General features: G+C 38.0%; 3 protein-coding genes across 3 annotated transcripts in view; 1 reads left to right on the plus strand and 2 right to left on the minus strand.

Annotated features, from left to right (window-relative positions):
- Positions 1-6877: 6877 nt before the first annotated feature.
- On the minus strand, positions 6878-52086 carry LOC139729195 (GTP-binding protein Rheb-like). Its single transcript, XM_071640123.1, has 7 exons — positions 51949-52086; positions 47935-48006; positions 22929-23079; positions 21181-21237; positions 11905-11952; positions 9855-9936; positions 6878-8202 (listed from the first exon to the last, which is right to left on the minus strand). The coding sequence occupies exons 1-7, from the start codon at positions 52001-52003 to the stop codon at positions 8119-8121; spliced, it is 549 nt and encodes a 182-aa protein (XP_071496224.1). The 5' UTR covers positions 52004-52086; the 3' UTR covers positions 6878-8118.
- A 3745-nt stretch (positions 52087-55831) lies between these two features.
- LOC139729205 (uncharacterized) lies at positions 55832-59223 on the plus strand. The gene is made up of 3 exons (XM_071640133.1): positions 55832-57036; positions 57538-57740; positions 59096-59223. The coding sequence occupies exons 1-3, from the start codon at positions 55832-55834 to the stop codon at positions 59221-59223; spliced, it is 1536 nt and encodes a 511-aa protein (XP_071496234.1).
- A 4766-nt stretch (positions 59224-63989) lies between these two features.
- Positions 63990-72089, minus strand: part of LOC139729196 (pyruvate kinase PKM-like) — a 14938-nt gene continuing 6838 nt past the window's right edge. The window contains exons 5-10 of the mRNA XM_071640124.1: positions 70629-70771; positions 69188-69315; positions 68279-68429; positions 67483-67635; positions 65938-66104; positions 63990-65058 (exon numbers count right to left, since the gene is read on the minus strand). Of these exons, the coding sequence (XP_071496225.1) occupies positions 64767-65058; positions 65938-66104; positions 67483-67635; positions 68279-68429; positions 69188-69315; positions 70629-70771 (1034 nt within the window). The 3' untranslated portion in view covers positions 63990-64766. The remainder of the gene's footprint in view (positions 65059-65937; positions 66105-67482; positions 67636-68278; positions 68430-69187; positions 69316-70628; positions 70772-72089) is intronic.

Genomic DNA, 72089 nt, shown 5'->3' on the forward strand with positions numbered 1-72089 from the left:
GATGAGTCCCGAGTATACTTAGGCAGTGCTCTACGGGAAATTTGTGTTGCAGCAAAATCAGTTCATCCTCAACGGGTTAGAAGAGGTACAATACCTTGTAATGAGCCACTCTCACAGAGTTTCATCCCAGTGGTAACTTACAGACAAGAGAAAAGCTCTTGAAATATGAAACAAAAGTGTATTTCTTTTACATAGCATCTCTATATTATTTCTTTCAAAACTTTAATAAGGCAAGGGGGTCACATTCAATATGGCTGTCATAGATTTGGATGATAAACTTGCAGAAGGACCACAACATTCGCCATCAGATTGCATATTAATTTGATGCATCAACAAAATGATCATGCATCCAGACTTCAGCAGAATTCAATGACGTCATCGAGTATTACTCATCCACATACAGTGCACTCCCGTTAAAACACACACGGTTATAACGAAATTCTGGTTACAATGAAATAAAAATCCAGGTCGCAGAATTATCGGCTTTATGTTTCCTTATTGTTTATTTGCTTGATTATTTATAATGAAATTTCGATAAAACAAAAGAAAACTGCCGGTTCCGAGGATTTCGTTATAATGGGAGTCAACTGTATTTCAAAGACTACAGGAAATAAGCATCTTTTGACAATAAGAATATGTATTTAACCAATCTGTCTTGTAATGGATTTCCTCATCACATTCACAACATAGGAGGTTTAAAGGAAGGGTTCTTTTTACACTTCTGTCTCTTTACCTCTGCACTGCTGCCAATGTTTAGGAAATCTTGGTGGAGACTAGTTTTGGCTCATGTTGGACCAACACTGTGGAATTTACTTCCATGTGAGCTGAAAGACTCAAATTCCTTAACATTTTTTTATAGGAGCAACCTAAAATCCTACTTGTTTAACCATGCATTTTGAAAACAGACATTTAACTCTTCTTCTTCTTTTATGGTACATGTATTTTCTGTTTGCCTGCTTTGGTGTAAAGCGCCTTGAGTACTTTATCAGAATGGAAAATGGCGCCACAGAAATTGACAGTATTTATTATTATTGATTGCAAACAATGTACTCTATAAGTGCCTCATTGTTGAACACTAAATGAGTTTCACACTTAATGGAGAACAAACTCTATGGATTATAGAACCAGCACAGCACTGGTGGTAGGCTCAAGTAGGCCAAAGTACATCGTTCATCGTAGGTCTAACTGTCTGGGTAAAACCCTGTTGTATGACCGAAACATTAATCAACTTTATAGTGTCTCATATAACTTTATGTCACCAATAGTATGTATATACAATACATAGGGAACTCGAAAAGATTCCACAATTTATTACAGTCAAATCCCTCTTTATTCCACTTTAACCTTGTGGTATTGTCACAGAAACCAAAGATCTTTGTCCTCAACACAAAATTGAGGGACTACATTTACAACGTCTGTACAGAGCATATTTTTCATTGCCTGAGACTTACATTCTTGATAATATGCATCTCAAAATTCCAGTCTGTACTCTGAACACTATATCTCCCAATACACATTGATGCTTTTCACAAACATGCTGTACCATTAAGAAATATGACTTCTACAGATACCTGACGATTGTGTCGGACACTCAATTTAATAACATTGCAACTGTGTAAAATTGAAGCATAATCTTAAAAAAAAAGAGATAATAATAATCTCTTCTGCTACTATGAATATTCATCTCTCAAAGTTTAACCAACACTGTTATCAGCTCGTAATGAAATGGGGACATCCCCTCAACACAGTGAGCGAAGCTTAACAACCAGACCTCAAGGTTAGCCTACAATGTGATGGTATAGAGACACTGTGTAATTAGGGCACAAATCCATTATAATCACTGTATATCAGGAAGAGAAACCTGTATACAGTCATTCTGTCTGTACATCAAATAGCTGCTTTGCTATATTGTCATGGGGGAAATAAAACAATCTTGTCGCTTTGGTCATTCACTTTAATTTCTGTTTTTCAGTTTCTCATAACAGGGTAAGTCCCTTTATCACAAAGAGCAAGACTTTGTGGACCTATAATTTGGCTAAAATCATCTAAAGAACCAGGGGCCCATTTTGAAAAGAGTTTCAATTGATCTTACGCTCGATTCATCAAGTGTAACTCAGTGATTCAAGCGTAAAATCAATCTCATGCCCAATCTTTATGAAACAGGCCCCAGATGTGATGGCATACTATGAAGTACACCAGTAGCCTCAGATAGATAAGAAACTAATGCCTCAAGAACTTACATACACAGTGGTATAAAAAAAATGCTAAACCACAACTATTGATTGATTTCTTTGCAATCAAGAGTGCACCAATACAAGCAGCATTTTATTCATGTATGTGAAAGTATGACACGAGAAATGCTTGTATTTGACATGCTCTGCTTGAGTCAATCATGAAGCTAAATTTCTAGAATGCCCTCTGTCAGTTAAATGTTTGTTTTTATTTGTGATCCCAAAATCGATTGGTCCAAAAGCAAATGGAAACTAATTTGCACCCACTATCACATAAATAGAGCATTGCAAATAAATGGAGTACACACACCACTCATTCATCTGAGCGGATCACAAATCGTATGCATGTTTAACATATCCATCATGGATATGGGGCAGTCTCCTCGCTTTTGTAAAGTTCTAGTGACCAAAGTCTCATTGTGCCACCAGAAATGCACATAGGAAGATTCTGACAATGAAAGATAGTGTTATTCTGAACTGATACAAACGCACACAGAAAATGACATCTCTTCACTTTGTGCAAATTCCAAGACCATGGTTGTGGTGAGCCGTGAGAGCACAAGTGTGTTGCTTAGCATACACTGACTTCTTTACGTATCTTTTGGTTGAGGTTACCTTGATTTTCCTTAATACAATGTAAATAGATATATAAGATTTTAATGCTATGTACACATACACCTGGTAACGTTTTGCTAAAAATAGATTGTTACATTCGTTTCACAAGTCTTACAAAAAAAAAAAGGTTACATATTTGATGTAATTAATTGTAATGTTCCTCTCATTCCTCCTAAACAGACAACAGATTGATTTTTCAAACACTGAAATCCTCTATTTTTATGACTGCAAATTCAAATAATTTTTTGGATTTCGAGAATGAAAACCTTTATACCTCTCTGTCACCATCACACATACATTCAATCTTAGACTGGCTGAATGCACACAAGTATAATAAATGTGTGTAGCCAAGCCATTGTTATTGACACATTTATTTCCACAATACTTTTGCAGTTTCTTGAAATGTTATTAATATCATTTGTAGTATATGTATTTTGAAACTCTCTTGGGATTATTAGAATTATTGTAAAGCCATAGACTTTAATGTACCAAGCGCTATACAAGCAGAATGTCTGTATTATTATCATAATTATAGGTCTCAAGTCAAAGTCTATCTTGCGTGTGTACATATATAGCTGTACAAGGGAGTAAAAAGGGAAATGTAGAGCCTTATCTTCATCAATGCAGCCTTCAGAGGACTGGATCTTTCCCACCATGATAGACACAACAGCCTCCCTTCCACATAAGCCTTGAAGAGATCTAAATTTGTAAGACTTGTTAGGGTACCAAGGTAAATACATGGAAATCATGTTATAACAAGGAAGCTGGGACTGCTAACTGTACCTCGTTGCAAACATTCTAAAAAGAGAACAGTTAAATACAGGAATGGAAATTCAGGACTGCCGAATTTACCTTGTTAACCCGTCGAGGACGAGTCCTGAGTATACTCGGGCAGGGGTCTTTGGGAAATGCGTGTTGTAGCAGAATCAGTCCGTCCTCAACGGGTTAAAAGCAGAACCTCATTGTAAGCAAGCTCGTTAAAACAGGGTTTCCCATTGCATCACTATGCAAAGCTGTGTCTACGGCCAACTTCTGTCATTTCAGTCCTTAAACCTGGACCGTTTTTGGCTGTCTGGCCAAAATATATAATTTTAACCCTCAAACCTTGACATCTATTGGCTGGCTGGCCATACTGTCATTTGAATCCACAAATTTTGACCTCTCATGACTGTCTGGTCAACCTCTATCATCTAAATCCTTAAACTTGGACCTTTCTTGGCTGTCTGTGTAAGGTTTTATCTGCAGTGATTGTCCACTTCTTACGCAACATCCTTGAAACTTTGCTGCCAGCTGATGGCATAAAGATGCGTAACATCAAGTGGCAGAACAGAGGTGAGGGGCTGGCTTCTAAATTCGATGCATTCCTAAAAAAAAATAAATAAATAAATAAAAAAATTTCTTCTTGTAGCATCATCTCATCCACTGAGATTGACTAGACCATTTCAGTGGGAAACTTTTATCAGTTCGGTGTGCAACCATTCAAATATCATATGTAATAAAATGTTTGCACACAAACAGATCTGTCTTCCGTTCCAAACTTCAGAGCTATCCAGAAGCTCAATGTGAAAGATCTGATGTGCCTTATTGTAACATTGGTAAGATTTCATAGAAATTGGATATACATAACAAATGTACATTTCCCAAATGGAGCACGTAAGCAGACTCTCAAACATTACAGCCAGCAGGTCTCATTGTTTATACCAATTGAAGAAGCATATACTTACTTGAAGACTGCATACATGTTTGGGGTTCATCATATGACATCATCACACATAAATTACCTCCACTCTCATTTCAGTAATTCAACCCTGAAAGAAACAGCATACTAGTAGATTCTTTTTCATACATTTCCTTTTCAAATTACATGTCTTTTTGTATATTTTCTTGATTAGACAATACGCCTCGTATGTTGTAGAATGTGGCAGCTGTGTTGAAAATCTCATTCTAAACAGGCTTTTTATCTCAATAAGAATGAGTCTATTCTAAAAACACATCATACTTCTCATATTTGAGCTTCCATTCTTTCGTGCTGCCACTTACTAGCCCATAATCACACTCAAATGTGTGAATTACTGATGATAAAAACAGCAATTAATACCTTTGCATTTACAAGATATACATTAGTCTAGCTTGGGAGGAAACTAATTGAAAGATGAAACCCCCTTTCACTTTCAGCCAGGTAATTCAACACATTAAATAGACAATGTATCTATTTTATCATTTCCTGCCTCCTATGTATAATTGTTTATCCTATCAGGAAGTTAAAAGGGAGAGCACATCATACAAATTCCTGATTAATTGACCAATGCTTGCAAATAGCTCATTACACAGTCTGTGTAGCTGCAGGCCTGAAATGCAATAAAATGCACTCGCTTTGTTTTGTTTTCAAAGCCCTCATACCTGTAATTGTATAAATTGTACTGTTGCTGAAACCAGTCAATAAAAATGCATATTGCAAGCTAGCCAATATTTGGATGCTCTTTTTTCTGTTTGTTCTTAATATACTCGAGTAGCCCTGTTTCGTAAGACCTACAATATATCAAATAACTTGATCTGCAAACAGCTTTTAGAAACTGTCTGAAATGCCATCTCTTTTTCTGCAACTGGAAAACAGTGAAAATGTTCACTGAATCATCTTTACATCACTTCAAACCTACTACATCTTACTGGTATTGAAAGCGATTGAAAGCTAAAGCGATAAAGCTAAATGAAAAAGATACCACTGTTTCCATGGAAAAACTGTACAATCCAAGACTGCTGGTATAATGACATGTGAACAGCTAACCTCAGATTGGTTTTAATAAAATATTCCCTCTGGCTTACCCTACAACCTACAACATCCTGTATCACATGAAATGTGGCCACAGACAACACCACCACAAAAGGTACGGTTACAAAAAGGATAATTGGTGACATATACACAGGGGCGGATCCAGGAATTCCGTAAAGAGGGGGCGCATTTACAAAATTAAAGGGGGGACGCACGCACCCCTCCCCCATTTTTTTCTTTTTATTTCTTTTGTTTCGACAAAAAAATAAAAGGGGGGCGTGCGCCGGTTGCGGTTCTCCCTGGATCCGCCCTGTATACAGCTGCTGTCACACTGAAGTTTAAGTTCTCAAAGTTCATGTCCTGAAAGTTTTGCTAGTGAGACTGCAAACTTCTAACAATTTTCTCCTGAAATTCCCTTTAAAAACTAGGGAAATTTCATGGCCTCCCACAACTCTCCATAAAGTCTGTGCAGTATCTGAATGTATGCAGCTGAAACTTTGCAAAGTTTGTCACTTGCCCAGCCCAATTCCATTTTTGTGGTGCCCTTGCAGCCATCAGACAGCACACAAATTTCTCCTTTGTTGCAAATGTGTATCAGACACCCAAACTTTGAGAATTTATTGAGAACAGTAACTTTGAGAAGATGGGCCGCCAGCGCGAACTTTGTGAAGACTTCTCAAAGTTAAACTTAGAGAAGTTTTGCCAGTGTGACAGTGTTTCTATGGTCAACACTAAAAATGCACATTAACTTTACCCTTTGGATGGTCATCACATGGGAGATGCGTTGCAAAGCTACTGAATGCACAGTATATTTTGCAGTGCTTTTATTGTGTGAATTTTGCGAGTCAACTGATATTTGCAAAAATAAATTGCCTCGTCTAACACAAATGCATTTGTATGTCATCTGTAAGGTGGGAAGGAATTCCCCAAATTTTCTCTTGAAAAGTGAGAAAACTTTTTTATTCATGATTCTAAATTGCGAATGAAACTACTGATGAAATTGTCTCACAAGTTCGAATTTGCCAAATATCATACTAAAAAAGATATACGCATCAACCACTTCACTGACCTTCTGCTTGTCATCCTACGACCCCCATGCACATCTATCAAAATAAAAGATGACGGGGAAAAAAGGTGCTACAAAAAGAAGAAGAGAGTTGGCTTAATGCAAGTTAAACGAATCCAGTGATAATATCATACAGTCACACACTTAATCCATTGTGATACTATTGGGAGTAACAGTATTATATTATCTCTTTTCACATACAGCTAGTCTTTTGGACATTTGTGCGGATTGGTCAAGAAACCGAACAATGGAAGTGCTGATTAGTGAAGCAAAGGTTTGAGGTGATTGACATGAAAAGTAACTTTTTAGTCACAACCTGGGGTAGAGTTATTCTTTGGTCTGAAAATTAAATTTTAGAATGAAATGAATGTCTACAAGTACACTCATCACCGTTCCATACCTTTTCCATCAATTTTCATATTACATAATTCGATGAATATTGATTAAAAAGGGCAGTTACAAAACTGCTCTGGTTCTGTATGTACCACTTTGACGGCATGCATATTATGTGTACGCTTGTGGAACTGTGGTGGTATCATCAAATGTGTATAGACATATTTACTTCAAAATTGGGTATATGTCAGTATGTTCCATGCAGTTTGCTCAATTTCCTGGAATGCGGCTTTTCCACTGCTGTGCTATTGTTTTTGAGATTATTCATACCTTTGATACACAAATTGAAGACATAAGTCTTCCTTAATTATTCTCCAACATTCATAAGCCTTTGCGAAGGTTTACGTTCAAATGGGTAGTATAGTGGTATAATAGTGGAATTGCATAGCAACCTACGATTACAACATAACCCGATGCACTGCAGGAAAGATACACTTTGAGTTGAGTCCATCCGCTAACTTTTGCTTCTTGATTAAGAATGTCTTTTATCCGATTAAACAGAATTGATCACAAGATAGCGTAACACTTTGAATGCCCAGTCCAACAACCAGGATCAACTTTGACATGGCTTCTTTGAGGTTATCTCTGAACTTCATGAGGATAAAAGACAACATCGGCGCAGAAGAAACGTAGCCGCGTGCAACAGAGCATCGTCTGGACGTACAGTATGTATAAGAAGCAATCTTTGTGTTGTGTTCTACGAGTGGTCCAATGCAAGCGACGCAGCCACTCCGCAGAAGTAAACATGCTTCTTGTCTCCTGATCACACACACTGGCACAAAAGTACACTTCACCAGTCTGATGCAAGGCAGGTCCTTGTGGATGTGGGGATGCTCACCGGTGATCGTTTCCATGGCGATACTGCTGATGCGCAACAAGAGGCTTTGTAGAAGATGTGTTCAAGAGGATGAAAGTAGATAGTAAAGCCACGGGTAGGTCTCCACTACTGGAACTGGAATTACATGTTCAGGTTGGGAGGAGGTTTATTTTCTTTACTCTTGAACATTGCTAGGAGGAGGTTCAAGTTTTTGAATGCATTCCTCTTAGAGAATTGTGCACTCCTTGTCTTTGTGTTGTGGATTCCCATCAATTAACTGCAGCACTGCCTTGAAGATGTCCTCAACGCTCTGTATGGATAAAGACCACCCACACATTCAGGATTAAGAGTTATATCACAAACTTACTTTTACAACTAACAATGAATTATCAATAAGTATTTCCTTACAACATGAACTACAAACAGATCCTATAACTGAAATGAAGAATCTGGAAACATAATATGCTGTTCTATACAGACTTGGTGGTAAGCATACATAGTTTGGCATGCTATTAAAATGTAATCCAGACAGAGTAAAGAATAGCTTGTGACATTGTAATATTTTGCAATAACCTTTTTCACCCGTTGCGGACAAGTCCTGAGTTCACTCGGGGAGGTGTCTATGGGAAATGCGTGTTGTAGCAAAATCAAACCGTCCTTAACGGGTTAAAATATGCACATGAAAGCAGACTACTAATTATGCCATACCACTGCAGAGAGCTGAGGTTCTGAACAAGTAGAGGGTGATGAGCCATCTTTTCTGAATAGCCTAACATTCTTCATTTAAAAAGTGTCAAATAATATTCATTGGTGTACTCGACTTCTATTCCTAAAGCGCTGTCCCTGTTAAGTAAGGGGTAGCTAAGGCAGAACCTTATGTGATGATCAATTGTACCCTCGGAGTAGAATTTCCCAACAAGCTGCATGCAATTTACTCTCGCGCAGAAGATGAATGGAAACTGCTATGGCCCAGTTTGTTATCACTTATTATACATTACAAAGCAACCACAATCGAACATGTTCTTAAATACAATACTGTCTGTACCTTTTTGGCTAATAGTTTGTATTTTTGTCATTACCCAACTGAAATTGTGTGATCACAGAGTCATTTCACACATTTCATTATATGCAATGCATTATCCAAGTGTGTCCATTTTAGAACAATAATCAACAGCAGGTGTATGGAAACTATTTCCCCTTTTATACTGCCCACGACTTTTAGCTCGCTTCTGAAGTGAACTAACTTTAGCTCGGGCTAAGTCGTTTTATACTTCCATTCTCAACCACCCAAGGTTACGTGCGAGACCAGACCTATCACCCCCCCCCCCCATCAGCCTGCTGTCCTTCCCACGAGCGCGAAAATTCAGTGACAATATTCATATTTACTTACGAGTACAAATTCAGTTCCATTGTTATACGTTACTCGCAAAATTCAACCAGTCATATATAATGTACATACTGCGCCGGTCTATTTTTTTTTTTCTCACAATTTAATCATGTCGTTTGCTAGTTCAAAGAGTTCACTGAGAGTTTTACCGAACAGCGAACAGTGACAGCATAAAATACTATTTATACATATCAGTGCATGCAATGTGTAATACACAGCACGCCGGTGGCAACAGTACAGCAGTAAACGTACATACTGGCAACCCAGAAGCACTGTACACGTTTTCCGGTCACAGGTCAGTGAATTTAGCCCGAGCTAAACTTGCGTACCTGTTAAGTATACTGATGTTAGCTCGGACCTGAAGTGGACCTGATCCACCCCCCTAGAGCAGGCTAACTTTAGCTCGGGCTAACTATTTTTCTTCCTTTTATAGTGAGAGTTAGCTCGCTTCAGATATGCACCAGAAGTGAGCTAACGCCCAGTATAAAAAGGGTATGTGTCTTACTTCTAAGATGAACAAACATTGGTTTACAATGTGAATGGGCAGGAAAGACAGGGCTTTATCTAACTTTTACCTCATTCTGTTTGGCTGAAGATTCCACAAAGGTGGCACCCCACGAATCGGCTAGCTGCTTTCCCTGTTGTGTGCTTATACTCCTTAAATGACATCATGAGGAGACAGAGAAAAAATGGAGAAAAAAATTACATTAGTTTGGGTGTCTAAAATGTTCAAAGGTAAGAATAGAAGCCCATAGAATATACTGTGTGTATTCACATCAGAATCCCGACAGCAATGACCAAACCCTCCTTTTAATTCAAGTCTCTCGTTAACACTTCCCTTTTCTGTAGGAAATATCATCACATGTTCATTTACTCTGGAGAAATTGATTGTGAGACCAACCAAAACACATGCTACCAAATACCAGGCTAATAGTCTCATTAAAATTAGTTTCTCCAGATCATTACAGCTATAAAAAAAAAACCCAAACCCACACAGACAGATATTAAGATATCAATCTATAATGACATTTTTTTTGATACCCTCCCACAGGAATGTGAAATAATGCAGCAAGTCCTGAAAATGACCACCCACCAAAAATTACATGATAGACTTGACATCCTCATATCCATACACTTCCTACATATTCAGAGTTTCATTTTCGGCTTCTCTCCCTCTCAATATGCAAATAATAACACAAAGAATCAATAAAAAGAGAAAAAAAAAAACCTTGACTACACTTTCTACTAGCAAATGGCTTATTAATGTAGATACTCGCCAGTTCATACTTCTCTACCATGTCAAGAGATGCATTACTACATGTGACGAGGCAAAAGCAGATATATTTGTCATATTCTTGTGTTTGTATGACACTTAACCCGTTGAGGACGAGTCCCGAGTATACTTGGGCAGGTGTCTATGGGAAATGCGTGTTGTAGCAAAATCAAACCGTCCTCAACGGGTTAACATGCATCTAATAAAATGTGCAATGGACATACATAGCATAGAGGAATTCAATACGCAGTGTGAGAATCAAATAGTGAAACATACACTAGCTGTATATCATGATCTATCATCGGTTTTGTTCTTGCCGACATTACCACATTCTATCTACAACATTCTTTGTACTGTGGAATTAATGACAGTTAGCAGTCCTGTTATCTTGTTATCCTTATGATGGCCTCTGTACATACATCAGCAGCTTTGCCGGTATTGTATACTGAATGTGGTGGGTGGGGGACTGCCCACAATGTCGATTTCACACAGTCGAACACCTGCCGAGCTTTGGTAGATTGAGTATTCTAACCATAAAGACTTATCATGCAATGAATTAACTCGTAGTCTTGTCCTTGCTGTTCTAGTTTAGCTCATTGCTGCCAATTACGATTTCAAAATAATGCATATTTTTGCAGTCCTTGATTACAGATTGTATGTACATACTTGGGCAGTAAACCATCATTCAACTCGCCCCATTTTGACTCAACTCAGGTATATTTCAAACAAATGACTCATGAGACACAGCTCCGTGCCTACAGCTTGTGTTGCTATAGATTACGTTATCCTTCACTGTTGGATCCTTCGACTTCACTATAAAATAAAGGACCTTTCTGGCTAATAATATATAAATAAATATCTCAAATATGAACATATGATATATTTCTTGAATGTTGTGTAGGTATAAGTGGTGCGAGAATACAGACTTATAGCATGTTGCACTATTCAACATTGGTCATGCTTTCGCATATTCCACCACACATATTATATTTTTACACCATGCATATTGTTGTGACATTTCTACTGTTGTCAGTTAATGTATCTAAGAAAACAAAACAAAACAAAACATAATGGTCCTGTCAAAGTGGTTATTTTCGCACATATTCTGCAACACGAATCCAACATGAAAAATAAAAGTGTGCAAAACATTTGCTTATTGTTTTTTTTTTTGTTGTTGCAGTTTTTCAATTTGCAGCTTTTCACATAATTTCCTAGTCCTGCATTGCAAGTAAATATGTCGTAATGTGGGCCATTTACCTTTAACCTTAGTATGTGCTGCCAAAGCCATCAACCAGAATTAATCAAGAACTACTCATGCAAAAATATCCAATTTTACAATAAAAGAAGCTTACCTCTCCATGTGAAGATCTGTCTTGTTTCCGACTAACACTAGAGGAACGCTGTATCCACAGAAAACAAGATAAAACAGAGCAGAAAAACAGACATGAGGCTCTGTGGGACGACATGAATAGGAAAGTGGACAATGAATACCAGTACATTTTGACACCTTCTTCTATAACCTTTCTCTAAGTTAGCATGGTACAACTGTATCTGAAAATGTCTTGTGACAGCTTAGATGTGTTTGATGTCAAAGATGTATTAAAAGCATCTGTTACATTTCATGCTTGTATCGAATACTCTGTCCCATGTCCATTTGTCAGAATAAATTTCTCTAAACTTGATTCGATTTCACAAATTTGCCATTAAAAAAAAAAATCCATGTCACATGACAAATTAAAGGACAGATCAGATCTGGACAGCTAAGCAGGTGTCAAAATGAAGACAGACAGTATCCTATTTAAACAATGAGAAATTATACCCTGAAATCATACTGTAGTCAATCTCAATGAATTTCGAACATAAGTTTACAATTGAAAACACAAATCTTTTAAATATTTTCTACAATGTAGCACTTAAAACATAATTGTAACACACAGAACATTTCCTTGTTTAAGATATCTAATTCAGTGATGCTTAGTTTACCTAGATTAGTTTAGATAAGTTTAGTTTAGTTTCATATCAGACTGTTTGGCATTAGTCTCTTACTATAGTCTGACTCAGTTCTCCCATGGTTTTTCATTAATCTCTTGATTCTTCAAATTAGTATATTGTTTCATCAATCATATTCACTTGTATCATTACAATTATTTTGCAAAGCGCATGGGAATCCTAATCAATGCATACACATAAGTTCATCACCATTGCAGAGGTTTGATGCTTTAAAACTTTATTATCAAAGTCCCCTGTGCCCTCAGTTTCAAATTTTCAGCTAGTCTGATGTTCATTTAAAATGACACACATTGTAAATGTAATTCACTCTCGATAATCTTCCCCAATGACGTATAAAGAGATTAAAACACCTGCAGTGTCTAAAAGTGGTCTCACTAGGAAAAAGTTTACGTCATCAAGCCACTATCACCCTCCAACCATGAATTGTACGTTGTCATGTGCTGACCATGTGGCTATTATCACTGGAAGCTTCAGGAAGCTTTATTGCATTGTTACAGTGAGCCATTGTCTTCAAACTCTTCCTTTTGCAGGCAAACACATCCTCTGACTTGCTATCTTTGCGGAGTAGCATAAATGTCATAAAATCAACTCCCACTGGAAGGCAATGATGTAATGTTTCTTTTCCCCTCTGTGTAACTATGACCTTCTGAAAGTACTGTGGCATTGCTGCACCCTAGCAGTCTGTCAAACTTACTCTGAGGTCAATTCATCAAATAGAATAGAATCTAGAACAGAAGTAAGTTTGTTGGCATGTATGGCCAAGTGTATGAGCACAAACAGGGCATGGATGCCAATGATAACACAGCAAACTATGAGAAGCACCAAAAAGCAATCAGGAAGATATTCATGCGTTACTTAAATCTCAATAGGCAATGAGAATTACTGGTTCAGAGAAGCTATTACATTCTTTTGTAAGGACATAAAGAATAAATAGTAACACTTTCAGGGAGCTTCCCATAGAACCAAGGTTACTTGATAGGTGTGATAGGGTTAAGAAAGGCAATACTGTATACGCTATAATTTTCGCGTACATAAATTTTCGCGAGTTGCCGCTGTCACTCATTTTCGCGAGTGGTTAAATTCGCGATTGGGGGACCAAAGAAAATATGAAGTGGCAAAGAAATTGTGAATTTTCAACTTACTAGCAAATAAGAATGATACTAGTTATACACTGCATGAAAAAAAACTTACCAAACTCTGCGAACGTGTAAGTTAGAATTCAACATTTTTGAAGTGGTTAAGTCCATCGCGCTAGATTTCTGACAAGTGGTCCCCTTGCGATAATGGACTGGCACTCTACAGTATTCGTAAGTAGACGTGGACGTGCGTAAACAAGCTTAGCCAGTATGGTCTATTCGGTAAGCCGTGACATGGTATACTAGTACTGAAATGTTCGTATCATCAAGGCAAGGGATTCATTTTGGAAGGTAATATTTTCGCGTGTTGTTAATTTCGCGAATAGCTCCAGACTCGCGAAATTCGCGAAAATAAAACCCCCCGCGAAATATATAGCGTATACAGTATGCTGATCCAATAGGAATAACTATGGTGTGTGCTCTGAAGAAATTTTCCCCTTTCACTGCTGTGACAGCTTCATGAATATCAAGGGCCCAGAAAACCATAAAATGTCATCATACTTTAATGACTGCTTTCAGTTCTCATTTATCAAGGACATTTCTCAGTAACACAGTCACCACTGCTTAAATGGGACTCTGATAATAGTGGAATTTCGATTACCAGGTAGACAATATGGCACCCAGTCTAATGGAAATTATTTTTACCCCTTGAAAAGGACACATTAGTCATCAAATGTTTGTACAAAGGAAAAACTTTGCACAATTGTTTATTCTTCTTTTTCCTTTGCACGGAAGGGAGAAATTTGATTAAAATATACAACAAAATATAGCTTTTGGCATAAAATGGGAAGACACACAAACCAAAACTTTAACCTCTAATAAAAACTATGAATACGAAAGTACAATTGTATGTTCAACACTAGCTCAGGATTTGTCCCCCCCCCCCCACAAACACACTGCATGTAGTCAAGCAGCATGCTAAGCCTAGCCTAACCTGCCATAAGCCAGAAAAAAAAATTGTCTTCAACAAATTACATGTACAGATACATGTTGTCTGTATGATATATCTTTCTGATATAATATTCATGTGTGTGTAAGTTACTGTGCAATATGTAGGCCCACATACTAAACTTAAGGTAGTACACAGATGACTCGATATCTGATGGCCAATTAATTTGGACTAACTCTAACCGACTTGTTTCCAAGTCATCCTGATTGAACAGTGGTAACTAATGGCTCTTTCAGACACACTAAGTTATCGCATATTCATACGACGTTTCGATATAAGAGCATTCAGACACAGCAGCCCGTTATACGATAATCGTATCGGAGCATTCAGACCTAGCACACCAGCAATATTTCTTGAGTACACATGAATCTCTTCCATGCGCGGTACACGTAATTTATGCAGGCTTTGCGCATAGTGTTTTTACTCTGCCTTGGATTCGTCCGATAGTTCGCTCGTTCGAGTCAGATCATTATTACGTCACAATCAATATGCCAACTGCCCGTTATAAGTCAGCACCGCAGATACGTGAGCTCCGCGCATGCTGCGAATAAGCCCCACCTACTCATACGATGTATGGATATGAGAGCATTCAAACACAAATATACGTCGTATGGATATAGGATAATGATTTGAAAAGATGCTCAAACCATCTTTTCGATATACGATGTGTCAATAAAAGAGCATTCAGACACATAAACGTCCTATATCCATATGTCATATATCCATACGAGAACTCTTTAGTCTGTAAGGGGGTGTATCAGGTGCTCTGTCAGCTTAACCTTTGAACCCAGTTTTGGTTTTGTTTCATTTTTTTTTACACATTGCTTTCCTGAATGTTTTATGCTCAACAGGTGAGTGTGCTATTCATTTACAGTCTAATCATGTTAGGATTGTAAGATATTCTCCACTAGTGAGCTAGAGAAATCAGAGGGCCAAATGAGTTTCATGTGAAACTGCTTGGGTAATAAAGAGGGAGGAGGAAGAGGAGGAAGGGGAGGGGGAGGAGGAGGAGGGGGAGAGGGGGGAAGGGGATGAGGAGGAGGAGAAAGGGGAGGAGGAAGAAGTGGAGAAGGAGGGAGAGGAGGAGGAAGAGAAGGGAGGAGGAAGAGGAGGATGGGGAGGAGGAGGGAGGAGGATGATGAGGAGGAGGGGGAGGAGGAGGAGGGGGAGGAGGAAGACAGGGAGGAGGAAGAGGGGGAGGAGGAGGAGAAAGAGGAGGAGCAGAAGGCTAGGAATATGAAGGAAAAGGAGGAGGAGTAGGGGAGTAGGGGAGGAGGAAGAGGAGGAGGAAGAGGAGGAGGGGAGTGGAGGAGGAGGTGGAGGAGGAAAGGGAAGAAGGAATAGTTGAGGGAGGGTTGGGGTAATCAAGATACATTGGGAGGGACAGAGAGTAGGGAGGACTAAAAATAAGAATGAGACATACAATGTAGTCTCATAAGGTATCAAATGAATGATAGTCTCACTGTCTCAATCTGTATAATATGATATTTTTCTTTCAATTTTTTTTTCTTAAGAAAAATTGCACATTCATCTCGGAAGTGATACCTAACATCATAGATCTAGGCCCATAAATCTTGCTATATTTTATTCACCATTCCTCTAGCCCTGTAGGTAGTTTGATTCTTTAACAGCATGAGCAATGTGCATACCAACAACTGTCAAAATGAATCTGGGTATTTTTTTTTTACTTTAAAGGGAAGAATTAACTTGGGGAACAGGGGTAATAAGGGAATACATTAACAATCAATATAATGATACTGATAATAAATGAATTATACATTATTTCAAAATGACATTAATACATTGTGACCCACAAGACAGAGTTTGAAAGGATATACCCACACACAACTGCACTCTTGACCTATGCTGGGTTGCAGGAAGGGCACCGCCCACTTTCACAGGAAGTGAAATATGACATTATTGCCTCTCTGCTCTCTTTTCTTTCTTTGCCTCTATGGTTCAACTATAATCCACCGGGACCTTTCTACTAAACAAACCTGCTCAGATTACAAATATTACATTTTTCTCTGCATATTCAAAAGTTTTGCCCGGCTAATTTTGTTCATGGAAAAAATAAATGAGCAATGTGAAACACCACTTCCCCAATTGAACCACAATGCCAAATGCAGTATCTGGTGGACAGAAGAAAATGTCATGAGTTTGGAAACAAAACTCATTTCACCCAGCCCCCCCCCCCCCTTGCCATCATAAGCAAATATGCTTAGTTGACTGAGTGAAGTCCTACAAACCTTCTGCACAATTGCAATTGTGTACCTGGCCTCCATAGGGGCCTTCTCAATAGTGAGTGAGGTGGGAACAATTTTCTTCTCTCTCTCTTTATTTTTTGTGTGTTTTTTTCCATCTGACCATTTCAGAGTAAACATAATATGTGACCATGCATCACAAAACCGACAAGAAGTTGCACCCCTTGATTTTACGTGAGGACTCCAAAAAGGTGAAATGGGTCAACCGAATCAATCTTGAATTTTGTGAAATCCGTTGCACACTCTTCAATTTCAAGTCTAATAACTTTTGAAAGGATGACGCTACTGCTTTGAAAGTTGGCATAAATCATGAACAGAATGTGTTATTAAAGAGAGCATGCCTAATTTCAGCTTAATCTGATGATCCCTGCACTGTTGTTGCTCCGGCAGTTTACATCCTGTGTTTTGTCCCTTTTATCTTGTAGCTAGCACGGTTTGGTAAAGATTAAAGTGCTTGAGTAGACTCTGAACTTCAGAGCCTCTTTTCTCAGTTCGCACTTTTCCAGAGTGTGTGCTTTCTTTCCAGTATTCAGATAGGTTAGGGGAGTCCATTTGGATTGAGTTATACATCATTTTAAAGCTTAGAGTCTGCTCTTTCAGAATCTGTCTTTAACTGAAAATCCATGTCTGGCAACTTTTTGTTGTTTTTTGATGCAGGGTCGCATATGAAGACCAAGTAGAGGGAACAGCATTTTGTAATATGACAGTCTGTCCTTGTATGTCTTCTATTTTTAAAAAAAATGCACTATGCAAACAAACTCGATGCTTGTTTGCATGGCAAGCTATTTATAGCAATGAGTAACATGTTAATGTCTTGTCTTTATGCCCAACGGAGATAACCAAAGTACAGAAGTGGTTGGTTTAAAGTCTGAATATAAAATGAAGTCCATGTTTCTCCTCATATACACTTTGATCTCAGTTCTTAGCAGGTGAAAACGAAAAATCTGGTCCCAATCGAGGGCTAAATTGAATCATTGTAGCTCAAAGTGTAATATAGTACATGTATCATAAACCTAGTTTAATGCCTAATTGATTTCATTCTATAGTATTTTTACAGTGGACCATACCTACAGTATACCATGGAGCTCTGATCTTTAACTCCATGCCTTATGATGCCTATATGCATAGCATCCATTACAGCCATATCACAACATTTTCTTCAAATCCTGTCTCTGGACTGAAATGCTTGCTATGCCATGCATTATATTTACATTTAGTCAATTTGTACGTAATGTGGGGGTTTAGTGCAAAGCAAGCCAAAGAGTCTTAGGGTGGGATAGCTAAGGTTTTAAATAAGACATTATGGTGTAACCAACTGATTGACTAGCAGAATAACTGTAGAATGAATGAATGAATGAATAAATGAATGAATGAATGAATGAATGAATGAATGGATGAATGAATGAATGAATGAATGGATGAATTGATTAATTAATTAATCAATTAATCAATTAATGTAATGAATGAGTAAATACATAAATATAACAGTATATTAACCCATTGAGGACAGACTGATTTTGCTACAACATGCATTTCCCATAGACACATGCCCGAGTATACTCAGGACTCGTCCTCAATGGTCATAGATAAACACATTAATGACTTAATTAATTCATACCCACTCAAATGAAAATACACTGTGAAAGGTATGTTTCTTTCATCCTAAATACTGCTTTGAATGATATCTCTTTTCAATGAACATAACACACAGATACTTAACATAATGCATAACACATAATGAGAGAGGGCTATGAGTGTCAATGCACTTTTCACTACATCCAGCATTACCAGCACTCGGCTAGATACTGTTAATTAAGAAGTCAAATCACACAAGAGAGGCTCCAAAGAAGAAGAAGAAGAAGAAGAAGATTCCTGCCTTCTGCGGGGGACGTCACCCTCTACCACCCTAGGGCTACCAATAAGACTTCCTTCCCACTGCACACAGCTGGAGCTGTGTGAGCTGGCAGAGAGTCTAAAATAGGATGTGAGGTGAATTCAAGCTGACAGGGATCTCACCCAGGAGTCTACCTCTAGTGATTAATAACAGACAACATCCCCGCAGGCTGTGAGGACCCTGCACTCTCATGATTAGCACATTATGCAGATATTTTCTTTTATGAATGGCAACATCCCTTTAACCTCTTTCCATTATATAAAATCAAATCACCAGGGCGACTCCTTCCTTTCTTGGCATTTTACTATTTCTTATTTTCTCAGTCCATATCAGTGTGTATGTGTGTCTGTCTGTTCATGTGTGTCTGTGTTTCTGTTTGTCTGTCTCTCTGCAAGTCATGTGTGATCGATCTCCTGAATCCAATGAAGAAGTGACATCCTGTATCTATACATGCAACAGAACAGTCAAATTTAGATGAGGCACATCAGCAAAAAGAAACACAAGAATTATGCATGTAATATATATTCACCGTATTCATCTCCATGCTCCATGATAACATGATATACCATAAAGTGTGATATGTCTGACATGTCTGTGTAAGCCTGACATATTGAAGAAACTTCCCTCTTGGCTACTGCCCAATTCAGCCATTCAAAAGTGGTGCTCAATCTTTCATCCTACTGTATGATATGAGGTACTTGTTTTGATTTTTTTCTGTTTCTCTTTACCCTAACTAGGCCGGGCTCTTTAGGTAGATGATAGAGCTGGGGGGGCCTCCCAGGCCCCCCCTCCAGATCTTGGCCGTCGACCGCTGCGACGAAAATTGGCACTCACATTGCCTATGATGTAATCTAAAGTACCATAAAGTTAATAAAAAAACCCCCCAAACATTTATGCTAAATTATGCTAATTTATGCATAATGATGCATGAAATCAGACAATTTGATATAAATCACTAAATAAAGCTCAAAACAAGCACATTTTTGTGTAAATATTCTTTTTAGTGTCCTTAGTCAATGTAAGAGAAAAAAATTGTGCCATCAGAAAAATTTTCTTAAGTATTTTATTGTTTTTTGATTTTCCTATGTATTTCTCTGTTTTTTCGACTTTATGTTTTTCACTGTTCTTTCGATGAAATTTGTATGGGACATTGTTCCAAACATGAAAATATGTTACTAATTTAAGTTAGGGTTAAACAGAGTGACTGAATGCAATCATATGTAGTACCTAGGTAATTTGTGACTATTGACTAATAATCCAGTCTGTCTCTGGTTTTCTCCAAGCTGCGTTCCGAACGTGTTGGGTCTATAAACTGTAACATACATTGTAAGTGAACCACTGGCATGCTGATAAAGATGATAACCTTATGACATTGGTTTCACCAGCCTTGCCTTTCACAAGTGAAAGCAATAGAAGTAGTTGTTTTGTTGTGCTGCCCTTTTTAATGTATCGTGATGCTCTAAGTGCTTCACAATGTATCATTAACCCGATCACTGGTATCAAAAATACATCTAGAGTGCACTCAATCCACTCCTATGGGATCACTTAAGTTTAATGACATTAATGTCCCCAGACCAAGGATAAAAGATAATATATAGACAACTACTATCCCATTTTTTTTTTGTTTTTTTTAAATCATGGTGAAGGGAGAGGGAGGGAGAGTCTCAAAGAGAAAATGTTATTAATAGTGAAAAAAAGATGGTTCATATGGCAATTGTATTACTATTATTATTATCATCATTGTCATTACTATCATTATTACTGTTATGACTATTTTCAGATTTATTATCAGTCTCATTATTACCACAAAAACTACTATTATGATTGCTAGCATCATTAAAATGTCACTTTAGAGTTCCATTAAATCAGTTTATGAATTATTACAGCACACACACGCCAAAGTGAAAACAAATTAACATTTGCTCTTACAACATCAATCTTCAATACACCAGAACAGGTGATAGGTTTTGAAAAACAGTAACATAATAACTGTGATCCCCACATATTTCTTTCTGTCGTGCATTCAAAACAAAACTAAATCCCTCATCATCAAGAAGTATTCAAACTGGAAAGATATGTGTGATGTTGAGACGAATGGAATATCCCTGAAGCACAAATTTTGCAAGATGATTTTACAATTCACCATCGGTAATCATAAATTCATGAGGTAGCAATAGCTGAAATTTGATCATTAACTTTTTTTTTTTTAATCAATAGATGAAGCTTGATGGCAATCAAAAAGAGTGCAAAGAGAATCACTACTGTGATATCAAAATTTTCCTTAAAATAGAGAAGCATGTGAAGAGATTCTGCCTCCAACAACACAAAGTTATATCATAGAAAGAAATCTGCCTATCATTGAGTATCAAACTTACTTGACTTTCCCTGTCATGTCCAGTAGTTTCTCATAGATGATCTGCACTACTTCAAAGCTGCACAAAAGAAACAAGGAAGAAAGAATACAAATAAAATCAAAGCATTACAATATGGAGAGGAGGCTTAGGTAAGACCAGGCAGAGGAGGAGAAGCATTCAGAAATAAGAAGACAATGAAAAAGGAAAAAATGTATAAATGATGACAAAGAATAAGGGAGAAAGAGAGGGAAAAACAGGAGAAATTAGCAGAAAGGATGACAGACGAATAAATGGGAAAGAAGAATAGAGAACAAAAGAATAGAGAAAGAAGACAAGAAATCTAATTCATTGGGAGTATTGTCACTGCTTTAACAGCTAAATTATACATGACACAGTATGGTGAGATAAATCATATCTGTCAGTGTAGGGTGTCCAATCATTCATAATGTCCTGTAGGGCCATATTACATGTAATGAAACCAAAGAGACACACACTGTACAGCCCATTCCTTCTCAGCAATACTACAGTACACTTGATCAGTTAGGTTGAGAAGTACCAATAGCAAAGAATGTCAATCACTACCAAATGGACTTGTGAGGGCTCTCTTCCACAGATAAAGACTACTACCTTGCACAGCTCCACTTAATATTGTGCTTTGATAACAAACCTTCAAACAAACAAAATTGAAGCTCTTATGAATGAAATACTACAGTGAGATTAACTCGTTGAGGACGGACTGATTTTGCTACAACACACATTTCCTATATATAGACACCTGCCCGAGTAAACTCGGGACTCATCCTCAACAGGTTAATGGTATTTAGGCTGAGGTTAGGTTTACCGAATTTGCGGGTCATTCGTGTAACATACAGTACATGTACTACTTGAGCAAGAGACTATCTCTACATTCAATAATTAACCATGTACCTACAGTAACTTACACTGCAGCAAATTTATATGAAATCATATCTTAAATTCTGATCTATGATTCACATGAATGTACTAGATCTAATGCATTCTTGTCGTCATTTTAAGTGTTGTGGCCTAGAAAATAAAAATCAAAGGCATTACACCTGATCTATACATCTGACACATACAAGTATGACTCTGTAAAACTATAAAAATGAAAACATATCATGCGATATAATACAAACATAATGTGTTTTCGCATATTTTGGTTTCACTATCTTAATTTGAGACTCCAAATCTCCCCCTTTTGGCAAGAGATCTCCGGCTTTGAGGGCATTTTCTCAAAATTTCTTGCTCTCCCATCTGAGTTTAAATTTCTTCCACTCTAGCAGTGTCTCTCCTGCCTATTCCTCCCACTTAAAATCTAGCTTTCTGCAGCTAAACTTTAGTTTTTGTCACATATTATGTTAAAAGACTAGGCTAAGATAGCACCAGAGAACATAAATATAACCCTAGAGTCTCCAGTTTGCTTGGGGGGGGGGGGGGATCCTGGTACGTAGGAGAGTCTACCACCAGTTCAAGTGATGCTTGGGGTCTCAGACTACTCCAACAGATTGTTTTTTTGTTTTTTTTAAATAAGTTACTTTCTTTTTTAGTCACAAGAGACTGAAAGTGACTAAAAACAGAATTTGAACGACAAATGAACAACAAATGAGTTTGTTTTTTTTCCTGAACCGAGGTCAATGTCCAAAATAGAACCAGAAAATAACAGGAATCATTTAATATCAAACAACACAACACAAGATTTTGGTAACTTGTCAGGTTCAGCCAGATGGCCTGCTGATCAAACAAGAGCCAACCTCTTTGCTGATGTGACGGCGTAGACGAGGACGTAGCCATGGATATTGACCGACAGAGACTGGGGGAAGATGGAATATTCGTCCTGTCCGGCCGTATCGATGATCTTCAGCTGGTAGTCCTGACCGTTGATCCGTAGATGTTTGTCAAATGCTGAGAGCAAAACAAAAAAGAAATGTATTATTACATAAGAAGAATTGACATTTACATCTAAAGCACATGAGTCAATATATCTACAAGCAGATAGTTTACAATCTACATGTATGAAGTATGGTAAACTACATGTGAAAACTGTCATCTTGTTCAAGGAGGGATGATTTGTAAGTCAAATTGAAAGATTACTTCATTTTTTGACCAAATGTATGCATATATGTCAAGCATGCATCACAGAATAATGGTGACATTGCTTTTTACAAATTATGGATTATGAGAAAATTCCTGATAACCATACATTTTAGAGAACACGTTCTGATTCAATTCAGAGAAAATCAGCCGAAAAATGATGGTCTTTTGACAACAACCAAACAAAACAAACAACCTTTGCAGACAAAACAAATCAACACAAAGGTTACACTTGATTTAAGAATTGACAGTCATCCTCAAAAAAGGAGAACAATGTCACAGCAAGCTTATCGCCCTCTATTGCCTTGGGCCATTACAGTCAACTTCAATTTAGGATAGACATTGTATCACAGACACACATGCTATTTGCACATCACTAGAATATCATGAATAGTTCAAAGAGTGCATGGTGAAATGCTCCATACCGTCTGGAGCCTTGCATTGCATCTCACTTGTTTGAAGAGCTAAAGAGACAGTTATGAGGTACACTCTACATGATCTACTGGAAAATTGTAACTCCTAAACACATCGCTGTCAGCGTTAGAAACCCATCATCAGTACCTGAAGAACGTCTGCATTAATGCAGCAAAATATGATATAAACACAAGACAAAAAGCAGGCATGATTTCAGTAGTATTTCCACATTTGTATAGTTTTGCAATGTCATATGCTACAGATATGAGGCGATGCTAGCATGCTTGAAGTCAAAATTGATGATTTTATAATCATGTGACCAACATTATTCGCCCTCACATACTGTAAAACACGATATTTTCGCAGCATGAAATTTTTGCGAATTGGAGCCGACGTCCTTTTTTGCGGCATGAAATTTTCTTGAGTTGCCCCTAACATTCAATGCATATAGTGTAGACAAGAACTCTCAAGTGCATTTTAACTTTGTGAATCTTGGCTCTCACGAAATTCGCGAAATTGAAATGCACGCCAACATTCCTTGTTTTACAGTACGCACCAATATTTCCATTACAAGCACAGATTATCTTTACATTTCATATCAAGTATCACTATTCCATTTGCTTCCTCAATGTTTTCTATAATTCCACTGAAATTATATAAAGCTGAATCTTTTTAACACCATTCACTGTTTTCACAATCTGATCAGATATGATATTTTCTGCAATTAAATTAAGTTCTTAAAGTGGAATAAAACCCACATATACTTGTGGATTGAATGGATGCAGCAATATTAGCAGGACACATTGATCAGCAAAGTTTGTGGAAAATTGGACGATCCTATGAGAACTTTTTTCATGAACTTTTAAAGTTTTGATGTAGCCATTGCTGGATGAGAAGACACTACATTTTGTGATCATGTAAAGTATGTACAACAATAAAAAGTGAGATACAAAGAGAATTCCACAAAATTTCTTCTTTTCTTTAATGAAAAGTACTATGTAAACATTCCCTGGACTTGTTACTGACATCTGTTATGGACAATTTTATTCCCCCTGTTCTCTGATGGAGGAAAGTCAAGTGCTCTATCATAATGCGAGAAAAGAGAAAATGAGTTCAATTTTGTTTTTATCTTCTTTACTGTAAACGTGGAAATTTTCGCGGTACATTAATTTTCGCGGATTTCGCGCTACGTTCGGCTAGCGCGAATTAAAAAACGCGCGAATATATCTTCGCAATTTTCTATGCACATTTTGAATGGCCTGAATTGTGTGCGCTTCGTCGATGATACTGCTACGTACAGACATGTTTACACATATAGCAGTATCATCGCACGCACCGCACGCACCGAGCCCACGGCCGATTGGTGTGCTACAGTACAATCCCCGCGACCCGCGACTACAGTACTAGTACTACAGTACATGTATCAAGTTATGTACTACGTAGTTGAGCGTTTGTACTCGCACTCGTGCCGGTCGCTACGCCGCTTATCGTACACTGGCATCGCTGGATGAAAACAGCGACTGTGTATTAACCCGCTGCGGAGCGCGAATTTAAGAACCCGCGAATATGTTTTTGAGCCGCTCAGCGCGAAAAATTAATCGCGCGAAAATATTGACGTTTACAGTATACCATCAATGTGTGATGTCACAAAATGTTGTAGTCTCTTCACCCGGCAATTGTGCACCAAAACTTTAAAGCCTTACAATCGTGGCGAGTGGTTTGTGCGGCACGGAGACAAACGCAACACGCTGCCTCCCCCATTCTGTATCAAATGTCGTGACATCGAATGAGAATAGCGCTGGCTCAATGGGTCAGCGAACAACACTCTAGACTACAAGAGTTCTGTGCTAGAAATCTCCTGACCCAAAATGGCTGTCCGACCGAGCCACGAGAGCTTCCGAATGGACACACACTCTCAGTGCGCATGCGCATGATGAGAGGCCAAAAGAGCCATGCGTCTTCTGGCCTCTCTCCTCCAATCACCGCAGCTCGCAGTCACAATGTTTGTGTATGATGCATACACACACACGCACACACACACACGCACACACACACACGTGTCTCAGTTGCAGCACTGTCCCACACGTCTATGGATATAGCACCGAGTCTGGCATTGTGCAATTGCACGCACAAACTTCGGTCGTTCGGGATTTTACGTATCATTAGGGATGACGATCGTCCGACTTTAATACTTCGTAACTTTTGAATGGATTGTGCAATTTTCCTCACACTTCACTGATGTATTCTACTAATACACTGCATTCCCTCAATTCACATACTGTATTTACCATAAGTGATGTGTTTTGCAATTCTATACCCATGTAAGATGTTTAAATGCATGTTGTGATATTCTGTCAATATTAGAGTTATCACATCTATGAAATGATATGACTGACAAATATTCAATAACAGGAAATCAAAGTCTAGAAATCAGAAAATAGTAGAAATGAACTTCCCATATAGACTCTTTATCAGGCTTTTTACGCAAATTAAATTACCTATATTTTGCAACACAAAATTCACAGTTCCACTCTCTTGAGGACTACTAAACTTTGTGATTCAACAAGCAAAGTGCAATGAACTTGCTCATTAATAGTAATAGCTGTTTGGTCAACTGCAGATTTGGGTGGGCAAAAATCTTTTGGCAATGACTGGATGGCACCATGGCAACAGCATGCAGATGGCTAAATAAAAATTGCAAGATAGAGAAAGAACGGATTCACTGCTTGGGAAGGCATTCCAATTCTTTCGTTTCCACGCCGCCTGCCGTTTCACTTGCTGCAGAAAGAGCTTTGAGTAAACATCAACCCAGGCTAAAGGACCTGACCCATATCCATTAAGATTCCAACTGGATTCACCAAGCACACTGCTCAAATTTGTTCACCTGGCTCTTTTTTTTTTTTCCTCCCCCATCCCTTGGGAGAGAGAGAGGAGAAAAAGAGAAAAAAATAACAAAAACAAAAACAGAAGTCTGACTAAAGCATGCACAACATGGGTATGTGTGTGTGTGTGTGTGTGTGTGTTTGTGTTTCCTCCATCTGTTGTCCAGACATCTCCAGATTAACCCTTTATATCCTAGTAACCACATTTCTGTGACTTGCTGCTTTATTTTTTTATTATCATCTTTATCATTCATTGTTACCAGGGAGGTTTCAATTGCTGTATACTACTACAAAATTTGTTTATTGGTATACAAATATGCACCTGCTCGTTCCAACTGCAGAATTTCTGAAATTCTCTTTGTTGTTCACAATACATCTGCAATTGGTTGCTCATTTATTTGTCACTGTGTATTAGTTTCTATTGCAGAATTTTTAAAAGCCTCATAATTGCTTTATTCAAAGCTGATTCTTACATCGAAAAAAAAAAAAAAATGATTAGACTTCCTCTTTCTCTCTCAAATTGGCAACATATTTGTACACTTCTTCCTGATTTTGTGCAAACATCTATCACAAATTGAAGTACTGTATATACGACATACACTTTTAATAGCACGTCCAATTTTTTTTTGTGTGAATCGGGGATCACAACAATTTTGCAATTCGTTAAATTTGTGATTGAGGAGTACGGTGGACAGAAACATGCACACATGCATGCCACATATATGTCGTGATCAGATTTGATGCTTTTGCATGTTGTAAAATCTGTGAATGGTACCCGACTTGCAAAATTTGCAGAAATAAAAACCTTGCAAAATATATGCTGTATACAGGAGTTCTATCCAATCTTTCTCCAATGTACAATGTATAATGAAATTCAGAGGGGCCAATCCAACGATTAAAAGTGTTGAATTCTGCCGCAATATTCTCTTACAGTTTGTAGAACTTCACAGATTTTCCCTGAACATAAGTGACTACATATTGCAATACACTCACCACATCAAATATACCTCCACGCTGTGAATAGGTTTGAACTTGTGCAACAGCCCCGAGTACCGTACCTTTAAAGGGATGGTTCAATTTTGGTTGAGATGCTAATGCTACAGGTTTCCAACTTTTTTGATGATTTCTTCTTTTTTTTTAAAGATAACGAAAAACTTCATATGAAATATGAAAAGGCATATAATTCTTGGATGATATCAAAGTTACTTGATGAAAATTGGTTTTGAAATGGCTGAGATATTCAAAACAAAGCAATCCTGATAAAAGGTGGGACCCACCTTTTATAAGGATCACTTTGTTTCATTTTGTTTTTGGAGATCTCATCCATGTCAATACCAATTTTCAGCAAATAAACTTTGAATTCCTCTTACAATCATATGCTATTTAACGTTTCATTAGGTGGTCTCTAAGTATCTCGCAATAAGTTAAAGGCTGAATCCTGACCTCAACCAATACTATACCATCCCTTTAAAGTGATAGATGTGATTTGCAGAGGTGACCCCTGTTTTCATCCTTCATGCCATTACCCTCTCTACACTATGACAGCTACTACAATGATTATTTTCATAAACCTCTAGTGTTCCATAATCATTCGATGATCACTCTCAGCTAGTCTGTAGATGGTATTAGTGCACAGTTGCAAACGGCATTTCTATGATGTATGGATCAATTCTGCAGCACAGCCATATCTTCAACTCAAATGGCATATTAAAGGGATCGTACAGTTTTGATTGAGACCTAATTTCAGGTTTCTAACACTTTTTGGTGACATATGAGAAAGTTCTTATGAAATATAAAAGAACATGTAATTCTATGAGGAATTCAACATTTATTAAAATTGATGAAAATTGGTTTTGAAATGGCCGAGATATCCCAAAAAAAAGCAATTCCAATAAAGTGTGGGACCCACACTTTATTACGATCACTTTGTTTTACTTTGTTTTTGGATGTTTCAGTCATTCCAAACCTGATTTTCATCAAATAAACTTTGAATTCCTCTTAAAATGGTATGTTCTGTACTATATCATAAGTGTTTTCTCAGTATCTCGCAAAAAGTTAAAAGCCCAATTCTCATCTCTACCAATACTGTACCATCCCTTTAAAGATGAGTGAGAAATGCACAAGAGAACCTTGATTAAATCAGATTAAACAAAAATTAGGAGAATTTGTAATTGAATGCATAAAAAGGGCAAAAATTAGAATAGAATTGTTCAGAAACGTCTGGATTCCCTTGACATGACATTTTCTATTGATGGCAGAAAATACCTGTACTGTTGCAATACTTGTTTTATAATTTGCTAGCCAGGATTCCTCATTTGCTTCATATTTTAACATAGCAAATTATATTTTCTCTCATTTTCTTCACCAACAAATTTCAACTAATCAGCTTTAAAGACAACTCTAAAATTCAATAAATGTCCAATAGACTGGAAAAACAAAATCAAAGTGAATATGTAATTCCTTGTCATATGGTAGGCAAAAATAAATTAGGTACATACAAAACATTTTGGAGTGGCTATACAGGTGTACCACGGCTATCTGTCAATTACAATCAAAATGTAAGGATTAAACAGTCTACTTCTGTGTTTTTGTTTTCCTTCCACAAATCTGTAGTGTGGCTCTTCCTTATTGCTATTATTTTATTTTTTTTAATTTTTTTTATTTTTTTTTTGAGGGGGAGGTGGAGGGTTAACATCCCCCTTGAATTCTTAATCAAGTCTTGTGGTTGAGAATGATTCTTTCAAGACACATGAGGTGCCTGCAGGCAAGGCTACAGACTGAACATGGAGGGAAAATTACGATACGCCCAGCATCACACCCAAGTCATTCCCCATAGACCGACTAGTTCAGTGTGATGGTTTACAGCATCATGTGCACTTACTATGATAAAGACGAGTGTGAACAAGCTCGCTACAATTTGTGTACTCACTGGCTCTTTACCAGTGCACACCTACAACACTACCATCACCATACATCATCGTTCTGTAGGCATGTATGTGTTTCTTTAAATGGCAAAAGGTATGAAAGTGATTCGAAACGTGAAGTCAATCTACAATTGTACATGTTCAAGTTAACTGTTGCACACTGTCATTCTTGCGCTAGCTTCATGTTACATAAAGATATCCACTTTTACAGCTGAGCAAAGTTTGGCAAATTCACATGAAGTGATGATTGTCTATTAAAGGACAAGTTCACCTTCATAAACATAAGGATTGAGAGAATGCAACAATAATAGTAGAACACATCAGTGAAAGTTTGAGGAAAATTGGACAATCGATGCAAAAGTTATGAATTTTTAAAATTTTTGCGTTGGAACCGCTGGATGAGGAGACTACTACAGCTTGTGAGTCATATGCGTACAACAGTATAAAGAAAATGTAAAAGAAAATTCAACATATTTTCACTTTTTTCGCATAATAAAAGAGCACTTGACTTGCCTCTTTCTATGGGCGGGGGGAACAATATTACCCATAACATTTGTCGGTAACAAGTCAGGGGAATATGTACTTTTTTCAAAAGATGGAATTTTGTGAAATTCTCTTTATATTTTCCTTGTATTGTTGTACGCATGTGACATCTAAGTTATACATATACACTGCAGTAGTCTTCTCATCCAGCGGTTACTGCACAAAAACTTCAAAAATTCATAACTTTTGAACGGATTGTCTGATTTTCCTCAAACTTTCACTGATGTGTTCTACTAATATTGCTACATTCTCTCAATCCTTATGTTTATGAAGGTGAACTTGTCCTTTAAGTTGACATTGAACCCACTGACCTGAAACAAATCATTACTACTAACATATATCAAAACTACTATTCCTTTCTTCTAGCATAATCAAGGAAAAAAACTAGAAAATCATTCGGAGAGCATAGACCTCCACCACGCAGCTAATTTCCACTTCTACGCAAATGCTGAAAATTGTACAATTTCACAAGATGTATTTAAGCCTTTTGTCTACATCAGCAGCTTCCAGCTGCGCAGCACCTCGCTCAAGCAGAGCATGGGCTTTAGAGCGCATATGATTTATGTAAACCTCAAATATGTGCAGCCTGAACTCTAAAGTTCATTGACCCTATCTGCAAAAAGATTCTAAAAATCCTTCAAAAATCCATACAAATTCCTGGATCACTACCAAAATTAAACCATCTGTTTCTTGTGTCATTATCAACCTTTCCTGCAAGTTTCATCCAAATCTGTCCACGACTTTTTGAGTTATGAATTTTGCACAGACAAACAAACAAACAAACAAACAAATGCCAATGAAAACATAACCTCCTTCCTTGGCAAAGGTAAAAAGTAAAGAGAAATATCCTTTACGTAAAATTATTGTTGTATAAGTTTAACCCAGCAATGTGACAATATCAGGGAGGAAGGGAAATATATCATACAACGTAGTTCATGAATAATCAAAACCAGATTCTTTTGTGAATGTAACAAAGGGAGGGTCATAACGTAATGATGCTATCACCTCATCAAATTTGCAATTTACTATACGTGGCTGGTGGCTGTGATCAACATCAATGTTTTACATGAAAAAAAAAACAACTACACGGGGCATGAAAATTTGATTGCACCATTTACAGTGTATTTCATGTGTGATTTCAATTAAAGCTTTATCATTGATCTGTTTGTTTCGATTTCAATCTATGGTATTGATTAAGGTCAACTTGTATGATTGAACCATGGCTGTGTATATTAGGGCACTCCATCACGCTACAGTTTCAGTCAGCAAATCTGTGGCCCGTTGCATAAAACTTACCATTGAATTTCAATGGTAACTACCGTCAAAATTAGGTGTCACAGCCAATCAGCATCAAGGATTATAAAATTTACCACTAATTTGAAGACTTACCGCTAGAAATGAGCGGTAAGTCCAGCTGTAAGGGTTTTATGCAACAGGTAAATTTATTATGTAAATTTGGCTGATATACTTACTGTACAGTAAGTCATTAAAGGGACTGTACAGTGCTGGTCGAGGTGAGGATTCAGCTTGTAACTTTTTGCGAGATATTTAGAAACCACTCTATGAAATGTTAAAGAGCATACAATTCTAAGGGGAATCAAAAGTTTATTTGATGAAAATCAGTTTTGAAATGACTGAGATATCTAAAAACAAGGAAAAACAAAGAGATCCTAATAAAAGTCGTAGCCTGTCAATTTTATTATGATCGCTTCTTTGGATTCTCAGCCATTTCAAGGCCAATTTTCATCAAATAAACGTTGAATCCTTCTTGAAATTACATGCTCTTTCATATTTCATAAGAGGTTTCTCATTATCTCACCAAAAATGTTATAAATCTGAATCCCCACCTCAACCAGTATTGTACAGTACCTTTAGAATAGTTAAGTATACATATCACAACTGACATCCATCATGTATTGTACGCTGTACAAGTTTGCATTTTTTTTTTGTACCTTAGGGTTCCGATATATTAGACCTTGACATGACTTTGACAACAGTATACTCATGTGATCCCATTTAAAATGAAAATGAAACTCGCAATCCAAAAGACAGTCAGCTGATGCATTCAAAATTAGCAGTGTAAACAGTAAAATGTACTCATTATCATTTTATCATCAACTGTAACTCATGATTTCTGCTGAAACAGCACTTGAACACACACACAAAAAAATCAGAGATATATTACAGCAAGTACAACGGTCATGGTAAATTTAATCTATATTTCATATGTTTGATTAAGATCATAAACTAGGTCTGACGTTTTTCACAGTGACGTCAGAACTTGGCAGAATTTATCAGATTTTGTACTCATTGAGGTCAAGTGCAGTCATAACTGTGCAGTGTTCCTGGTACATTAGCAGCTGAATTCAATATGTGAGCAAACAACCAATCCACCTCTTACAACATTGTATATGTCAATGCTTTCAAAGAATGTAATCTGCCCATCATTCTGCAGATATGAAATTGTGGAGATACTACAATGAAATATGGGAGCTGAACATACACACTTGCAATTCATTCTGTCTTTGATTTTGGGGAACAAGTTTTAATGCATTACAGCATGTGACACATCTCCTTAAATTCTAATAATTTTCTGTCTTTCTGTAGCTTTTAGTCTAATTGTATGTTGTGCTGAAGCTGGGAATAAATTCTGCTCTTATTTAGTCAAAGGACATGCTTTTCCAACAAAATGGTAGACAAGTTTATGCAATGAAATAGCTATACAATGACATTAGGCCCGTTCACAAACAACGAAAATCGAAATTTCAATCGCGATCCAAATTTCGATTTTTTTTTTCGACCGTTCATACACAGGGAAAAATCGCACTTCGCAGCAAGGAAAGAACGATCAGTGGCCAAACTGCGCATGCGCGAATCTTGCATGACCGAAGACTGACCCCGCAGTCCCAATAGAGTTTCGCACGCGCTACGAACGATGGGATTAAAAATACCGATTTCCGAATCTCGATCGCGCTCACACACACGACGCTTGGCAAAATAATCGCGATTATTCTGAAAAATCGCACTAATAGTGCGAGTTGGATCGCGATTAGGATCGCGGTAATTAGTGAGATTTTTCTGTCCACACTGGAAAAAATTTCGAAATTTTGATCGCGATAAGAAAATCGATTTTTAAATCGCACTTTTTCCCTTGTGTGTGAACGGGCCTATTGTGTATAGTAGTCATATCCAAAATGTACCGTGGTATAGCAAATTGTTATGCGATACCAGGAAAATTACTCCCTGCTAAAGATGGCTGACATCTTTACAGATAAACTGCGGATAAAATTAACAACACATAATGACATGATCTGCCTTCAATCTCCCTGCACACAAGGTTGACTGGATGGAGAATTCTCAAGATCAATCGGAGGAGGTGATGCAGTGAGGAGGGTTCTCTGCTTCCGACTCTGGATGGATGGGTATGGCAGGCTGGGTCTGACAATCACTTCACACATTCACGTAATTACACCGGAGATGGGACGAACTGATCCCGGCAGACATAGCAACGATGAGAAAGGCGAGAGCAGCGGCTGTCACTAATCAACTCTCAGATAATACATAATCTCTAGTTTGATGCTACATCCATGTATATCATTTTCTTATTAAAGATATAAAGTATAGTTTCCATAGTTTCTGCAGGAATTGTCAATTTTTGCTATAAGTACATGTAGACACATGAAATAATGTCATGATGACAAGATTTTAGTTGATTATCGGCAAAAATGTGAAATAATACCCAAGAAGTAATGCCAACATTATTGCAATCTGAGAACATATCAGATTGTGGTTGCTATGTAATGTTTCATACCGCGGTGATCGATAATCGATAATTGACAAATTGGGCCATGTATCCATTGATCTTCCCTGCGAGAGTGAATCGCACGCAACTTGTTGGGAAGTATCATTGCTTGGGCAAGATCAATCATCACGGAACATTCTACCTACCCACCACTGAATTGGGAGAGCTCTTCAGGAATAAAAGTTGTGTACTATGTATGATCAAAATTAAGAATCTACACCTGATCTCAAAATACTACAAAACAACATCATCCTGGCAAATTGTGTCAGGCAGACAAATTTCTTGGTAGACCCTTTTAATCAGTTGTAAGAGAATTCTAAATGGTAGAAGATGAATTTTGAACCCTTATGAGAACTGCATATCTTCAGCTTTCATCACTCATTTGTAGTATAATGTATTTTTCAAAGTTGAATAGAAATTTCTTTCATTTCAGTCCTATTGTGGTCATCCATACCACTATTCATCTGGGTTTTTAGGATTATCAAATGCTTATAAATCACACTATTTATAAAGGATCCTTATATTGGTCATACATTTTACCTAATGGATAATAAAGGATCATGGCCAGTGGAACAAGGGGGCCGTGGGGGCTTGGGCCCCCCACTTTTTGTGCGCCATACAAAGGAATACACACGCTGTCCTCACTTTGGCCCCCCCCCCATTTTTTTTTTAACCCGTAAGTACGTAAGTGGCACTATATAGAAATAGATAGAGATCTTGAAGTGTGAGCGCGGTAAAGGTTATGTTTTTCCCAATGAAGACCCCCCCCCCCCCTTTTTTTTTTTGCTTGATAGCTCACGAAACCCCAGAAGTGGGCCCCCCACTTTTGAAAACGCTCCGCTGGCCCTGAGGATGGTATACTGGTAGTTTTGGTTGAGATGGGGCTTCAGGTTTCAAATTTGTTTGTGAGATAATGAGAAACCTTTCTTATGAAAAAGTATGCAGTTGTAAGAGGAATTGAAATTCTATTTGATGAAAATTGGTTTTGAAATAGCTAAGATATCAAAAAACAAAAAGGTCCTAAGAAAAGGTGGGACCCACCTTTCATTAGGACCGTATTGTTTTCCTTTGCTTTTGATAATTCAGCCATTTCACAACCAATTTTAATCAAATGAACACTGAATTCCTCTTAGAATTGTACGCTCTTTCATATTTCATATACATGTGTAAGTGGTTTCTAATCATCTCCCCCCCCCCCAAAAAAAAAAAAAAAATAAATAAAACCTGCATCCCTATCTCGACCAAAACTATACCATCCCTTTAAAGTCAAAGTGGCATTATCTTTATTTTTTGTGCAGATTTATCAGTTCCATCTAATCATTCCGCAATATAAGATCAGCAGAGAAATTCAGAGCTGCCAATTTGATGATAACTTGAAGATAATTTCTGCAACAATATTTCCCCAAGACTTGATGGGTTAAAATGTACAGGATGACAAAGTGTCAGGCCATCAGCATCTCATGCTGCTGAGTTGTTAAATTTAATGTGATGATCACAAGTCAATGAGGCTCTCCATTTCAGATGAGCTTTCTCCAGCTTTTTGTCTGTGGAATACATTCAACTCCATTCTCTGACTCTTTCTTCTTCTTTAATACTCTAACTGTTGCCGTTTACATATGTACGCACAATTGTTGATTCAAAGAGTTTTGATTTACAATCTCTAATGCATATAATTACTAAGATTCTATTTGCTGATTTGTGTTTCATTCAAGTCATTTGTTCACCATGACATGCCAGAATCAGATACACCTTCTGCCTAGTGCTAAAGCTACTATAGTCTTGTAGAGAATAGACATTCTATTGTCCATTTTTCTAACTCAGCATTACAAGATGTTCTGTTAATTTTATAGCTGTCTTCACATTACTTTCACATTCTGCCTACATGATCAGATATAACCTGGGGGGCATTTCATCAACGAGTTCGTCGGAGTTTTCACCGACAAATTTGCTATCAGTCGATCAGACGCAAGGATTTCATTAGCTTTTAACAGTTGTCAGTGTAAATCCTTGCGTCTGATTGGCTGATAGCAAATTTGTCGGTGAAAACCTCCGACGAACTCGTTGATGAAACGCCCCCCAGGAGTCTACAATCTGTTTCACTTCTTTCAAGAACAGCTCCGAGAGCAAAGATATGAATACCAACTGAAGAGATATGACTGAAAGAGAGTGATTGAAGAAGATACTGTGACAAGCAAGATTTTTTTTTGTTTTTTGAAAGAGGTACCCATGAAATGAGACAACTGAATATTTCACTGACACTGACAATCATCAAGATTAGGATGATATAATGATGACAGTAAAATGCAGAACTAGAATTTACTGGGCATAAAGACCACTCAGTCTACAAAGATCATGAGGGATAAACAAGGTATTTTGTGCAAAGACCACCTGATTGTAAAGACATTCCTCCTATTCAGCCAGCAGTTTCAGTGACAGGTTGGATAAACATAGAAAAGACAACCTTCTAGATTATAACTCATGATTTTGAATGTTGCCTGGAATTTCACATTGTTTACACCATCGATGGGAATCTTGAAAAGCAACATTAAAGTGAAAGAAAGAACACACTTTTGACTTTATACAAAGGGGATGGCTAGTAACTGATCAGTGGGAATCAGTGGGAATGCTGGGGGATGATTGTTCCAATTCTTGTGGGATTCATTTAAGAGTACATATTGTATTGTTGTATAAAAATTGTTTGCTTCAGAATGGTCTCATATTCAAGCAATGTGCAGTTTAATGCCCCGTCACTGTACAGGCATGCTAGCCTGGAAACATTCAACTGCACATTACTTGAATATGAGACCATTCTGAAGCAAATAATTTTTATACAACAATACAATATATAATGTACTCTTAAATGAATCCCACAAGAATTGGAACAATCATCCCCCAGCATTCCCACTGATTCCCACTGATCAGTTACTAGCCATCCCCTTTAAATTCTATGTTAGAACACACTGAATATGGGAAGAGATTGTTAGATGAGGAAAAGGTTAAAATATCAAGAAAAAAAGTGATATATAAATGTCGTACAGCATTACATGAAAAGCACAAAACAGAGTCTATTGAAGAATATGACCTACAATGTAACATATTCATGACAGAAAATTTGGTTAGAGAAAATCAAGGATTCTCCATAAAGCAGTACCAGTGATTCATCCATACTGTAAGGCGCATATTTTTGCATGTCTACCAAGTGTGACGTGAAACACAGATGGTCTGTAATTGCACGCTTCTAACCAGCCCCTTCTCAAGACACACCACTTTTTGAATTCAATGATCCCCAGAAAGGTCAGTGCTAATTAGAGCAGCCTTCTCTACCATGGTAACCGCCCAGTCACTGTCACAGTACTGGAGTTATCTTGTTATTGTGCGCTAAAGGTTATATGCATTGTATCCATAAGTTGCTGAACTGTCTTCAAACAAGCTCTTTCCACCAGTCTTCCATCAACCCATGGATTAAATGTGCACACATGGTGTATTTGCCTTGCTGTCAGGATAGTGTAGAGTGTAGAAGAATGGAGATACCTGTACCTTTTCTGGGATTGAACATTCATGACAAAGATTTCTGTCCAAGTACCATGTACGTACTTGTACCTACACATACAGTGTATACAGTATATGTATTACAACACCCGTGACAACTGTGCATCTGGAATTTTGCTATTTTCACTGAATACACACATGAGATACATTGTATAGGGCCTATACTGTGAGATATAATCACACAAACAAGACAAAAACCCCAATAAAATGACAATTAAATTATGTTCTCATTTAGAATTAGCTGGCTCACAGTGAAGGTCTACAGTACACGTACGATGTAGTTGTAGTACTTGTACAAAGTGTACATGTCTGAGTTGCTCAGTACTGTGTATAGCATTCACAAGCCAGTTCTGCATCGCATGGGCTTTCCATTTGAAATACAAGAAATTATTGGCACACAAGTGACATTCAAGGACTGGTGAATTAACTATAGACTGAGTTTGCCATAAGAAGAAAAAGCACAGATACAAATGAATTGATAAAAGTTTGACACACATATCATGTGAACTTCAGATGAACTTTTGTTCTTCCTCCCCAGATCACCTCATAGCAAGAATTAAAGACAGATTTTAAAGAGAAGTCCCTGTGCTATATTTACACAGAGAAGAATGATTAATGCCGGGATCATACTTTTTTTCTTTATAACACACCAGATCAACCTGCTGTAAAACCAGGAATGGTTCGCATGCATTTTAATTTAACATGTTTTGCGAGCGCCAAGATTTGTGAAATTAAAATGCACATGAAAATTCTTGTCTACACTATATGCATTGAATGCCAGTGACAATTCGCAAACATTTCATCCGTGAAATACATGTACAGTTGTAGGCCGTCAGCTCCAATTAGTGAAAATTTCATGCCACAAGAATATCTTGCTTTAAATACAGTATTCTTTGAAAATAGTTGGGGTCAAAAGTCTACATCATACACTATACAATGACCACGTTAACTACAGATTTGTAGGCCAAACATATAAAATGACCAGGGTATAGATGCATACAGCTGCAAGTACACTTGTACATTGTACTTTTAATGCTTATGATAGAGCCAGAAGGGCACAGTGCTGTTCAGAGTTGGCTCTTGATTTGGATACTTGTCATTTTGAACCATTCACTGGGAATTGTTAGAAATTGTTCAAAAAAATAAAAAACCAAACAAACAACCCCAAAACAATCTGAAGTAGAACATTTTTGTTATTGCTGTTGTTTTTTTAAACATCTTTCTGCCTTTCTAATGACATGTTGTGCAACTGTTAGACAGTTTCCCCTTGAAAGGGGACAAGAATCGGATGCAGCCATAAAGTGAAAAATTCAGACTGTGGTTACTCATATATGATCTCATTACAGAGCACCAATCAACCCTGGCAACTGTGTCTGTGCCAGTCACGACATGGAAGCATCTGAAGGTGGTAGCCTTCTACGGAAAGCCCACCCCCCCCCCCCAAACATTCCCCTCAACAAATTCAATAAAAAGTTCCATTTTCACTTCCTTTGCAAATGTCATGACAGTGCAAAATTTGCAGGAGGCATTCATTAAACAGAGGCTTGCCTGCTGTAGCAACAACTAATTCAAGCGAAACCAATCGCTATCGTAGACAAGGAATTGACGGAAGCAAGAAAAGTAAAAGGCCAATCCCACACTATGGGGTGGGGGGTCAATATTTCATCCAACAGTTTTTAAAAAGAAAGCCTGGCACGTACATTGAAGCTACGGTAGGTATTGAAAAGCAAATTCAAACCTTTGACTTTCTCTATGAACTCCCAATCACATTTTACACTGTACATATTTCTGTTTTTTATGATTATCAATAAAGTGATTTGAAATGAAACCAAATCAGTCTTGAAAAATCGTATAATACCAGTCTGGTGTACTTCAGTTATGAACTAAATTAGTGACAAATTTATTTCATAACAATAGATTTCACAGTCAGGATTACAATGGGGGGGGGGGGGGGGGGGGAGGGAGCATTTATCAAGCTTTGAGACAGATATATTTTTTTTCTGACAAACTATTTGAAGCTACTGAAATCCTTGCATCTGATTAGCTGAGAGCAAATCTGACAGAAAAAAAATATCCGACAAAATGCTTAATGAAACGCCCCCTGAGCCATACATTTTAAAAATGTTTGCATGCACATTCAACAGTTTCAGGATAAACTTGTACTGATGAATGGGTTAGTTACTGCCTGCAAAATATAACTTTTTCAGACCATGACAGGTTATGCCTGCAGAGGCCCTGCTAGTTATGTACATCAAGCCATGGCAACTAGGACAGAGGCGTGAGTGAGGTACAGCTAGGTTAACATGGCCATGATTTGATACATTACTACATTTGTGCCCCTGATCATATAAACTGCCAGAAATAGAAATAAAACATCATGCTCTACCTGTGCAACAAATACGTGACTATGGCATCCTTGGTCATACACACATAAAAAGATATACACACACTCACACATACCCCAAATACAAATGTACGCACACACACAAACAAGACAGTAAAAACTTTAAAGGAAACCAAAACCCAAAGAGAAATGTGGATTGAGTGAAAGCAGCAACATTAGTAGAACACATCATTGAAAGTTTGAGGAAAATCAATGCAAAAGTTATGAATTGTTAAAGTTTGGTGTTGGAACTGTTGGATGAGGACTCTACTACACGTAGAGGTTATGATGTTGTGTGTGGACAACAATATAAAGACAATAGGGAATTCCACAACAATTCATTTTTCATGGAAATTGAGACAAATTCCATCAACTTCAGGGGTAGCAATTATTCCCCCTGCTATCTGAAAGCAGTTCAGTCACGTGCTCTTTCATTATACTAGAAAAGTGAAAGCATGTCGAACACTGGCGTTCAATGCATCCACAGTGTTGACAAGAACTTTAGCATGCATTTCTAGTTTTTGAATCTTAGCTCTCACAAAATTTGCAAAATTAAATTGCTGGCAAACTTTTCTGGTTTTACAGTATCACAACAGCTTCATAATCAAATCAAACAGAAACATGATAATGTACAATGTAGCTACATACAATGCAGTCTTAGTGATCATTTGAAACAAGATCAAAATGTCTTAAAGGGGAAATTCAGTTCAAAAATATAAGTTAGTCTGACAAGAAAGAGTAAAATATTACGAGTTCAATGGTATAATTTTGATCAAAATCGGATGAAAAACAAGGAAGTTATGAATTTTCAAGTTTCGCAATTTTGGGGGGAAACAGTTCTTAAACAGTATAATGCAAAAGGCAAAGTGAGCATGTCATCCCCTCACAACTTGCCATCATATAGTTTGTACATATAACTCTGAAATTTCCTGTACTTCATTCAAACACAATTACGCCCGAGGCTCAAATCCTGGCATATCTAACTGATAACTACTCTGAAGTTATTTAACCAGGTATAACATCATGTTTCAGACTTCAATTACAGAAACATGGAATTTTCATCACTTTTTTTTTTTTTTTTTTAACGCGATCAATGTAAAATTGTGAGGGTATGACATGGTTAGCTCACTAATTTGCATATATTCATATCCACTGTACAAGAACTGTTTTGCAGAAAATAACAAAACTTGAAAATGTCATAACTTCCTTATTTTTCATCCTATTTCAGTCAAAGTTTCACCATTGAACTCATAAGATTTTATTCTTTTTTATCACACAAAGTATATTTGGACTGGATTTCCCCTTTAATACCCCGTACACAACATCTCACATCATAACAGGGAGAAATAACACATCAAAATGGTCAATCAGCACTTACTGTAAAATCAGAAATATTCAGGGCATGAAATTTTCGCAAAATGCCAGTGGCATTCAATGCATAGGCCTACAGTGCAGACAAGAACTTTCTCATAATGTATTTTAATTTCACCAATTTTGGCTCAGAAAAAATTTGTGAAAATTCTATGCATGTGAAAATCTTTTGTTTCACAGTTAGTACATACATGTATGTACCTGCAAAGCAATGCCTATGTTTGCATTCAATAACTGATTATGAATAAGAGAGAGAAACAAGTAGTCTTAAAATCAGGTACATGTACTTTTGTTCTGCACAATACAGTTGAGAATGTAAAACTGACAATGTGTATCACACAAGTGAAGGTGACTTACAGCCTCAAAGTACAGTATTCATCGCATAATCGGGACAGGTTGGGAGTAGCAAACACGGCCCCTTTAAGCGAGGTGCCCGATTTCGCGATGAGTACTCACCATACACTAACGGCATACGACATGTACATGTAGTGCACACACACACACACACACACACACATGCATACTGACGTACTGTACATGTACATGAATACACAACACGCTACCCCTCGGCGCGACCCTCCAGCTCTCCCTGCATTCTCGCAATGATGTAGAGTAATCGCGACCGGGTTCGATTCTTCTGTCAAACACGCGTGTACACGTAATCAATGTCAGCTCATAGTCTAGATTCATAAAACGTTACGTATTCGCACATAACCCTTCTCATCTTTCACGCTCTCTCTCTCACTCTCTCCCCCATTTCACTGAATACGTAACTGTTCATAGCCCTCATTTCAATCACGTGACTTTTGCCCAGTCACAACTGAGGAAGATTGTGACGTACACACAGATCACAGTGTACAGCTGTATTTAAAGTTGAAACCAAAGACAGTAGATAACAAGATACGAAGGCGCGCGATAACAATGGACTTTGCCCTCAGAGTGTATGACTGAGATTAAACAACGCACACAGCCTGGGCTGTATGAGCGAGGCATGTTTTTTATTGGATGTGAGTCGAGTAGGAATTGCAAGCGAGCACATGGCTTTGCTTACGTAGGGGAGAAGAATGTTCGCGAAGGCATGTGCTTTGCAATGGCATGGATACTTATACACGGCGCTTTCGTGGCTATGCATGTACAATGTACATGTACTGGATGGACGGAGGTCAAAACACACCAATCCGAAGCTTGCTTTGTAAGTTTGTTGTAAACGACAACTGATACGGAATCTTGAAATATTATTGTGGTATTTTGGTAGATTTTTTTTTGTAAAATATTAACAAAATCAAAGATCGCTTGAAGAAAAATTGTCCCGTTTATCAGAGGTCCCCGCCCGATTATCCAGTGAAAATAACGTGCGTTGGAAATGTTTCTGGGAAGCGTATATCATTTAAGCGAGGATCCCGATTATCAGATGCCCGATTATGCGATGAATACTGTACTATTAAAAGACCCCAGAGAGGAAGCTATCTATTACACTAACCTCCCTAAGGGTCATTCTAGCTGATTTTGCTGCTTTTGTGACACTGCTGTTTACAGTGTTACACAATGCATTGCATTTAAATTGTGATCCTTTTCTTAATCACTGGAATAAAAGCTCAATACACAAACTCAACAAGAAATAAGATGACATCATATAAATACCTACAATTTGTATTCACTCAGGTTGCCAAACACTATGCAGTACAGACAGGTGTTCACACATCATACATTACATTCAGATCTATGCATTACACACACACTCAAAAAGGACTGGTTTAGGGTTCTGTGTTGAAGTCTATTACCAGTTATGGTTACAGCCCCATGAGTTTACAGCCTGTACCGTATGTACATATGTACATAAATTGTATTTCCATTATAATATACACTTCGTAGTCCATGAATCTCCTGAAGGTGCATACATTGTATATTATACAGAGTAATCGCTTGAATTCAAGTTGACCTTTCATAGTATAAAAAAAAGGTGGGAGGGGTAGGAAGCACTTTCATGTGAAATCTTAAACTTGTTGGTTTTTGTATAAGAACAGCAGAAATGCCTAAATTCTGGAATTACCTGGCAACAATTACAAAGAAAAAGTTATGTAGAACAATGAACAAAAATTCAAGTTGCACAAGTTGCAATAGTGAAGCCGTATTTTGTTGTTGTTGTTGATGTCTTGCATTCTCCTCTTTTGTGGAACTGATTTGTTTGTTTGCATCTTTTGGGTGTTTGTATCTTTTTTTGTGTGTGTTGTAATGATCACAAAGTGACAGCAAAGTACTGTAAATCAAGCATTTCCAAAAATTAGACAAGACTATACTGAGCTCTCTCAGACACTCAAGTTTCATTGCACATGAAACATCCTTCAGCTCTTTATAATCACGAGAATGGTTAAAAGCTGCATTCAAGAGGACTGCAAACACAGCCTTTCTTGGGAAATGTCAATGGTTGTCATGGTAACACACACATGCTGAAACTACTCTGTGATTTGCTATAAATGCACACACAATACCAGCTATTCACGTTCTGAGCGGACTGCATTAATTTGCCCTGCAACCCTGCGACAATAAACTACAACTGTAGAACCTAGCACAGTGTAGGAATAAACTGCGACCGGAACAGTGACAATTTCTTTCACATACAACACACTCAGACATTTACAAATAACAGGGCAACATAAAACCTCAATTTGATCATCCGTCTATGACTGTAAAATGTTATGCAGCACACAGGTCAGTATGTTAAACGTACTGCAAAAATATCTTGTCTATCAGCCGAGATGCATGAACATTTGGTATGAAAAATACTCTACCCAAATTGTCCACATGGTTTGCTTCGACTACCAATTGTCAAGTACAATATTAAAAAAAAAAAAATTATCACCCACAAATTTTGGGGCAATTACAGATGCCTTGGATATTAGATAAAGACTCCTAACACCCATTTTGCAAAGTGCTCTTTAAAAATCTCCACAATTGCACTCTTCCACGCTGTCTCATCTTTGGTGTCCACCTGGGTCATACAAAGTGTAAAAACTTGTTAACCCGTTGAGGACGGTTTGATTTGGCTACAACACGCATTTCCCATAGTACCTGCCCGAGTATACTCGGGACTCGTCCTCAACAGGTTAATGTGAACAATTTCCCCTGTCACCCGCCAAAGCTGAAGAGTCTATTGGCTCTTTACATCAAAGTCAGAGACTCCAACCACAAGCACCTTCTGATCTGGAGATTCTCCCGCCTGAAACCCCTAGCAAACGGAAGACTCCAGCTTGATGTGCGCGAAACGCACATCATGAGCGCAAAGTCCCTTGCGGTCTAGGGTTCTAGATGCTCTCTCGCGCTATTTAAGGCTTATTTTTCAACATACAATGAAAGTACTGTAAGCAAGAAATCATTTCAAGTGGGAGAAATTAAATCTGAAGCGGGAGAACGGCAGATTCTGCAAAAATAGGCTTTCGGCGGGAGATCTCCCGTCGAAAGCGGGAGAGTTGGAGTCTCTGCAAAGTATCCCAAAACTCATAAAAGATCCCTTTGTTGAAAGTCTGTTTGATTTCACTTGATATAATTGGGATTTTGTAAGAAACCAAAGTACACTGACATAGGGGCCAATGTTAGTCTGAACTTGCATCAGTACTCATCTATCCTGAAGTGCCTACTGTATGCAGTGTATTTCTATCAACACAGCATGCTGGGCCTAAATTCTTCTCACACATAGCCATAAACAAGAACATACAATTGTACATCCAATTACCTGCATAACACGTATCAACACAAAATGCATGCCTAATACTGTAAAACATGATATATTCGTGGCATGAATTTTTTGCAAATTGGAGCCGACAGCATTTTTTGTGGCACGAAATTTTTGGGGACTGCCACTGGCATTCAATGCATATAGTGTAGAAAAGAACTTTTGCGTGCACTTTGATTTTGCGAATCTTCGCGAAATTAAAATGAATGCAAACATTCCTCGTTGTACAGTATAAAAAATTAGATTAAAGTTGCTCAACATTTAGTTTGTGCTTTACAAAAGGCATACACTGTACATGTATTTTTAGGGAGATTTAAAGTGTAATCTTCTGCTCATCACTGACATTACTGTGGTGTATCATGTCACGTAATTTCAAGAGTTCAGTGTACAATGTAAGTGTACCTATGATCACATTATACTTTGATACACGAAATGACAGAATATCAAACCTCTATTAATTCATATCAGAAGGACAAAATGTGCTCTGATGGTAGGGTTTAGACTTTTAAAGTTTCTGTAATTATACACACAGGGTTAATACTAATTTCCTTCTTTAACATTATTTGTGGTATATCTTTCTGCATTTAAATAATCTACAATACTGTACGAGCTGAAATTTTCGCGTACAGATATTTTCGCGAATTGCTACTTGGAGGACATTTTCGCATGTTGTTAATTTTGCAGTTGCGAGGGTCTAACTGAACTTAGTTATTCGCCCATTGTTATTTTCGTGGTTCAAAGGCGATTCGTGAAATTCGCGAAAATAAAACCACCGCAAAAATTTCAGCTCGTACAGTACCTTTTCAGTCATTACATCTACTGGTACATTAATGCTTTGCTGTATCTCCTTACATCATTTCACCTAACTCTGTTATTTTTTTAACAATCATGAATACATTGTGGTATCATTTAGAGGAAACACTCAAGAACACTATATAACATATTCAATATTGAGCTTCCAAATGACATTTGCTGCCAGTGACACGCTGGTACCAAAAAACAACAACAAAACAAACAAGCCTCTACCATCATACCTTTCTCAATGTCATTTTGTAGTGCTAGGTTTGTTATTTCCTTTTAATATCATGTGTTGAGGCTCTAACGAGGTAAATATTTTGAGCACACTGTATGATGGCTACATATACAGTATGTACTTTGATCTATTTCACACAGTATTAAGTAAACAGATGCCATCACTTCCTGGTAACAATGTACACATTCACCTGACCAGTATTATGGAACAAGGTGGGGTACATAAGCACTTGCCCGATTGCCCAGGGCAAGTGAAAACCCAAGTCACGCAAGTGTTTTAGAACAATGAGAAAAAATGCTTGCCCGAATTGGGCAGGCAAAAAGTTTTAAAGCCACTTTCTTGTTTCACTTTTTCCCTCCTACAAACCTACAAAGTCAACCATACAGAAGCCCTTTTAGTGATGCGATGCACTTTATTCATTTCAGCAACTTTCCAACACTAGAGTGAAGAAGTCCCAAGGCAATGCAACACCAGCACTCAATCGGACTATTTGTAACTCCGACATGTTTACATGTAAGCATGGGAATCCCTGTGCTTTATTAAGCACTTGATCTACAAAACATTTTCTATATTACTTTCTTATATTTTTGAACTCTCTTTTCAGACAAGTAAAATTCATGATCACACCAGTGTTCTGCAGCAATTTGAAATCTGCTTGCCTGACCGAGCAAGTGGTAAAAAAAATAAAAAAGCTTGGCAGCACCCTAATTGGAATGAAAATGAATGAATGATGAAAATATCAAATACATTTGAAAGTAGAACTCTCAGGGCCCCAAATTTATGCTGGTATCCATTAAGTGTACAGGCCAGTAACTGGCAGAGTATGCAAAGATGAGCACAAAAATAGATTTACAAGATTTGAAATGAACGGAATACCACTAACATTAAGGAGTATATTGTGGGATATTAAGGCAAAGTGAGAGGAAAAAAGATAAAAGCAAATATCTATACTGTGGATTCAAAGAGACAGAGACATAAAGAAGGGGAGAGTATGAAGAAACAGTCAAGTTTGCTGTCAGAAAAGTCAGACAATGGACTAAAGCAAATATTGGAGACAAAATCTTGATGATAATGGCAAGTGGTTTTCCATCCATGTAACAGGTTATGTACATGTACCTACAGTGTAATCCAATTGTACCTACAGTGTAATCCAAGTATACATTGCTAGAACATATTACCCTTCTCTACATGTGTCTTCTTCCCACCTCCCTGTTTGTAGGTTTAGTATGAAGTGTGTTCTTGGAGTTTGTGGTTTTGTCATGGGTGGTTTTTTTTCTTCCAATTTCTCCCCCCACCCCCCTTTTTTCAAAGAGCCATAAAGGCGGGGGGGGGGGGGGGGGGGGGGGGGAGAGGGGGTGCCTGATTATGCAGTTCACATTACCCTATGTTTTTTCCTCACAAATTCAGTTGACATTTCCTATGATGCATTGTGAATTCAAGTTGTGCTGGATCACTCCTGGCATTGTGTCAAGATCTGCATCAACCTGCTTGTTGCAGAAGTTGCACAATTGTATGATCAAGAAATCAAAGTGACGCAGATTGCATGACAGTATTACGGAAGGGAGCAAAATACTGGTGGCACAACAACATGTCACACAGTCTGACAACAAAACAAATCACCACCACCAATGATATCAGACTTAAAGTAACAGGAAAACTTTATTCTTCCCTCGCCTCAAACAGCATCGTCCCAGTCTTGATCCATCTTTTTTTTTTCCAACGTGGGCCGAACAGGCCACACCCACTTTGCACAAATGAATATTCATGACGCCCAGACAACAGATATTGCATGTTTCTCATTTTACTTTATGGTCATGCACACTTTCATTTGCATTATAATTTGTGTGTATATTCAAAATTATGCTGGCACTTAAATTGTTTCTAGTGAAATTGCTTGCAAGTTGCCACAACAGAAAGGCAATTGACATTTTTTATATGAAACTCTCGACAGCATTACCACACAAGGCCTGCTGAATAGATTTGACAAAGTTCTTATAAACATACCTCTTCTCCACACTACAAATAATATACTTACTATTTTCAATGGTAGGATCATACGAATCAACAAACTGATTTTCCACAAACTGAATTGTCAGGGATGATTTTCCTGCAAGAATGTAAGAGAAATTGACAGTGCAAAGAAAATGGAAGCAGTATGGTTAGTACTCAAGAAAAAATCAAATCTGTGATACAGGTGTTTAAACATAATCATTGTTGAAGATGCCTCACTCACATATATTAGTACTAGTACAGTGTACTTGCAATACAAGTACAATGAAATACAAGTAGTAATAAAAAAACATGTACACACTTGATGCAAAGCAGAGGGCAAACAAAATGTCTTTACTGATATGTCACAAGATTACCATGCCCTACAACCTTAAACACCATGATGGGACATTGCATAAATTGTTTTATATCATCTACTCTACATCAGCTATCTGTTTATTTGTTTTTATTTCCAAAACTGTAAAATCGTATTTAAAAAATGAATAGTATTGAAGATGACATATTTGAGGAATGAATCAAAGGTGAATTATCAAAATATCAAATGAAAATTGTTTGACACATAGCAAATAATGACATTATATGTGATTGTGGACAGAGCATTTAAAGAGCAACATAGGTAGACACTTCTCTTTCCTTAAATGTTATCTATCTTCTTATCTTATTTTCTTATATTCCCCAGTTTATTTCATTATTTGTACAATCCTGAAATAACTTTTTCTTAGAAAGCCTATTTGTTTTAGAACTGTAATTTAGCCAAATACAAGCACTTGAATGTCAAAGCGTATCACAAAGGAATTTGCTGAAAGGAACATAGTTTGTAAAATACACAGCACGACTAAGCAATAAAATGCAGTTAAACATTAAAAAAAAAAGACAATTGATCACCCAAAATAAACACATAAACGAAACTTCAAAGTCACTATCTGTACTATAAAATCTTATACCTTGGTTATCAAAGTAATTGGATCACAATAACAAAAATCTTGGCAATCAAAGGCATTATTTAATTTGCAGATGAAACAAAAACCCAGCTTTAGTGCTTCAAAATAGTTCTAAAATATGAGTTAGGGATAGAAACAAACAATGTAAACATTTCAATCAGGATAGTCAATGTAAAGTAATGTTAAATGTACAAAATATGAATAGTTACATGTATAATAAAAAAAAAATGTATAGAATATGAAACTGTCTACAGTTATGGTTTATTCAGACAAATAGTAATTAGTATCTCATTTCAGGTTTTATTGCAAAATTTTTATATGGTAGGATGTTTTGTGATACAACTGACCCAAACTTATGCATATTTTATGTGATAACTCAAATATTTTCAAAATCACAGCTTCCAATGGTAAAACTGCACCTTTAACTGCTAACTGACTGATAGCAATCAAGCTCAATCTATTGTGAATCAGTGCTACACACGTCATAATGAGGAAATACTGCTACATATGGGGGAAATGCCATGTCCTTGAATTCAGGCATACAACCTGGGACAAGTTGTAAAAAAAAAATCAAGTTTTGAAACTATTAATGTATGGTGGAAGGTATGTACTTTATTGATACTAAAAGGAATCTAGGTAAAGCAGGGCTGTACAGTTACAAATGTAAACCCATTTTTTTTTCTACTGGCCCGATCTGTCCTTGTCGGACCAGCAGGTACCCAGATTTTCTTCTTCTTTTTATTTTAACTGGTCCATTCCTGAAAAAGTTGTTGCATGGTCTGACCTGATTTTACTGGTCTGGACCATCCAGCCAGTGTGCAGTATAAACAACACAAACATAGCTCACAGTTGGGAAATCCAGATTGCTTTTTACAGTGTCTTGGGAACAATACCATACTGTCACCTCACATTCATATCACCATGTTCATTTTCTTCCCTTGATTCACAACACTTCATTGAACTTGGGAAATCTTGCCCATCAATGGAATATTGCTCCAAAATATGGCACCCTCGTTTGAAAAGGAAATTCAAAGAAAATTGAGAAAGTGCAAAAACAAGCAACTACAAATTGTAAGTCAACAACTTCTGTATACCTTGCTCAGAAATCACGTATTTATATATCCAGACAGACTAGCAGAATTAGACTTAGAATTACAATGAATTACTGCAGAGCAGATCAGTTCCAAACATTAAAAATTATAATGGACTAGAAGTTCTTAAACTTCTGAACGGACAGTAGGACTAGAGTACCTAGAGTGAAAGGTGACAAAGACCAAGCCCAGAATATGGAGAAGCAAAGGAGCAAAAAGTTTATAGTAAAACTTTAAGCCCACAACCAGGTTTAAGTGGCCAGAATAGGTACATGGGATTTTGTTGTAGTTGTTGTTTTTCCTGAGCAAATATCAACTGAGTAGGAAAGCAAGGGGGGCACATTACTGCATTAACAGTGAAGTATAGAGAAAATGATCAGGTATCTACATTACATTGTAAATTACAATGTACTGTTCAGTAAAATACACACACACACACACACACACACAAAAAAAAAAAAAACATGTTACATTATCTCTCTCTTTCTTCACACCATATTTTGGCTAAGTACAAAAAATGATATATGATGCATACAACAAAGTCATTTTTTCAATTTTTCAATCTAAACAGAGCATCAAACAAATGTCAGATAAAACATACCTGTACTTCTCAGAGGGGCTGAAAGTTCTCTTCCAACTCTAGCTTTGGAATTTGCTTGCAAAATATCAAAAGGGTCTACGAAAAAACATGTCTAGCTGATGCAATTTGCCCAAGTAACGAGTTTTGCTTTTGTTTTTGTTTTTGAGCAGTCTGTGATCAAAACAGTCTAATAAAAGTTGCTGTACCAGGCTTTCATTCCTGAAGCACCCTCCCCATTCAATAGTGGACAGGTAGAACCCTACAAATACACACTTGTACAAAATGAGCAAAACTTGCCAGTCACAGCAATAAAGCATCAAGTGAAAACCAGTTCAAATGTCAAAACTATCCTCAAGAAATATTGGTTTTATTGACATAGCCATCCCCTAAAGTACAGCCTGGCCCATATCAGAGGGATAGTGAAACCTGGAGGGGTAAATGAGCAACGCTTTACATCCAAGTAAACTCCTACTAGAGTCCTAGCAAGTAAACACCATGTATCATTGATACATGTTCAATTATGTAGTATGGGCAGCATGCTTTAAGGCCTAGATTAATCTATTTACAAAAAGGGACATAAAAAAGTCACAAAGATAAACTAGAGTAGAGAAGCACTCTGAGAGTGCAGACCTTTGCCAAGTAGCACATTTCCACCTCTGATTTTGTTCTTCCACAGAGATCAGTGATTTCTACCCATACGTATGCATGCTGAAAATTGCCAGATTTCCCCAAATAGAGTTCTAAGCCTTTTGTTTCGTCATCAATGCCAGCTGCGCGGCGCGCCTCACCCTGCACCAGAAACTTGAGCATGCACTCTAGTGCGCGTATGAAAACCTCAAAAATACGCAGCTTGAACTCCCAAGTTCTGATCCTACTGGCTAAAATATTGAAAATCCTTCATAAATTAAAATCCATAAAAAATCATTTCCGGATCACTACCAAAATTTACTCATGTTACTTGTGTTGTATCATTCTCAACCTTCTCTGTAGGTTTCATCCAAATCCGTTCACAACGTTTTAGTTATTTTGCACAAGGCAAACAAACAAACAAACAAACAAACAATATAATGTCAATGAAAACATAACCTCCTCCCTTGGCGGAGGTAAAAAGAAAAAGAAAATAAGGGGGTGCGGCAGCCTTTATTCAACACCTGAAACGTTAAATAATCATTATCATTACACAGAGCAGACCGAATTTTTACACAACTGATAACCTTCAACGAACAACAATGTACGGATTTCCAAGACAGCGTGTATCACCGTCTCTTTCCACCTTCATCCTCATCTCAGCTCATGATCAGTTACAACAACATCCAAATATACGCATCATCACAACCAAACCAATGAATGGGACTATTGTCTTTTCACAATGGCAATAAACATACTGAGCCTTTCTTATTTTACACACTCAGACCAACGAGTCTTACCGACTGATCGGAAGCCCATGACGGCAATTTGCCGAGCCTTGGTATCAGGAGGCATTCTGAGGTTGTCTAGAAGTATTCAACGCTCTGAAAATAACACAAATTGACCAAATCGGCAGGGCTTGTCGCAACCTTGCCTAGCTCGGCGCTCGATGGCAATAATCAAAACGCCGATCGGCCTCCGAATCGTAATGATGTCGGATAAATCCAGCTGCGAAGCATAGTCTCTCCTTCAGGCTATTCTGGCGTAATAGTACTCGGGAGGCGTTTCCAGTGTGCGTATAAATCGGCCATTCATACATCCTATTCTTGATGATGTTGTCTTGCAGCTGGAAGTAAGATGTGAAGGGCAAAATAATAATAATAATAATAATAATAATAATAATAATAATAATAATGATAATAATAATAATAATAATAATAATAACAATAATAATAATAATAATAATACTGATAATAATAATAATAATGATAATAATAACAACGATAATAACAATAATAATAATAATGATAATGATGATGATAATAATAATAATAATAATGATAATAATAATAATAGTAATAATAATAATAATAATAATAATAATAAATAATAATTGATGTAGGATAATTAACAACAAGGAGGACGCTCTTCTCTGATAGTGTTTCTGCTACAGTATCAGACACTGATGTCTAAAAGGGGAAATCCAGTCCAAATATAAGTTAGTCTGATGAGAAAGAGTAAAATATTATGAGTTCAACGGTGTAATTTTGATTGAAATTGGATGAAAGGAAGTTATTACATTTTGAAGTTTTGCTACTTTTGGGGGAAAGAGTTCTTGAACAGTCAATATGAATATGCAAATTATGGAAAAGTAAGTACATGTATGTCCGAAACCCTCACAACTTGCCATGGAGTTTGTACACTAAATTTCCGCTTTTTAATTCAAACGTAATTATGTCCGTACATATGTAATTGATGACTATTCTGAAGTTTTTTCAACCAGGACTAACATCATGTTTCAGACTTCAATGACAGAAACATTGAATTTTCGTATTTTTTTTACAAGATCAATGGAAAATTGTGAGGGTATAATATTATGGTTAGCCTCACTCATTTGCATATTCATATCCACTATTTATACAAGAACTGTTTTGGGCAGAAATTAGCAAAACTTCAAAATGTCATACTAGTAACTTCCTTATTTTTCATCTGGTTTCAGTCAAATTTTTACTGTCGAACTCATAAGATTTTATTCTTTTTATATCAGACTAACTTACATTTGGATTGGACTGTACAGTACTGGTTGAGGTAGGGATTCATGTTTTGAACATTCTTAAATGAGATAATGAAAAGCCTCTTATGAAATATGAAAGAGCATGTAATTTTAAGAAGGATTCAACGTTTATTTGATGAAAATTGGTTTTCAAATGGCTGAGATATCCAAAAAAGTGTTAATAATAAAAGGCGACATGCCACAACTTTATTAGGATCTCTTTGTTTCACATTGTTTTTGGATATCTCAGCCATTTTCGAACCGATTTTCATCGAATAAACTTTTGATACCCCTTGGAACTGCATGCTCTTTGACATTTTCATAGAGTGGTTTCTGAATATCTCGCAAAATGTTAAAAGTTCAATCTTCACCTCGACCAGAACTGTACACACCCTTTAAGCTTAGGATAGGAATCGAGATTGAATCGCGATACTTCTAAGCCACTGTTTCACTTGCCTGTCACTGAGCAGCTTTTTATAACCCTTACCAGGGGCAATGGTGATCCAGGAATTCCATAAAGGGGAGGAGCCTTTGCAAAGTTAATGGAGGGCGCGCGCATCCCCTCATGTTTTCTTTTTATTTCTTTATTTTAACAAAAAGTTTATAAGTTTATAAGTTTCAAGTTCAAGTTTATTTATTCATTTGTCTTTCTTCCAACAATAAGCAATATAACAATAACATAACAATAACATTGACACTTTCTTTCAAGAGTATATAGGAACAACAACAACTAACACTAAAATTTTTGAAAATACATAAATATATGATAACATGTATATGTGAAATGATAAAGAAAGGGTAACAAATATTTTGAGAAAGGCAAACGAGGAGACCTTAGTGAAGCATAGCTTGTGAGACAAGGTCCCTCAGGAATAAAAGAAAGAAAAAATACATGTATATTAATACATATGTACATGTACGCAAATGTATAAATAAAGAGGGGGCGCGCCCCCGGTACGCCGCACCTCTGGATCCGCCACTGGTTACTTTTTTGTTCCCCCTCATCTTCCTGCAGCTTCTCCCTCAAAGTTATTCTTCATCGCAATGTTACACATCTTTCTCGTTCTTGTTTTCTTCTTCGAAGTCTTATAGATTGACCACGTTAATTCTGTTTCGTACCAACTAATATTGCCCCAAAATGGATCAGAATGTGCTGTAAAATACTGTTGTTGACGTATTTATAGGAGACTAACTTCACAAACCACGCATGGTCTGCCTGCTCGATCTCGCGAGTGCAGTGAACACCACTGTAAAAAAGCTGTACATTCAATGTAAATTCTTCAGACTCGGCTCAGCTCAACTCAGTCTGTAGTCCCAAACGTAGATTTGTATGTTTTGACAATTCAGATGCTAAGAGCAGAGAGTCTGCTCTAACTTCGACAGTACACATTTTGATATGACGATTTGTGTATGACTGCGAAAAACTTCCACGGACGTGCTTAGATCCTCTATTCCTACAACCGGGTAAGTTTTAGTCCCTCTTCGCTCGAGATCTGACTTTTCTTACCCTCTAAATTATAAACATTGAATAAAATTTAGTGTTCTAACCATTTATGGAATCTAACGTTAAATTACTAAAGTAAATACTATGTTGAGAAGAGTTTTGATAAAATTCATTAAAGCTTTACGAAACATCTGGATCAATGTAGATGGTACATATACTGTAGAAATCTACGATAAATTATGATGCATATATACACAGGTATCTTTTTTAATCATGCATTTTCCTAACCCTGCCTCCCTGACCCTGGGTCGCAGACTAGTTGAGAATAGCATTTTCCATGCTGTCGTAGTCTATTAGTCACCTATGTGTAGGTGTATGACTTGACCGAAAGATAGGTCTGTATCTGGTCGTCGGGGAAATGTTCCGCGGAGACTGCGTCTGGCTTCACGGATCCCCTCCTTTTACGGAGAAGAGCGATAACGTCAAAAAAAAAAAAAAAAAGACTCCTCTCCGGACAGACGGATCTTTTAATCTGTCTAGTGTATGACGTGATATGGTGTGTGTGTGTGTGTGTGTGTTTGTGTTTGAATGTTAAATACATGTATGTGACACTGTAAACATGGTAAAATGTTTAATGGCGAGATATATGGCAAAACAATGTACTTTAGGCTAGGTGTGTAGGGGTACAGTGCACTTCCGTTATGGTATAACGAACACAGTTATAATGAAATTCCGGTTGGTTAAAACGAAGTAAAAATCCAGGCTGGAAAATGATCCACTCTTTGTTCGTTATATTGTTTATTTGTTTGGTTGTAACAAAATTTCGATAAAACGAAAGGAAACTGCCGGTCGCGAGGACTTCATTATAATAGTAATGGGAGTCCACTAGTTGTACTGTACTACTGTAGGCCTATCTAAATGCACCCCCCCCCCCCCCCAGTAAATTGAGTTTAATGTTTTGCAAACATACACCTCTTTTCTGTTTTTGTTTGATAATGTTACTTCACCCTCTTTCCATCATTCTCTCAACAGTTTCTGCAAAACAGAATGAATTATGGCCTGCAATCCACAAATAACGTCCACCTCCAGATGCTTCATGTTGCGATACTGCTCAAGTTGCAAGCTTAGTGTTCAGAACCCATTGTTGGTAAATAGAGTCAAGCACCCTATTGTACAAGAATGTGCAATGAGGCGGCATTCAGTATTGTCTGCAGATGTTGTGGGCAAAGCTGTGTTGGTGCTTCAGAAATTCAGAGGATGTCAGATGCAATGGAGAGGATATTCCCAGCCATCATGGCAGTGGCCCCTTGGACAGTTGGATCGACCACGTAAGAAGGACTTCAAGGATGCCCCTAGTTCAGCCCTGGTGCAGTTGGAGGACCTTGACCAGCAATCGCTCTCCGTCCTGCAGGATATCCATGATGCCTCGACAGCCTCCGAAGTCATCAGGGTCTTGGAAGGTTGTCAGGGAAGATGGACGGAGGTGCATGTTGGCCGTGCCCTGTCCAAACTGGCAGACATTCACTTGGACGACAGGAGGTCTAGTTCTACACAAACCCATGGACTAGTCAGGATCACAACAGCGCCAGTTTTATACGACCCAAAGTTTAAGGATTTGTGTCATGAAGCTTTACAGCAATCTCGCCACATGGACAATGCCCTGTATGTAGAAGTTTTGGGTGCCCTGCAAAAACTGCATGTACCTCTAAAAAGTAGCATGATGTACACCTTCCTAGCTCAGGCAGAACATCGGATAAACACATTCAATGCTTCCGAACTTGCCCACTTTGCCGGTGTCCTGAATCACTTGGATCAGAATGATCCCAGAGTGTCGGCTCTCACGACGGCCGTGAGCCTTCTGACCCCGAGGCACATCTCTCGGCTGACTACTCTCTCTCAGGTTCTGAATATCATCAGTGCTGTCGGTTCAACCCTTGAGAGTGTTCCTCGTGGCAAACTTGCTAACATGCTCCTTGCGATCCTCGCTACTAATGAGGAGAGGACTGTGGACAACATCATTCAGGCCGTCACGGCTCTCCATTATATGGAGTACAAACTGGACATACTCTTGGACCTGGCTTGTCCTGTGTTGACTGCACAAATGAAAGACATATCTGATGAAGAGCTGCATGGATTAATTTGTGCTTTGGGAGGTCTTCGATATGCGGACGTGAACTTCTTTGAAGCAGCTTGCGACAGAATCCTGGAGAGTTTGGCAGAATGGAAGATGCAGTGGCTGATTGATGCAGTCAAGTTCTATGGTACCCTGGGCATTGAAGCACCGCTGCTGTTTGATTCTGTCATCCGGAGGGTGATGAATGGGCATCCAGGGGACATTACCTTGACTGACTTCACAACTCTGATGAAAACACTGGCTGAAGTAAACTACAGGTATTCTGATTTCAATTCTTGAGGTGAAATTTGATGAAAAAGGTAGTTCCAGTACATGTATATGACGAGTAGTAAAAGAGACGCTCACTCAATATCAAAGTTTGTAGTAGCATGTAAAACATCAATGTCAAAATTGAAACCGATTTAGAGAATTTTCTCAATTATTTGGGGGGGGGGGTGGTGGAGGGGTGGAGGGGTAATATATGTTTTTTTTTTGTACATTATATCTCAAAATCCTGTCAATTTTGTTAATTAAAACATGGCTGGGACTTGGGAGGTGCTGTACAAATGTAGTTTGTAAAATCTAGTATTTGCAATGACGAACTATCCATTCATATGCTGTATGTTCCAATGTAGTTTTTGAAATTACAATTGGTTAAAATGAGATGCCAATTTCTTTCCTCACCAAGAGTCAGCTACATATGCACAAGAGAGCAATGTGGAGGTAATGTAACATATGTACATGTTCCTTTCCTTTCATTTTGGTTGAATGATGCTCAGGCCTCCATCCAGCTGGAATTTCCCGTCGTCATCCAGGAGGATAGCAAACAGGTTGGCGGACCATGTCGCCCTGATGTCAAGTGAAGATGGACACCATGTTCTCACACTGGCGGTTTCTATGGCATCGCAGAACATCTACCCTGATAGGCTTCTGGATGTCCTAGCAAGCAGAGCCTTTGCCAATTGGGCCATGATGATCAGAGGTGGGGTCTCCGAAGGAGGAAAGGGGGGGGGGTGAAGGGAAGGGGGATGAGTTCCAGCAGCTAAGTCTTACTAGCAACAGTATTTTTATATTATCCAAATAGATTCAGCATGTAGCCTCAAGAAAAGGACAAATACGAGAAAGAAAAAATGTCCTCTATTAACCTCTGAAATTAAATGAATACCTATTAGCATGTAATTAGGCAGAAACACCCACAAATTGAACATAGGCTTGTTGAGACAAACATGCCAACATTTAATCTTAGGTCACTCAAATAGACCTCAATTACTTCCAAGGAAATTGTGAGACATTTTCTATTGTTATCAGAAGACACCTCAGTATATTTGACATCTACCAAGTGGAGATGAAGTAGCATATCCAGCTGATCTTCCCCGACCCCCCTTTCAAAATGAATAAATTAAAGGGATCGTATAGTTTTAGTGGAGAGCTAATTAACTTCAGGTTTCTAACTTTTTTTGTGTGTGTGAGATAATGAGAAACCTCTTCCGAAATGTGAAAGAGCATGTAATTCCAAGAGGAATTCAATATTTATTTGATAAAAATTGGTTTTTAAGTGGCTGAGATGATCCAAAGCAGAGTGATGCTAGTAAAAGTTGGGACCCACCTTTCATTGGGATCACTTTGTTTTACTTTGGTTTTGAATGTCTCGGCCATTCCAAACCGATTTTCATCAGATAAACTTTGAATTCCTCTTTAGAATGGTATGCTCTGTACTATTTCATATGTGGTTTCTTGGTAAGTTAAAACCCAATCCTCATCTCCACCAATACTATTAACAAAAACTATGTTCCTGGGGATAGGTATCAGTGACTTAACTAGCTTATTGGTGATGACTCTGCTTCAAATACAAAGTGTACGTAAAGTTTGGTTATTCTTTGACACTTTGGGGTTCATTGCAATGTCAGGTCTTGTGACTTTGCTATGTTTTATTTTCAGAGGCAAAGAGGGAATTTAATTTTCGCATAGCTAAAATCAAGATTTGAGAATTTCATAGTATAAGCTCACCTTCTTCATGAAGTGTACACCTGATCAAAACTTTTCCATTTGTTTCTGTCTTGTCAATATGTTTCTACATCTTAGCCTATATCATGTGTATTCTGTTTTATATTATTTGTTAGATTCTGTCTTTATGTCTACATGTAGACCTGTGGTATGAAATGCAGTGGATGTATTTTTAGATCGTGACTGTATAAAGATATGTTCTTGGATAGGCCTATCTATTGCCAGTTACTGTTTGAGATGCATGTACAGTGTCCTCCAATTTTATTACAGTCATTCCATTCGTACCCAGCAATGGACTCGTAATACCTTTCTTTCTCTTGCATTCATATACAGATGGGAAGGAGTTCAAAGATGTGCTCCGTGACATCAAGCGACTCTTAGACTTTTTGAGAGAAGGCATGGATGAACCAAGACATAGAGTGTGGACGGACGAGATGGCTAAACTGATACCTACACAGTGATTGATTAGGAATCATTGGAAACTGTCATGAAGCTGACCGTTGACAATGGTCTCATCACATTACAGGGTGCTATTGAACCTGCTTGTCAGGGCAGTTTGAGATGGCAGTGTGTAAGCTATCAATCTGCTACGTACTATTCCAGCTACAGCTGGATTTGTTTTTTTTCTGGGGGAGGGGGCTGTTTGTTTCCACCTCCATAAGTATCAGCACCAAATTTGTTTTCTTTCTTTACTTGAGTTGGATGAGCAATCAGTTTTAGCGTCATGCTCTGGAAGTATTCAAATGTCTAAAAATGTGATGAATAGCTCTGCAAGACGTGTACTGTTTGCAGCCTACCGCAGACAAAAGATCATTAGTGATGACCTACAGCAGAAGAAGGATATTCTTGCTGATTAACTCCTTCAAGAAAGAGTCGCTATTAAACCATCTGGCTGTCTCCCAACACCTGAGAGGACAGTTCAGATCTACGGCATACTGGTGCGTGCAAGAGCAAGAGAAAAACAAAAAAGCAAGTCCATGACCACTGAGAACTCCCCAGTACATCAGACGGATAAAATTAGGCATAGTGATTTTACTGCCACGAGGAGTAACATAGGTAACTTATCCAGCCACCAACTCTATGCCTGCATATAGAAGACCCTCAATCTAAGCCTTCCTTACTGTCCTAGCCAACATTTTGACAAGCTATGTCTTTGTCAGCACGTTGCGGCATTCAACAGACGCATCAGGCTCCATGCATTTTTTTTTTTTTTTTGCTGAGAAGGATGAGCTGGCTGATACTGCTTTCACTCAGCCTGCTACAAAGTCACCTTCACTGACGAAGGCCAGATGGACCCCCGTCCGCTGGGAGGAACCCCTACATCGACAACTTGACCTCCATCGTGTAGCGACATCTTAACAACTTTCTCTGTGGCATCAATGATGATCAACCAAGTTCAACCATATGAAGGAACATTGCGCAATTAACATGCTGAAAAGCCATGCAGACGTAATTATCGAGATGGCTGATAAAAGTGGAACAGTGGTGATCCAAAACGCTGCAGTCTGCATCTCCAGAGGATTTCATCCCAAAGTGAAATCTGTAGCTCTTGATTTATCTCACCTACATCAGTGAGATATATTAGATTTTGCCACATAGCAAGACAGATCATCTAGCAATTTTTATTGATACCTTCACAGCACACTACCCAAACATTAAATTTACCAGTCCACATCATTCTCATCATTGCTTCAAATGATTCTTAAAGTGGCATTCATTGCTGATATTACCAACACAATACATACAGAGATTGCCTTGGTTATGATGAAGTTGCATATGCTATAAAATGCATTTTATTTTTGAGCGTATAATTAGTTCAACCATTGTTTTTCTTGAGTGTCAATGTGTTAATGCTAGTATGCGGTAAGTCAAGATGATATGATATATATATCAGCAGCAATGGGCTAAAACTAAACATGGGGGGGGGGGTGCAAGGAGACGTAAATGTATTGGCAACAAATCTTTCTGACGAAGGGCAAAGCCCGAAAGCTTAATAAGAGGGTTGCAATACATACAGCTATGTCCCAGGTGCAAAATTTGTTGCCTATATATATATATATATATATATATATATATATACACACACACATACCACCAGTATTTGTATGTATGTATGTATGTATGTATATATATATATATACACACATACATACATACATACACATATATATATGTATGTATGTATGTATGTATATAAACTAACTTGACAAAGGGCAGGGTGCCTGAAAATCTGTGTTCTTTAAAAACTGTTAGTATTGACAGCATGACACATTTGTGGAGTTCTGTTCTATTGATACATGTAATATTATTTGCATCACAAAACCAACAAAAAGTCACACCCCTTGATTTTACGCGAGGACTCAAAAAAAGATGAAAGGGGTCAGCCAAGTCAATCTTGAGTTTTCATATTTTCTGAAAGGGCTATTTTTCATCTACATTAATATCCTTAACCTGTTGAGGACAGACTGATTTTGCTACAACAAGCATTTCCCATAGACCCCTGCCCGAGTATACTCTGGACTTGTCCTCAATGGGTTAAGTTTGGGATCACAAAATGAATGGCAAAGTGTGTTTTGAGCAGTTTTTCTACAACCCTTTTTTTTGTATAGTAGTGGTATGTCTTAGAGGGCCCTATTCATTTTTTGAAAATCCTTTACATGCTCTTCACTTTCAACTCTAATAACTTTTGAAACGATAATGCTACTGCTTTGAAAGTTGGCATTAGTCATGGAGAGAATGTGTTGGTAGAGCATGCTCAATTTCAGCCTAACCTGATAATCCCTGAAATCATTAATGGTACTATGAAATAAAGGTTTTTTTTTTACATTCTGTTTTTCGCCCCATCCATCGCACAGCCACCTGTGCTCAAGTATGTGGTATGAATATAAATTTCATTTGTGGGTCTGTGTGTGTAAATGCCATGTAGAGAGCAAGGGCAGTGGTATTTTTTTTTTTTTTTTTGGGGGGGGGGGGGGGGGGGGGGGGGGGGGGGGGGGGGTTTGAGGCCAGTGAGGGTCAAAGTCCCCCTTTACTTCGTGTGTTGGCGAGGCCCAACATTGAGCGTCCTGTTTGTGTGTGTATGTGTACACGTGCTTCCTTCTAAATCCTTGAGACGTGTATTGAGAAGTAACATTTTCTTTCAATCTCTCAATGAACAAGGGAAGTGAGGGAAATAATAACCGATTACACTGCGGCAGTAAAATCCTCTTGCAGTAACAAAATCTTGTTATGTTATGTGCTTCCAAAGTTAGCTCACTACACAGTGTGAGTTGTGCCATGGATATGCATGTTACAAAACTACATGTATACTAGGAAAATCTTGTAATGGTGAAAAGTGAGAATGTGCTCGTATTTATTATTTATTCTGCATCTATGCCAATAAGATTTCTGCGTACATGTGTGTACAGTGGACTCCCGTTATAACGAAGTCCTCGGGACCGGCAGTTTTCTTTCGTTATATCGAAATTTTGTTATAACCGAATGAATAAACAATAAAAATACATAGAGTTGAGAATGTTGTGGCCCTGAATTTTACTACGTTGTAACCGGAATTTCGTCATAAACGTGTTCGTTATAATGGGAGTGCACTGTATAATGTGGACAAATTAATGATCCAAGCCATGTTTGTAGTGGGCATTTCCCCACAATTGCTAAAATCAGATATCTCCAAATATAATATGCAGCTTCACAAATCACTCTGTCCATACCACTGCTTTTATTGCCTCTGACAAAACCAATACAATCTGTCCATCACAGGTCTATTATATCAGATGCTATTTAATAGGCCATTATATCGAATACAATGGAACAAGCTTTTAGGGGTCACAACATAGCGACCAAAGGTGACAAAATTTCTCTAGTCAAACTCTCACATCATGCTTTAAAATTTCTCACATTTATGATTTCAGACAACCTAGAGACAGAACGCCCAGCTGTTCATCCCACAGAAGTGCATACAGAGCTTTATAGTCTTGACACTGCTACTGATTGGGCTCCCTGGCAGTCTCATTAATGGATGTAGAACACATAAATACTTGCATACCATGACATAAATGAAGCCTGAAGCTCCTACACCTGACACACATGAGACTGGAACTCCGTAGCCACAGTACTTTTTGACTTTCTTTTGTTGAATGACATACCACCATGAACAGTATTAAAGCAGCACTACTAGGTTTAATTTTGACATTAAGTGTGGCCAGCTTTCACTGTGTGGAGGGATAAAAAGATTTCTTTCCCAACAACTACTGGTAGTATGTAACGACATGCAGCACTTATGATTACACTGTTCTAATTCGAGACATGAATATCATGTGCCTAATACTGCTGCACTAAGTGTCCCACTTATCACTTAATAACAAACAAAACAAACAAAAAATATAACATGAAATATAACAGCACTCAAAGTGCTTTAAAAAATTGCTCACATCAGTTCTAATAGCAGGCAATGTGTGCATTGAAACAGACATCGAGCCAACATGGGTACAGTAGCACAAAACAACACAAGCACACAGTGAAAACCTCATTCATCTAAAAAATAGACCCTTTTTAGACAACTACTGTATTTTACCAATATATCAATATCATTTTATACATAACTATCTCTTTAATTCTGGCTTGTAAGATTTCATAATTTCATTGAACAAAGAGTGGTGTAGAAATGCCCACATGGCATATCCATGATGAAATATTAGGGTCACATTCCATCAAACAGAAAGGAAAAGCTTGACTTGACCATTCACTTTATTCGTTTTATAAGTTAACCGTGCTGAAAATAACATGCACAGCAACAAACTGACTGAAATATCACTCTTTGCCACTTCTTCTTGTGCTATACAATTTTAGATCATTTTTACTGAACACAATCTATCAACGACATTTACCTCTCCATTATCAGAACGCAAAATTTCAACCAAGAAAAGTGTGATGACAAAAACCTTACCCTATCTCACACCACGTCAACTAAAAACCCAAAGCATATTCACCACGCAGAGTGCTTGCAAATCAAGCACCCAAATAGATGTCTCTTCATAAATTGCATAATTTAATCTCGCTATGTTCTCGCTATGTTCACCAACCATTCACAGGATGAAACTCATTTTTGCATTCAGCGTACTGTTACATCATACTGTCTGAAAAGAAGGGGAAAACTGGTAAAAAGGTAAGAATAAATTCATTTATTGATTAATTGCCATCAGAGTATCGGTGAGACTGTTACGCAATGTGTAACTGGCTGGCATAGCTGTGGGGGGAACACTGCATCCTGTGTCTAGCACTTTTTCTTTGGCACAAAGTCAAATTTTCTCGCCTTCTCCATTGAGTCTGTGACATAGAGTCACTGGCAAGTCATCTCATCATCAGCATCCTTACAAGCAAAAAGACTCAATGCATCAAATGCAATGTGAATGAGCAAGACACCATGTAGATGAGGTATTAACTCTACAGGCTCAAATGATGATTTAAATATATATGTGAGCACATGTTTTTTCTGTTTTACTTCAAAAGAAGAAACTACATATATTTCATGAAGAAGTGCTGGTATTTACAGCAACTGTCTATGACAACCTCTGTTAATTTATAGTTCTGAAATGCCAATCTAATATGGGACAACTTGCACTGAGCCTACCCTGCTATCTTTTGTCATACACTGAATAGAGAAGGCATTGGCATACAATTCCCTCTTGAGTAGACATGAATAAAAACAAACTGCCCTTTGATACCGGTACTTCACCTACCATGGCATTTGGAGGAAGTGTAAATAGCTTGTTTGGCAGATATATAATAACACAAGGGTGCACTTCTTCGAAAGACAACAGATTACCAGATGTAAACGAACAAAAGGGGATTCTGCAGAATTCTTCCTGCTTTGATTTATAAGATATATTAATATTTGTACTCCTATGTAGATAAAAGTTTTGACAATATTAGACAATGGTGTACCGGGTGTAATGTTCTGCTTGACACGAAACAAGGTGGGAGGGGTGAGGGGGGTGGGGTGTGTCATTTATGAATAGATGATGCGCATGGTATTGGTAAACCCTGGTCCTGATCGCCAGCCCGTGACAACGATGAGCGGTGTGTTGTCCTCGAAGAAGCCCCTCTTTTTGCCGGTCTCCACAGCGTACTTGACGCGCTTGTCGATGTCCTCTGCCCAGACGCGGTCCTTCTCCTCCGGATGGGGGTAGAGGATTGGGAAGCAGCCGCGATGGAGATGAATCTGGCGAGCGATGCAGTTGTTTCGCGTCACGGCCAAGATTGGCGCCAGTGGACGGAATCGAGAGATCATGTGGGCTGATCTGTGAAAACGAAAGAACAGTGCTGGAGGTGATAGTATGGTAAAGCTGATTACCATGGTATCTTTTCCACATAAGCCATTGCACAGGCTTTCTTTCTGACCAGTAGTAAGATATCAAAGTCTACCAAAGTTGGTTCATACCCCTTGACAGTGCTTTGTCAGTGGAAAGGCCATATACTGAGGTTGCCCTTTGCCCACTATAGATGAAGAACAAGGCAAGTGCCATAATGTGTCTCGCCCATTCGCGTACAAGAAATTGTACGCGAATGGGATATAAAAGATTAAAAAAAAGAGATATAACAGATAAAAAGAGATATAAAAGGGTAAATATTTATGGCAAAAAAGAAACGTGCCATAAAAAGTTAAAACATTGGGCCCTTAAAATTCGTGAGGTCAGACTGGCAAAAGATTGAGAAGTTTAAGATTGCGAAGTTTGGGCCATTCGTACGCGCGCAAGAAAGAGTGCGCCATCCGATGGCAAGTGATTGTGACATAACAATGCACACCCGTACATGACAATGATCTCGCCCTTCGGAGACACTGCCCGCAAACAGATCAAGAAGTTTCGCGAGAAGTTTCGCGGGAAGTTTGTGGTCACACTGGCAAAACTTCGAGATCTTACAGATCGCGATCTTAAACTTCTCGATCTTTTGCCAGTCTGACCATGCCTAAAATCTAAAGAAGAACAGTGAATGAAAGAAATGAAAATCAATGTCCCCCTTTTCTGTGCTACATCTGTATTATAAAAGAAGAGTTGACAAAATAATTAAGCAACACTCTCCTTTCTTATGACGGCTGTAAACACACCACTCCATAACGTAAAAAAAACCACACAAAAATGTCGTTTTCTCCAGTTTTAAGGCCAAGTTTGTAAGCATACCTGCCAGTCTTTGTAAGCACAATGATGGCTCCAGCCAGACATTTGTAGGATGCTTCCACGGCTGCTATGGCAACCGTCAGACCAGCGCTGGTTGGCATGTCCACCTCTCTGGTCAACTCCTCAAACTGTTGCCTGTGGAAGACAGCTGCCTCCGCCTCACGAGAGATCTGGAGATGGGGGTGGGAGTGGGGGTAAGGGGATAGAAACAAAATTGGTCTTCCTAGCATGACTGTATGTAACATATCACACCATCCCATTGTGCTCTGAATCAACCACAGAGTTAACTACTGTTAAGGTGGATATTTTTGCGTGAGATATCTTTTGAATTCTTAAGAAGAATTTAACATATCTAATTCCACAGAAGCAAGACATTATAAAGTGGTACATATAACACGCAAGAATATTCATGTGCTTTTATTTTCACAACAGTCTCTGGTCGTGCGAAAACTTTCACACAGCAAAAACTTTCACTTTTACAATATATTTTGCAAACTACGTCAAGCTTTGAACGAAACCACTTATTACTTTGTTTTAATCTTAGGCCAAAAAAAAAAATTGTTGCATTGGCGTAACATGAGATTTTCAAATAGGGTCGGTCGGGCGGATTTTTTTTTTTTTTTTTTTTTTTTTTTTTGCTATCTGCACTTTACGTGTAAAACTCGTGCTCAGCTCAGTAAACAGTTACTACTGCTGCACCGAATGTGCTGTGTTCATCTATTCTACAAATCATTTATGAGGCCGATATTACTGGAATTATACCCCTTCACAGAATTTAAAGATGTTGAAATCCCTATCCTGAATGTTTTCACTTCATATTTTACTGTTTTGACTTAGATAAGATAGATGCAAATTGACCCATATGTACGATCTTTTCATCGCACACGGCGATCTCTATTACAGTCCCACATATACAGATTCGTGTAAGTTCTCCACACAAGAAACCTATGGCAAAACTGTGCACAATACATCGCAGTCTGAATGCTACGTATACACTGAATAAATCTTGTTAGAGTACGTGTCCGTGTTGGAAACAGATGACGTACTGATCAAGGAAGGCTTATGCGAGGCGCTAGATCTCTCCCTCGTACATCCGATATCCCCAGAGCCGTTTCCACTTCCGGGTTTGTGCGATCGCGATCGCAATCAACAAGATATTTGATATCGATAGCAAAAAAAAATAATAAAAAAACATGGGGTCGGCGGAATTTTTAGGGTCGGGCGGGTTACGCCAATGCAACATTTTTTTTTTTTTGGCCTTATAATAATTCAACAGGGGATGCAGAACATTTTTTTTTTAGTGTGTGTGTGGGGGGGGGGGAGGGGTAAGTGCTCATGGTTGGTTTGGGTCAATGGGGTAATTGCAGAAGCATTGCAATATCTCTCCCTGTTTAACTTTAAAGATGACATTTAGTGTTAAAACAGAAAGGTTTTTTTTTTCCCATTGCAAACCAACAACAAATATCCAGTAATGAATTAAAAAAAAAAAAAATGTTCATTGATTTTTAATTCTTATCCTTAATACTACTGCAAGCAGTGAGTACTCACGTTGTGCATCATGCGCACAGCCTCCACAGGGTACTTTCCTTTGGCCGTCTCCCCTGACAGCATGACACAATCAGCTCCATCCAGAACAGCGTTGGCCACGTCGCTGGTTTCAGCCCTCGTGGGGCGCGGATTGTTGACCATACTCTCCAACATCTGGAGGGGAGGAAGGCGCGGTTATCTCCGGAGGTCGGGACAGAGGGAAGGGAGGGATTGGTATGGTATGCATACTCTCCTCTTTTATTTTTGGAATAGCTCTGAAAGCTAGCTTTGAATTCAGGGATAAACATGAATTTTGAAGGATCAGTACCAATAGTGGTGTCTTTGTTTGCACACTGGCATGAAATAAAGTTTTCTCTGCTCACCAGAAAGGCAGAGAAGGTTGAATTCTGATCTTTCAAGACAGTAATAATAAATCGCTAAGAAACTCGACACTTTCATAAGAGCATTCTAGCTAAAGTACACTTTTCTCTGCAGGCATAATCTCTCAACCTCATGAATTTCAACACGTCATGTTATAGAGGATGTGGAATATTATTCATCTAATGATAAAATAGAACATATACAGTGAGACGTTGTACAGCTGAACAAAACAAAACAAAACAAAATAATTCTGACCAAAACAGCTGAAACAATTTCTCTCTTGTAGAATTACATAGCATAGTACAATCTGTAAAATCTTATCCCATCATATCAAATACCCAAACTGATGTTCTCCAAACATGTTAGTAATGTTATGAAGTATTTGCATGAGGTATCAAACAATAACATTTCAGAATGATTCCAAGCTGCTCCTTACTTGGGTGGCACAGATAACTGGCTTTCCAATCTTGTTGCACCTGCTGATCATCATCTTTTGGGCAAGGAAGACCTTCTCTGGAGGAATCTCGATACCCAGGTCGCCACGGGCAACCATGATGCCATCACTGGCCTCCAAGATCTCATCAAATCTGAGAATTAGGATAGGCATAGAAGGGACATATCAAAGTTTGATGCTTACTGTACCTAAAAGCTAGATTTAAAGATAAATCAAGCAGAATATCAAGTTCAGCTGATTAAGATGGACCAACATCAATTTAAGCAGCACCAGAAGTGAAGACAAGTATTGGCTTTGGTAGTAGGAGAATAGTGTCTTGAGGGCTTTCAGAGTGAGTGATGTTTTCAGAATTTCTTTCGTCTGTCACACTGTAACCATGACATATGATCTACATAAAACAAGAGACCCAGTGGATCTAGTACTCATCTGAGTAAAGCAAGTTCTCCTTTCACGCATTCTTACAGATAGGAAAAACATAGCACATTTAGGAGGCGGGGGCTCTAGGAAGCATGGTGGCCAGTTATATTCTGTCACACTGGCAATAATGCCTTCAAAGTCTTCTCAACGAGAAGATCAAAATGTGGTAAGTGGCCCCAGATTTGGTCGTGGCCCCATGGGGGCCACCTCTGGATTTGCCATAAACAAACTTGAATTACTAATACCAGTATTTACTCAGAGCATCTCTGGTTCAATTGAACAAATTGAGATTCCATAACACCAGGGATGTTACCTGCTAAGTTTGGTGTTAATCTGTCAAGGGGTTTTCAAGAATAAGCTATGTAAAAAGTTAATCCGCAATGCATGTCAGACGATGAATTATAGGAATAGCTCCCTCTAGCTTTTGGCTCAGGTGAGCTAAAAATGAATGAATCTGGATCTGGGAGGACTTACTTGGCCAGCCCTTCCTGGTTCTCAATCTTACTGATGATCTTGATGTGTTTTCCCTTCTCCCCTAGAGCCTCTCTCACTTGGGAGACATCCGAAGCTTTACGAATGAAGGAAGCAAACACCATCTCGACCTTCGTGGGGAGGGGGGCAGACCACATGAAAAGGTTAATGTCATCAGTCTAGAGCCAGACAGGCTGTCATGGCCTACAGAGTCTTATTAAAGGTGCAGACATTCATTGCATCCATTTCACATTGAAAAATTACAACACAATCACAGCCTACCAAACATTGCACAGCAGTTGGGCTGCAACTTACCAGTTGTGAAAATTGCAGTTGTTACCATGGCAACTGCAAACAAAAATTGCATAGCAGTGGGCGAAGTTTGATCAGTTGTGAGCATTGGATCTTTTAACATGAAAACTGGAATTAGTGTAGCTTACAATTACATACTTTTTTTGTGGGACAGGGCCCAAACGGAGATTAACTTCAGATGAAGGTTGAGGAGTTTACTCCCTAATTAAATCCAATTTTTAATATAAATCAACAGAAATTGCAGAAAGAGAAGAGTTGCTTTTCTAATAGAAGCAGACATGCAAGAATGAGTAGTGTTTCACTCGGATTATGCTGACTGCCATTCTTGTAGCTAGCATTCGCTAAAAACCTCTCTATGAAATGGACCTCTGACTACTACCAGACAATTGAGAAGACAGGTCACAGAGAGGACAAGAAAAAGTCATCATACCCTAGGCACATAGCCAGCGAGCTTTGGAGCATGGGTATAAGGTCTTACTGTTAAATGACTACAAACACTGCAGCACAACTCTGCAATGGTTGTTATTTATAACGAAAACGTGCTATATTTCTGTTTTTTCCTTCAGCATTTACTTCGAAAAAAGTTTATTTAGCCAAGATTCTTTGGGCAGATATCACATATTGCTAAACCTTTACAGAAATTGTTTATTCAAGCACTCCTGGGGCGACAAGACCTCGTATCTAAAAAATGTCAAATGTTCAGGAGAGCAAAAAAAAAACATGGTGGCCAAAGCACTATATCAAATGGGATAACCTTTCCTTTGACATGCCATGGTGGCTTCATTTTGGGGGTAAGACAGCTAGGATTTGGACAGGACATCACTTCACTGATTATCTGACCATTAATCCAAAATAATCCTTATCACCAACATTTGAGATACAAGGGCTTGTCACCCCAGCGATAATACGCTTGTTGTTATTTTTGAGGCTTAAAGGCTATTTGCGAAAATAAAACTATCCTGAAAATTTCAGCTCGTACAGTCTTGTTAAATAGGCTGAGAAATTGCACATACTATGAGTGCTACATCAAAGTTTCAAAAACAAAAGCAAAAACAAAAACAAAACATACTTCCATAAAAAATTATATTTTCTTGCCCTTGAATCAATCTTGCTATTAAAGAAGAGTTCTCACCTCATTCTCAAGCCCAAACTGGAGATCAGCCTTGTCCTTCTCTGAAAGAGCCGGCAGATCCACCTCAGCATTAGGCAGATTTACTCCCTTCCTGCTCCCCAGCAGACCCCCATTGATAATCTTGCAGTCCAAGTAACTGGCTCCTGTTACACATTACAAGCATTTCCCAAGAGGATAAAACAGAAAAGAAGCAGAGGAGAACCATCGATCATACAGCTGATTAGTACAGTGTATATGTCAATCCAGGAAGGCCAACTACAAATGGATTAATGAATCTGTTTTGTCTTTGAACATGGTGATAACACTGAATAGACAGCAGTCTTCTAGATGTGATAAACTTTTAACAAATGCTTTTAACAACTGTAAAAATGAGTTCATAAACCATTTCTTCAAGATCCAAGTTTCAGCAGTTCGCTACAAAATACTGACTCAGTATCAAACACAAAGCTTCAATCAACATATTACCACTTATGTACAAACTATTCACACAATGATATTGGGAATTATTCTGTTTGTTGCAATCATCAACCATATGTTATTTTTCTTGAAGCAGAAACATTCAAATGCAGAGCGTACTTGATTGTATGTTTCACACAATTTAGGTAACAAATGATAGAGAGCGAGGGAGAGCTTTGAGAATGTTGACAAGAAACTTTTTTTTTTGGTCATATCATTGACATAAGTTTATTCTCATTTAATTTCTGTCATGTACCCATTTTTTCCATCCAAACAATAGTGTGGGCCGTAAGACACACACACAGGTGTGAATATGCATGGCATAACCTAAACATATGTAATTGTGCATCCCTTCCCAGCAGTGAACAAGCACAGTCTTCAATACGTCTCTCTTCTGTAGGTGATGCAAACTTTGATATGAACGGAGACGTTTTAAACCACACTAAGACACTCTATGAATTGTCAACAATCTGGAAAGCGACCCCACTAAAATGTCATGACAATACAATCATCATGCCATCACATCCTCTCTTAATCACATCACGCTGTAAAGCCATCTAAGTAACTTGACTCCTTTCAGCTATTGCACCTCACCAAGCTTCTTTCTTGATGGTTGCTCAACCCTCACTGGATCTTAGTCACTGACTGATGTATGCATTGGAGTGGTTTCTTTGCCAATTGGCACGGATGTCTAGAAACCTTCAGTCAATGAAGAAGGTCAATGCAATCCTCCTAGTACTGTATAAGTCCAAAGTGCATTACCTTGGAATTCATTAGGTACTGTTGCATTATTGCTTCATCTGAGTAGCTTGTCTAACTTTTCATCGAGACCAAGTTTTGAGAGGAATGAGCTGAACATCCCTGAAACAGCTTGGAATGCTGAAGTTACAATCATAGCTTTATATTGCATGAGCACAGAAAGGGATTTAATCAGCTTTTTCTCCATGGATATGATATAGAGATAAACCTAGTCAAGTGAACCATGTACCAGTACCACACACAGGC

The sequence above is a fragment of the Diadema antillarum genome, unplaced genomic scaffold (assembly GCF_040938485.1).
Source record: "Diadema antillarum isolate AM-2024a unplaced genomic scaffold, OU_Dant_1.0 seq00000225_RagTag, whole genome shotgun sequence".
NCBI classification, from domain to species: domain Eukaryota; kingdom Metazoa; phylum Echinodermata; class Echinoidea; order Diadematoida; family Diadematidae; genus Diadema; species Diadema antillarum.

What these genes read in the sequence shown, in the direction of transcription:
- LOC139729195 (XM_071640123.1), bottom strand. Translation starts at nt 52,003, where the DNA reads ATGCCTCCTGATACCAAGGCTCGGCAAATTGCCGTCATGGGCTTCCGA. An exon ending in TGATCCTACCATTGAAAATA is followed by an intron (nt 23,080 to 47,934) that starts GTAAGTATATTA and finishes TTTTGCTCTCAG; the next exon opens with CATTTGACAAACATCTACGG. An exon ending in GCCGTCACATCAGCAAAGAG is followed by an intron (nt 21,238 to 22,928) that starts GTTGGCTCTTGT and finishes TCTTTTGTGCAG; the next exon opens with CTTTGAAGTAGTGCAGATCA.
- LOC139729205 (XM_071640133.1), top strand. Translation starts at nt 55,832, where the DNA reads ATGAGGCGGCATTCAGTATTGTCTGCAGATGTTGTGGGCAAAGCTGTG. An exon ending in CTGGCTGAAGTAAACTACAG is followed by an intron (nt 57,037 to 57,537) that starts GTATTCTGATTT and finishes AATGATGCTCAG; the next exon opens with GCCTCCATCCAGCTGGAATT. An exon ending in TTGGGCCATGATGATCAGAG is followed by an intron (nt 57,741 to 59,095) that starts GTGGGGTCTCCG and finishes ATTCATATACAG; the next exon opens with ATGGGAAGGAGTTCAAAGAT.